The sequence below is a fragment of the Pinus tabuliformis genome, chromosome 7, assembly GCF_031772625.1.
Source record: "Pinus tabuliformis cultivar Carrire ecotype Pingquan chromosome 7, CPIR1, whole genome shotgun sequence".
Lineage (NCBI taxonomy): Eukaryota > Viridiplantae > Streptophyta > Pinopsida > Pinales > Pinaceae > Pinus > Pinus tabuliformis.
The window spans coordinates 476,736,764-476,808,852 of NC_142293.1; the positions used below are offsets into that span (position 1 = coordinate 476,736,764).

Consider the following 72,089-nt stretch of genomic DNA (forward strand, 5'->3'; position numbering starts at 1 on the left):
AAATAACATGGCATCATAGTGCAATAGCATGGCTTTATAAATTGGCCTGGTCTATTAGCCTTATATATTAGACTTATACATTATCTTAATCCTTATCCTCCTCCTAGAAAATTGCATTAAGTAGCTAGTGTTATTATTAGATTTAAGCTCTATTCTTGGAAACCTTATATCCTTAAGACGTTTTTCTCATTTTTGTAGACTAATTCCATTTTTGGAGTTTAGAGTTACATATGCATTGCCCCTCAAATTCATAATACCATGAGAGAATATGATGGGTTTCAAAATCTTAAACCACCATTGGTAAATTCCTACATTTTAAGAATAAGTGAAACTTTGATGAGGAATTAGACCATAATTTATAGTAGTGAAAGTGCACTTCACTTTCCTTGTGATTTTATCTAGACATTTCATGCATGATGAAAACCATCTATATCATGGCACAAGTTCTTTAGAAACTTAGTATTGCATATTTCTTACTAAAAAAATCCAAGAATAAGGATGGAGATAAGCCACCTAATGATAAATGTAACCACCATGTTTTGATTTCTCTTTCCTCCTCATTTAATACTTGGATTTTAGTTTTTGGAGCCTCTTATCATATGGATGCTTCAAAACATACATTTTCTTCTTTGGAACCTTGCATTATTCCTCCTATTTTAATGGAACTAACATTCCTTTGAATGTATTTGGTCAACGTAGAGTGGATATTGATTATGGAAGCTTCAAAAATGTATTCCATATTCTAGAGTTATACATGAATATACTCTTTGATCTATTAAATCATTCATTTAAGGATAGTAAAATGGGTAGACTTCACTCTAGATTCAATGGATATCTTCAAGATGTTATATGGTTGGAAAGGTGTTGTTTGGGTGGAGGGTCACCATTGTACGTTGTATACCTTTCCTCATTTCATTATTAAAAATGATTGTATTATGTTTTTAACACATGTAAATGAGAAAAATAGAGAAAGAAGTGTCAAAATGGATGAAGGTATCTTACATGCATTCTGAGAAGAACCTACAACAATTTTTCTACCACTTCAAGTTAATGATTATTTATAGTCTTTAGATCATATCTTTTATTGGATTTTATGTTTTGATTTAGATGTTCATGAGCATGCTATTAAAGAGACGTATCTAATAACATAAAACATATTCCCAATAGAATACCTTGGATACTTGTCAAAAATTGTACTCTATATTTTTATTCTTATCACCTTAATAAAACATATCAAATGTAGAAACTAGTTTCTCTTGGAATTTGGGGATGGCTTCTAGTAATAAAGATGAAGAATGCAGACTCTTTCATGGTATTTCTTTGGCTGAGGCATGAAATATTACAAGGATTTTTATAGTCATGGGCTTAAAAATCATTACAGGTGACCTTCAAAATGGAACCAATCATAAGGAACCTGTCCTCAACTAAATATATAGCCATTTAAGTATTATTCTCTCTTGATTATTTGACTATCAATATTTTCATGTTTTAAGGAATAACAATTTCAAGGTAGATGCAATAGAAAATAAATCAATTGGATTAATAGGGGGATCATTATTAATCAATGATTAAGTTTCAAATTCTCCCATCCCATGAATTCCTTCCTTGTTAAAAAAGGTTATTTTGGTGATTAGTTGGCATGACAAGGAGAATTACAAGTAAGCAATATGGGTTTCATGGGTGTGGACATTACTTCCATTGATATGGCCCTCATGAAACTATATTATTGTTTGTCACTCCGCTGGTATTAGAATCATTTTCACATGGAGGGTTTGGTTATGGTTTACCATGGGGGAGACAAAAGTATAATTGATAATATATTGAATGAGCATAGGTGGGAGATTTGATTTTCTCTCTGATAGATGAATTTGTAACATCTCATCATCCTTTAGCATGAATCGATAACACCTCAATTGAGAAAGTTCATGCTTCAATTTCTAGCTGTGATGTGTGCGTATTAAGTTAGATGGGGGAGAGGGAGTTTCCGACATCCCAATAGAACTCCAAATTGCAAGACTCGTCATGGGATATATTAGGTCATGTTGTTATGAATTTTATTATTCTAGGTATGAAGGTTTTTATTTATTGATTCCTTATGTATTTGCATCTCTAGTCTTTCAATTGGGTGTCGATCATCTCCAAATAGTAGTTGCATGAAGGGATTTTGGTGTATTGCCCCAATGTCTTTGTTGACACTCCTATGAATCTTTGGTCTATCGATGACAATCAAATTTGTCTTTCCATGGATTTATCTAGGAAGAGGACGACATTATATATGTTATTTCAGTATGAATGGCTAGTGAATTCTCTTTATGAGCATATTTAGGTTCTATTAAAGTGTTGGGCTCCTAAAGTTTAAGTTTCTATTTTGAATTAGGCTATTTGGATCCTAGACATGGTAATTTCCATCCATGTGTTTAAAGTTTCAACTTGAGAAATTGTGTTTACCTTCACCACCCTTTTTCTCTTTTTCTCCAAATTCGTCTTTCTTTCCTTAAGTTTAGGTGGTGGAATGTTTAGTTCTTTAGGCTCCTAGTGTTGTTTTGTTGGGGATGGGAGTTTCACAATCCCAGTGATTGTCATCCAATGGGAAAAGGGGTTTGTCTCTTTTTGGATCTTTAGTCTCATTAGAGGGTGTGGGGATGCAACGTCATCTCTACCGGGGTTAAGGAAAATCATTTTATGTGGAGTGGTTTTTTCGATTAGTTTCCTATAAGATCTCATCATAGACTATAAATTATATATTTTCTTAATGGTTAGTTAGTATCCTTTCTCTTCTTCCTTTGGATGCATAGTGAAATCATAACTTGGGAAATATCCTCCACTAGAGTGGGCAGAGCTAATAAAGTAAGTGTAGAAAATATTATTGCATCTCTAGCTTCCTCATAGTCATGCTACATCCACTCTTACAATTATTATGGAGTAACTAGTGGAACACAAATTCAAATTCTAGGGTCTCAAGGATGAAATGGAAACTCTTCGTCAACAACTCTATGTACTATAATTTAATTCATGTTAGCATCTTCCTAAGGATATTCTCCAATCCATTCATATTTTTTGGCCATACAACACCTGTTATACTTAAATGATCCTCTTTATGATGATTCAATGATGCTTCACCTCTTCTCTTATTTAGTATCTTTCAATTTTTGATGTATTAGTATTTTAGGGTTTTTTGGGAGGATCTAAGTTTCTAGGAAAATTAATTTTGCTTTGGATATAATTAGTGTTGGACATCTAATTTGTTAAGGGTTGGTGTGGTGGAAGTTGAACAATCACTAGAGTCCAAGAGACCTTGGAATATGAAACTAACAGCCATAAAAATATATTATGAATGTATATCTCGGGAATAGTAAATGTAATTCACAATTTATCTTTTATATCTTGTCCCTCAGTTTGTGTTTTTTAACATGGTATTAGAGCGAGCGTATTGTTACCCTGCCTAAATTTGATCCATTGTTTTTTGTGGACTTTTTGTGTATGTTAGTTCTACATTCAGATATGCAATTACAGCCTGAATTATATGTGTTTTCTTTACTGTCAGCACTTTTGTTTCTACAACATTCGCTAATTGTATTGTGCATAAAAATGCCCCTTGTCATAATTGTCATCGTGTGTTACTCTTCAATTATGACCATTTTTTAATAAGCTCTCTTAGCTTTACCATCCCTCCACCCTAACATTCCTATTCTGAAAAGTAGGGGCCATTCCAATAGGTATCCACACTAGCATGCTCAGGAAACCCTATCTGCGGTTTAATTGGATTAGTAGTTACACACATTTTATTGTTCTTGATAGATGATTCAACAGTAAACCTCTAATTTTGGATATGTCACCTCCTACAATGTTCTGAGAAATTATAGGAGACGCAACATCCTTTTTTGTTTTTATGAAATTTGTTCCCTGACAAGATGCACAGGCTTTGGAGTTGGAATACACCACAAACCAGTTGAAGAGAAGGAGACCCTCAGGAACGCTCTCAACGATTTGACAGTCGTAGATGTAGTCAAAGATATCTTCTCATCTTCAGATGGATGGATATAATAGATGTTGAGCACTGTGAAATTCTTAATGGTTTATGCAATGACGGAAAACAATTTATTCAATCATGATTGAAACGAATGATTACAAGGCACTCCTTGGGTAGAAAATTTTCCCACCTATGAATAGAGTTACAGAATTTATGTTCGAAGAAGGTGAAATGTTTTTGGGTATAATTCTTTATTTGGAAATTAATTAAACAAAGTTAGAAATTGGGTGTTGTTAGATCATTGAATATGTGTTGCCCAAAAGAATTGTCTGAAGGAATAATTTACAGTGCATTGTATTCCTGAATACAATGATGAATGCTACCTTTGATACCTCTACTTGATATGTTCGTTGTGAAGGCTGTTTGAACAATGGGATCGTCCCGCAATGCAATAAGTTGTGTATGCGTTGATAAATTCTTGAACTTTTGAAAATCCTATCTCTCACACCAAACTTGGGAGTGAAAAACTCCATTTTTAAAATTTTTCCAAACATGGATTTTAATAAAAATGTTTACAATTCATATTATACAAAAAAAGAGTATGAAACTGATCAAATTATTAGTCATTAAAAAACTCAAACCACATAATTTGTTAATTTATAAAAATCAAATAAATTTTAGAAAGATTCAAATCCAAATCATAAAAACAACTTAATAGATTAAAGTAATTAATTTTAAAATTTAAATCCTAAATACCAAAATTTATATCAATAAATGATATTGTACTTTATAATTATAACAATTCTTAATAAATTTAAATGATTGTTTATTTTGATTTTTGTGGGGTGAATTGTATTGCTTGCAAAAAAAACTGGAGTTTACATAATTTTTAGAGATAATTAGGTTAGTCTCTCACTAGGGAGACCTAATCAAACTCAAACTGAAATATCAGCCTAAGTGACCTTGTAATAAAGTAGTTGTGGAAATAAAGACATCAAAAATTAACATTACTTAACTATGTTGAGGGATTTTAATCTGAGACTACAACTAGGATGGGTTCTTTTGAGTCCTCATATTTTCTCTTTGATGTAGGGGGTGTGTCGAGGTTGTTAGGAAAAATACTAGGGGGGTGTGAATAAGTATTTTTAATTTACTTTAATTTTTCATTTATATTCTTAATTCTATATGCTACTGTTATTTATGCAACCAACACGTTTACGCGACTTCAGTGAAGGAAAACAACTTATATCCAATTTACTTATTTTTCATAATTTCCATCAACGAGCTAACTTAACCAATGCATTATTAATTCATTAACAATCTAGTATGCAGTAAAGAACATATAAATCACATCACATAGGCAACACACATAGAACACCAGGATTTTAGGTGGAAACCCAATATGGGAGAAAACCATCGTTGTTGTCATATTTGTCTTCTTCTTTTATTATAAATAAAAACTTCATTACATATTGTGTTGGCACAGACTCTTACCAGCACACAGGCACCCATTTGTAGGAGGCTACAACCTCCACTCTTTCTCCAACACCCACTGGAAGGAAGCTACAACCCCTTGATCGCGTTTACTGTCTCCTACCGGAAGGGAGCACCTACCCCCTGAACAAATTTACCAACTACTATTAGAAGGGAGTTTTGAATCCCTTACTGAAGGTTGCAACCCTTAGCACCTCTTGCGCACCACATTTCATAGTGTATCCACTTGTCTCAAACAAGCATAAAAACTTGTAGGCCACCTTATGCTCAATACCAAACTGAATATTGAATCTAAAATACAATTATTGAACCAACTATATCACTGTAAAATCATCCCACTGTATATTGAATTAACCACTACAACTCGATCATCTCAATGCATAACCAAACCCTAGTAGATATAAACCATTCAGATCAAGACATCATTGAAAGACAACAACAAATATAACATAACTCGTCAATGATCATCATCGAGCAGCATTACATACCCTGACTAGATATAACTCAAAATATATACACGACTGTTATTGAGCATACCTGCATATATACACGCTTATCATGTGCAACACCTACGTACAAATCTCATCATATTGAAAAACATATCTCAGAATATATACACAACTCAATAGAAACAAAGTTGTTCATGTATGCGACTATTCATAAGCAAACCAGTGTACACATCTTAAATTATTGAAGCATACCTTCATTGCAAACACAAATCACATCCAACAAACTTCATTGTCAGAATTAGAGACTTCTGAAAAATTCATTTAGATCACAACATTACTATAATCACAGATCCATCATTATTAGGTACTTAGAAGCTTACAACTAGTAAATCAATCAAGAATATATATCAAGATAGATTCAGATCTTTCATATCTGAGTTTTGTCCTTGCTCCTTAGTGCACTCCTATTCTAGATCATATCACACATAAATAATCCATTACTTGCACACCTAACACCTTGATCTCCATGTCCTTATATAGTTTTTTCCTTAGGTAATACCTTAGGCAAATCCCTTGGTAATGTTGTTAGTATTTGTTGACGGGATCAAATAAATGTTATTTCTCGAATTACTACGGGAAAATACCATGCTAATGACCCCAGGTATCTAGATTTCCATGGTTCGGATTATGTACGTGAATTTTCTCACAATACATGTGTATGTATGCGACCTTTCTTCACAAGAATCATGTATACTTTCTGAAACTTTACTTTTTTCATTCATCTGTAACTAAAATTCCATTTCTCTATACATATCATCTGTAACATATGTACCTTTTATCTGTATTATCACACTATTGAAATCTAGTACGTATTTATCAAGTAGGTTTCCATGAAGGACAACATATTAGCCATAATGCCAACAATATCCCCCTTTGACTTGATGGAAACCACTTTGATGCTTGGACACCACTTGCAAACACACCAAGTCTTCTCTCCAAACATCAAGTCAAACACCAAGTCTTCTCTCCCCCTTTGACATCAAGGGAAAAGGGTTAAACTAGGTTGAATAAAGTACTTCCCTTGTAGTGCTAATCGCTGTAAGTATAATCATGAAATCTACATACCGACCATGCTCCCCCTGAGCGTATCCTCGACCTTCTAGAGATATGTAATAAAAATACAAGGTTTTATGACTCAACCAAACATGACAATTCATATAACAAATGACTCTATGCTCCCATGATTACATCAATCACCCAACATATTGGACCCAAATTTTACATTGATGTCCAAAAATAATGGGATTACATACATGACATGACTTGATCTCAATAGCTTATACATGATTGAATTTTACAATGATTTACGACATGGATCTTTTCATGACCTTTACATTAATAGATATACATGACATCCATAACCATAAATAGGACTCTCAACAATGAAGTAGAAAAGCCATGATAATCATCAACAACCATCATGCTCTAAATGTGCATCTGCAACATAATCGTCTGACAACAACAACATAAATTCCATAATGATAGCCACATGAACATTCTTATCATAATGTAGCATTAGTCTCTCCAATATCATCTTCATGTGACCAAATATGCAATTTTTCTAAACATCACCAATCAACTATAGCAGAAGCATAAGATTGTGCAATAAAAGTTTTTTTATCAACTCATCCCCTTAACCTCATGTCATCAAAGTCAGCACACTCTCTCCATATATAGGAATAGTCACAATCCACAAGAATCAACATCAATCTCTTGAACCACACCACCATCAACAACATATGTAAAAACCAAGAGTACCTCCAACATCGAAAATCACTAAGAAGAATAGAAATGATTAACAACATCATCAACTAACATCTAGAGTATACATATCTTCAAGTTTTAGCAAGGATATGATACCGTTAATAACTTCACTGAATGCAACTCAAGAAACATATAGGCATTATCCATAAGTTCATGATATGCAGCCCATGCATCATTGATAACTCATAACATAATGATAGCATCATATATATCTTCAATAGTAACAAAAATAATAACCATACATTTATATCACCAACAATGATATGTACTTATCATAGTCAACATAATGCAACAAGGAGTGCTCAAGAAACCATAATGCCAACAACGAACTATTAGAAGCATAGTATATGCTCCCCTTAAACCCGTGCCAATTATTCACCATTAATTTTGATCACATCATACCCATCAGTTAGCAAATGCAGCAAAGAACCATTTCAACAACAACAATATCATTTTGCAACAACTCATAAACTCATCATAAACCAACACATTCCTAAGAAACATATGGGCATCATCAACAAGTTGTAACAAATCAATGATATAAACAGAATGCCAATAATAAACTGCTGGAAGCATATTAAAAGCTCCCCCTGAATTTGTGCCACTTCTTTTTCATCACAGAGAAGCATATGTGTATGTCTATATCAAAAACTGTGTCTACATGTGTGTATATTTCATAATACTTGCGTACAAAATATAAAATGTTTATCTTTCATAGCTACAACTGCCCCTGAACATAATATTTTTGTTCCTGTTCACTATTACTTCATCAGATGCAATTTCAGTAATATAAACATCACCAAAAGAATATCAAAACAACATAGGCAAGCATCATTAAGATACACATGCATAACTCCCCCTGAGATCATACATCACTAATCATGTGGACCTAATAATCATCACCTATTCTCCATGAGGCTACGTAAGTCACATTCACTTTTGTAGTCCCTGTTATAAGTATGCTTTAAGAACAATGGACTATAGTAGGGAAAATCTTCCCTATGTCTCTGACTGATGTTCCTTCTTCCTCCAAATATGATTGCAATTTCTAATCATGTGCTCGAACTTATGGAACATTTCCCATATTTTGCTTTCATTCCAAATGCTTGACCTAGAATCAGTGACCTTATGCCCAAATGAGTTACTATAAAAAAATATCCATGAAACCATCCTTTATGCCTAGGGATTGATTTTCACTTTCATCTAGGTGATTTCCTTTCAAATGTGTGACTTGATTTAGTTTTCTTTTGAAAAAACTTATGCTAGCTGTTCTTTTCATTACACTATGAATATGAAGGCATGTGGTTGTATCCAATGCCTATCTTGATTAGAGGAGAGATTTGTTCATTGATAATCTTGTTAGGTCCCTATAATACTAGTGATTCCCTCATTACTATTTTCATTGTAGCCCTTATTGTTATTGTTGTGCCCCTATTTTCCGCATATTGTTATTATTGTGCCGCATAAAAGCCCACTATCGTTATTTTTGTGCCCTTATATTATTATTGTTATGTCGACTTTGATTACATTGTGACCCCTTAGACTCCGATATATAGAAAGGAGGTTTTGTCATTTGTATCATCCAAGAATTTTCATTTGTGTAATTTAAAGGAGGTTTCCCCCTCGAAGAGGCTTATTTTGAAGGTGTTGATCTCTCTTTTCTATGTTTTTGTGAGTTGGTTTCATAACATTTGGTATCAGAGCTTTGGATTCTAGGGTTTCACTGCTCCAAACAGGTCATCGTGGCATTTTATCTATAACTTTTTCTCTCTGATGTTTCAGAAGCTAAAAAAAAAATCCGTTTGAGCTGAAATCATTATGAACCTCGGGTTTGAATTTCAGATCTTGTCTCGCTATATTTTTGGAGATATGATCTGAGGAAGTTAGGATTTTTACAGACTCCTGAATTACATTCCAAACATGTGAACTTGGTAAAATAGTCATAAATTTCTCTGTGAACATCAAATTGAAATTTCGTAAGAAGATACAGAAAGAGGACAGACTGTAGTTTTCTGTTTATCATTTTCAGATCCGAAGATGGAAACAGTGACACGTGGCATGTCGTACAAGTTCGATCTACTAAAAAATTATATAATCAGGTCATCTTGGGAGATTGGGCATAACTCGTTCTTGGAGAATCCAATTTTGATCAGACTGGTGGGATTGGAAAGAGGACTCAGAGGGCTACCACAGAAAGAAGTTTTAGACCTTGGAGATCTGCAATTACAGGGTTACAATAGATTCAAAATTTTTCTTCTACAACGAGAAAAAAAGTGTGTAGTCTTTTTAAAATTTTGCATAAGTTTGGGTTGAAAAATTAGTTTGAAGTTCAAAGGGAATAGTGAAGCATAATTATCATTAATTGATGCCCCGAAGAAAGAAAATGGAAACACCTAATAAGCAACCTAAAAGCTCTAGCATGACTCATGAAGAAAAGGAAGAAATGCAACATGATATATCAAAATTACGAGACCAAGTGCAACAAATTTCACTCTCACAAAAGATAACAAAAGCTAAGATTGATGGTTTAAAGAAAGGCATGGAAGCTAAGATAAATGGTGTGGAAGATAAGATGGATGGTGTGGAAGCTAAGATGGGTGGAATGGAAGCTAAGATGAATGAAATGGATGCTAAGATGGAAGATTTGAAGACATATTTGACTAAGTTGCTACAAGAAATTCTTACTAATGGTGAAAGGGTAGTAAAGGAAACTCATGATGAGAAAAAAATAAATGTTAATCATGATTTCATAGACTCTAACATTGGATTGAAGACCCACCATGTTCCCAAATATTGATATGAGGAATTTTGATGGCAAGGATCCCGCAACATGGATACTACAGATGGAGCAATATTTCGATCTCTATAATGTGAAAAACACATAAAAGCTGCGCATTGAAACTTTATATTTGGAACCAAATATTTTTGTATGGTATCTATCCTTTTGTATGGTATCTATGGATTTGTTCTCATAAACAAATTGTCACTTCGACAATTTTTACGGAAGAAATGATATCACATTATGAGTATACAAAAAGAAACACTTTTTTTAGCCAATTGATAAACCTCAAACAAAAGGGTTTAATGATGGAGCACATTGAGGACTTCCAAAAATTGAATATAAGGGTAAAAGATATTCCAGAGGAGCATAGAATTGATGTGGTCATAGGGACTTTAAAGGATAACATCCAACATGAGGTTTGCCTTTGGGAACCTGACTCATTGGAGAAGGCATTCAGGTTGGCAATAAAAATGGAAAGAACAATTATTGAAACATGGAAGCCTACCACTCACAACAATAAGGATGGAAGTGTTGTTTCTCCTAGCCTTCCACAACCTACAAGGTTGACACCCCAACAACTGGAAGAAAAATGATCAAAAGGGCTTTGATACAGTTGTGATAGAAAATACACTAAAGGTCATAAGTGTGCTAAGAAGAAATTATTTTACATAGATTGTGAAGAGGAGGAATAAAAGGGACAAGAAACATTAAAATAAGAGGACATACACCAAGAATAAACCTTAGATAAATAAGAAATGAATCTGACCATATATTGTAATGCATTGGCTAGAATTACAACTCCTCAAACTATCAAGATAGAAGGACATATCAAGAGGAAAAAGGTAATAGTGTTGATTGAGTCGGGCATCACCCATAATTTTATTCATTGTAATATAGCGAAGGAATTGAACTACTTCCTATATCCATCACTAGAGTGTCAAGTAATGGTTGCAAGTGGAGTAACCATAAATTTCTCTGAAAAGTGCCATAATATCAAGCTATCCATGGGAGAATATGTATTGAATAGCCCAATGCTTTACATTCCAATGGGTGGTGCCGATGTTGTATTAGGAGTCCAATGGCTACAATCATTGGGTACAATAGCTTTTAATTTTCAAGAACTTTTCATGAAATTTTCTTCGGAAGGAAAGGAAGTTGAATTAAGAGGTATCACAGGGAAACCAGGAAAGGTAATCAGCTCTAATGGAATGACAAAGCTTCTAAAGAAAGAAAAACGAGGCATAATTTCACAATTATGTTCGCTAGAGGTTCCCACATCGAAATCATCTATTTCTCTAGATGTCAAAAAAGCCTTGGACAATCATTCCAAGGTATTTGAGACTCCCAAAGGTCTCCCACCTATTCGTGATCATGATCATGATATTCATTTGATTCGAGGAAGTGTTCCTCCAAACATCAGGCCTTACAAATATCCTTATACCCAAAAGAGTGAAATTGAACATATGGTTGCATAAATGCTAGAGGCTGGTATAATTCAACCTAATCAAAGTTCTTTCTTTGCTCTAGTAGTATTGATGCACAAGAAATATGGATCATGGCACATTTGTTCGGATTATAGGGAGCTCAACAAGCTCACTATTAAAGATAAATTTCCCATTCTTTCCATTGATGAACTATTGGATAAATTGCATGGATCAATTTACTTCACCAAGTTGGATCTTCGTTGAGGATGTCATCAAATCAGAATGGAGGCTGAAGACATTCTGAAAACAACATTTAGAACTCATGAGGGTCATTATGAATTTTTGGTCATGCCTTTTGGCCTTACCAATGCACCTTCTACATTTCAAGGTTTGATGACTTCCATTTTCAAACCCTTCCTTAGAAAATTTGTGTTAGCATTTTTTGATGATATACTATTCTTTAGCAAGTCTTGGAAGGATCATGTTCAACATGTTGATAGGGTGTTCAAACTATTGGAGAAGAAACAATTATATGCAAAAAGCTCCAAATGTTTCTTTGGAGTATAAGAGGTGGAATATATGGGTCATATTGTATCTCATGAAGGTGTTAAGGTGGACCCTAGAAAAATTAAAGCCATTAAGGAATGAAAAATCACCACATCCATAAAGCATCTGCGAGGATTTCTGGAGTTGACAGGGTATTATCACAAGTTTGTTAAGAATTATGGGAGAGTAGAAGCACCTCTAACAACATTATTGAATAAAGATGCATTTTTATGTACTCCGGAAGCAACAAAGTCATTTGAACATCTTAAATAGGCAATGTGCCAAGCATTGGTCTTAGCTACGCTGGACTTCACAAAAACATTTATTGTGGAATGTGATGCCTCAGGAAATGGAATTGGTGTTGTTTTAATGCAAGAAGAAAGACCCATTTCTTTAGAAAGTCATCTAATTAAACAAAAGTATTTACAGAAAGCTATTTATGAGAAGAAAATGTTGGCAATACTACATGAACTTAAGAAATGGAAACCCTACCTAATGGGAAGACACTTCAAGGTAAAAACAGATCATGATAGTCTTAAATACTTTTTAGAACAAATATTATCTTCAGAAGAGGAGCAAAAATGGGACACAAAGATGTTGGGTTATGACTTTGAAATCATATACAAAAAAGGGAAGTAAAATGTTGTGGCAGATGCACTCTCAAGAAAGGATGAGGATGTGGAAGCATTGGTTTGTGCCATTTCTATTATCTGACCAGATTGGATAAACGAAGCAAGGGATGAATGGAAGAATGACGAAGAAGTGTGGGCACTCATTCAAAAGTTACAACAAGATCCCAATACATCTGATAAATTTAGCTGGAAAAATGATTCGTTATAGTACAAATATCGCTTATACCTATGTCAGAATTACCAACTTCAACAAAAGATTCTTATGGAATTGCACATCTCTCCCTTAGGAGGGCGCTCAGGATTTTTAAAAACTTACCATAGGGTTAAGAAGGAAATTTTTTGGGATTGCCTTAAATCTGATATTAAAACGTTTGTGGTGGAATGTTTGGTTTGCCAACAAAATAAGGTTGAAACAATTAAGACCCCAGGTCTATTACAACCTTTATCTATTCCAAGTCAATGTTGGGAGGAGGTTTCAATGGATTTTATCACAGGTTTACCCAAGTTCGAAGGAAAGAGTGTCATCATGGTGGTAGTTGACAGACTTACCAAGTATGCACACTTTGTTGCATTATCTCATCCATATAAAGCCAATACAGTTTCTACTGCATTTATGGAAACAATTCAAAAGCTACATGGAAACAAAAAGATTATTGTAAGTGGCAGAGATCCCATTTTCACTGGAAATTTTTGGGTAGAATTATTTTCTTGTCTTGGTACTCAGCTAGCTCATAGCTCATCTTATCATCCTCAATTTGATGGGCAAACTGAGATAGTAAAAAAATGTTTGGAAGTATCTCTTCGTTGCTTTGTATCGGACAAACAGACACAATGGGTCAAATGGTTGCCTCTAGCTGAATGGTGGTATAACACTTCCTTCCACACCGTAGCAAAAATGATCCCATTTATGGAACTTTATGGATATCACCCACCGTCCATCACATCATATTTAAGAGAAAATTCTAAGGTCCAAGCAGTGGAAGATCACATTGAGCATCAAAAACAAGTTCTCCAACTCTTAAAGGATAACCTAACTTTGGCACATAATATAATGAAACAACAGGAAAATGAACATTGCAACAAAAGAAGTTTTGATGTAGGTGACTGGGTATTTCTACGACTACAACCATATAAATAGATGTCCCTCAAGTAAGCTAAGAAGGATAATAAATTATCACCAAAGTATTATGGTTCGTACAAGGTGTTGCAAAAGATTGGTACTATGGCATACAAATTGGAGCTTCCTGCAACTTCTCGAGTGCACCCAGTTTTCCATGTTTCATGTTTAAAGAAGGTTATTGGTGACAAGCTCCCAGTTCAAACAATATTGCCAGAACTTGACGAGGAAGGAAAAATCATATTGGAACTTGAAGCAGTCACAGAAACAAGAACTCGACGGCTACAAAATCAATCAATTTCGGAGTATCTCGTTAAGTGGAAGAACTTACCTGCTGAAGATTCCACATGGGAGGATGAGAATTTTATACATAAGCATCCAGAACTACTCAAGCGTTGAGGACAACACTTTTTTGAAGGAGAGGGGCATGTTAGGTCCTTATAATACTAGTGATTCCCCCATTACTATTGTCATTATAGCCCTTATTGTTATTGTTGTGCTCCTAATATTATTATTGTGCCCCATAGAAGCCCACTGTTGTTATTGTTGTGCCCTTATATTATTATTGTTATGTCGACTTTGATTATATTGTGACCCCTTAGAATACTATATAAAGAAAGGAGGTTTCTTCATTTGTATCATCCAAGAATTATTCATTTGTGTAATGTAAAGGAGGTTGCCCCCTCGAAGAGGCTTATCTTGAAGGCATTGATCTCTCTTTTCTATCTTTTTGTGAGCTGGTTTCATAACAAATATTCTCTAGTGATTTAGATACTTTTACCCATTTTTTGATCTTCTCATAACCTTTCATTAGAGTCACAACTTCTAATTCTAATTTTTCACAATGCCTTTCCTTTTCTTGAAGTTGTTTCTTCAAATCTTCTTCTACTAATTTAGCTTATTCTAGACAGAGCTTTAGGTTAGTTATTTCTTCAACAAGGGTGTTTTCTTCATTCATACTGATTTAATTTTCTTGATTCTTGTTTATGACCTCAAATCTATCATTTTCTTCTAGAGAATCCATAAAGTCATCATCAGACTCATCTACAAATCGTTCTTTGAATGCCATAAGTAATTGACAAACTTGATCTGATTCATCATCCTGATTATTGGAAGAAAATTCACTATCTTCATAAGTATAAGAACTTTTATTGCTAGTAAAACCTCTTTCAACATTCTTATTTGAAACATTCTTTCCTTTTTAATGATTTTATTTATAAGGACACTTAGCGGCATAGTGACCTACTCTTCCATAGGCAAAACATTTGAAATGGATCTTACCTTTGAACCTGTCAGTTCCCACTTGGAGCTTCTTCACAAAATTTGCTTCTTCTTCATCTGAAAGGTAACTTGTTTCTTTATGATTTTCTTTTTCTTTTCCTTTGTATGCGGCTTTGAAGGTTGCTTCTCACATACCTAATGTACCCCATTTTCTCATCCCAAAGGATTTCAAGAGCCCATGGAGTTGTTCAAGGGTAAGGTTCTTCAAATCCCGCATTTCTTCAACGAAAAAGACTTTGGAATCGATCTTTGGGGTTAGTGATGTTAAGATATTTTCAACAACAACAATTTTGGTTTATTTCGTCACCAAGAATGTTCATTATGTTAACAATTTTTTCTACTTTAAGAAAAAAATCTTGCAATGCTTTCATCATCATGCATTTTAAGAGTCCCATACTAAATTCTACATGTTTGAATTTTAGCACTTTTTACCTTAGTGTCACCTTCATAGCTTTGGACAAGGTTATCCATATTTCCTTTGTGGTATTCAGCTGCATGACTTTCACAAACTTAGATTCAACCAAACTTCCCAAAATAGCATACACTACCTTTGCATTGTTCTCATATTTCTTCTTTCCTACATTATCTATGGGAATGGAGGCTGCGTATTGATATCCACCGTCAACAATTTCCCATACTTCAGTTCTTAGTGCCTACAAATAAGCTCTCATTATGAGTTTCTAAAATATAAAGTAGTTCCATTAAATAAGGGTGGCTTGGAAGAAAATACTCCCTCCTAACTACTCATATTCATATATCTCCGTTTAAGTGATTAAGATTCTCCTCAAGGACCTGCTCTGATTCAAATTGTTAGGAAAAATACTGGGGAGGGTGTGAATTAGTATTTTTAATTCACTTTAACTATTCATTTCATATTTTTAATTATGTACGCTATTGTTATTTATGAAATTAGTGTGTGTACGCGATTTCAGTGAAGGAAAACAACGTATATCTAGTTTACTTTTTTTTCATAACTTCCATCTATGAGTTAACTTAACCATTGCATTAGTAATTCATTAACCATCTAGTATGCATTAAGGAATAGATAAATCACATCACATAGGAAACACACATACAACACTAGGATTTTAGGTGGAAACCTAATGTGGGAGAAAACCACTACCGTTGTCGTCTATGTCTTCTTCTTTTATTATAAAGAAAAACTTCATTACATCTTGTACCGGTGTAGACTTTTACCAGAACGCAGGAACCCACTTGTAGGAGGCTACAACCTCCACTTGTTTTCCATCACCCACTGGAAGGGAGCTATAACCCCATGATATCATTTACGAGCTGCTACCAGAAGGGAGCACCTACCCCATGAAAAATTTTTCCAGCTACTACTGGAAGGAAGCTTTGACTCCCTTACTGAAGGCTTCAAATCTCAGCACCTCTTGTGGACCATGTTTCATAATATTTCATAATGGATCCACCTGTCTCAAACAAACATAAGAAATTGTAGTCCACCTTTCATCATATTTTCAAACTAGACCCACACCCAACATTATGCTCAATACCACACTGAAAACTGAATTTGAAATACAATCACTGAACCAACTGTATCACTGTAACATCATCTCACTATATATTGAATCAACCACTGCAAATAGATTAGATCAATGAAAAACCAAACCCTAGCAAATATAAACCATTCATATCAAGACATCATTGACAGACAACAATAAATATAATAGAACTCATCAATAGTCAATATCAAGTAGCACTTCAAACCCTGAAAAAACCTAACTCAGAATATATATGCGATTGTTATTAAGTAGACCTACATATATATGTTCTTATCATGTGCAACACCCACGTATAGATATCAACATATTGAAAAACATATCTCAAAATATATATGCGACTCGACAAAAACATATATGCATATGTATGTGACTATTCATAAGCAAACCAGTGTATACATCTTAAATTACTATAGCATACCTTTGCTATGAATCCAACTCACACTCCACAACCTTCACTTTAAAAACTACAGACTTCTGAAAAATTCATTTAGATCATAACATTATTATAATCACAGATCCATCATTACTAGGTACACGAACATTTGAAACTAGTATCCACGATTTGCATATATTGACTAAGCCTTCCCTTTGTAAGAACTGTATCGAGGATCTAGTCTACCCATTCTATAATAACCTTGTATATAAGAGGGGCATCCTTTGAGAGGAGTCTTCTCCCTCAGCTCAGTGTTGGAAATAGTGTTGTCAATGATGACAACTAGTGTCATTGATGTCAAAGGGTAAGTTTAATAAAGCAACAATGTCATTAATGAATCAAATAAAGCAGTATGATAATCCAATCTCTTAATAGTATCTCATCAAATGATGTCAAAGTGGCCGAAATTTTATTGAGTTTTTTTTTCAAATTTATGATGGTCAAATGAATCTATGGATGGTATGGTTGGAGATTCCTCTCTTGTTCTCTCTGAGACCTTTCGAACAATATATTGCACTTGGTCGAACTCCTCCCGGATGAGAAGATATGCTAGCTTGAAGTTAACAACTGCATTAAGGGGAAAAACACCAAATTTATTATGAAAAGCACCAAATTTGTTAAACGTAATGCATATTTATATTGGATCTATGATCTTGTGGTGAAATCTATGATAGATGGTGCATGAAATTGCAAAATGTTTAACAGGTTAAACATCACACATATTCTAGAAAATCCAAAGGTAATGAATGAATGGAGTAAGACTATGGAAATCAAAGCTCAAAATTGCACACTAGTTAACCACTGGCACACCCCCCCATTAGCATGACACATCAAATCAATGATGACATAAATAATGTCGTAGTTATAACTTGACACATCAACATGATAATGTTAGTTAGATGACGTGGAAATATGGATGATTGACATGTGGCAAGTACATATGGAAGTTTAACTAACCAATTGGGTTGTTCTTAGGTGACACATGGCACCTCACACTGGGTGCCACATTGCGTGATTATGTAGTACTAACATCACCACATGATCAACCAATGACCCCCTAAGGCCAGGTCATATGACACAGTGGGTCAATCTTAGGTGATTGAGGATCTTTGCATAAAAAGCAAGTCATAATCACATGGAACATATATGTGATCAGCTCTAAGGCCCATTCAGTGGTTTGATCATATATATACATAATCCTCACATGGAATAGAGAAAAAAACACAGATTTAAATTGGAACAAATAAAATTTGGTTCATTAGCTATGTGGTTCTATGAAGGCTCATTTGTTGGTAACATTATTTTTTTTACAATGTATCTATGGTTTATGTGGTCCATTGGATCTATGGCATTGTGGTTTTCGTTAGTTCATTGGTTCTGTGGTTGTGTTGGTTCATTAACAACATAATCTATTTTGTTTGTCAGCTCTGTGGCTCTATGGTTTTCGTTGTTTGTTCGTTCTATCGCACCGTGGTTTGCATTGGTTCATTGGATCTATGGTAACTTGCCTGGTTCATTGGATTTGTGGCTCTGTGGTTTGTGTTGGTTCATTGGAAACATAATTTGATTAGATTGTCAGCTCTATGGTTGTATGGTTTGCATTGTGTCATTGGTAACATAACTTGTTTGGTTCACTGACTTTTTGGTTTTCAAAGGTATGCAGTTCGAGTCCATAGAGGGCTTCAATTTTGTGGCATGAACATATGGGATGAAAATAAAAGTAGGTGTAAGCCACAATATCACTCAACATGTTGCGTAGTCGGATCACTTTTTGGTTCTAGTATGTATGTAGGAGGTCACGAGTTCGATTCGTAGACAATTTGTGTTATTTTTTTTAATAAGGTTATTGATGCATTGAAAATCATTGGATCGTAGATCTGTTAAAGTTTTTTTGTAGAACCCTTAAAGAGTCATCCTTTATAATGCACATGAAAATTTCTATTAAAAAGATTAATTTAAGATATGGTTTTGGAATGATTTTGAAGCGAAATAGAATTCTAGAAAAAAGGAAAATGACCAAAATGCAATTATGATCTTTCTAGGGATCACGAAGACTTATGAAGATGCATTTATTATGTTGTAAAGCTATATATATTTTTTAGGGCTTATGTTCAAGTTTCAAGGATGATGAGCAAGTATTGTACGCCTGGAATAAATGGGTTCCCTAAAAGGTGTTATGGTACTTGATTAAAGAGTAAGTTGCTTTTATGAACATGTTGATGAAAAATGATGAACATGGTATAATAGTATTGAAACTTGATGAGCATGTTATGAAAACTTGATGAATAGGGTTGTGAGAATAGTGCTATGATAAGTTTCTAAAGACTTATGTTGTTTGTGATGGGTGTGGTTCCAATTTGAAATATTGTGAAAAGTGGCCCACACAGGTCGAAGAAGGAGGTGGGTGCCTCCACCGAGGTTAGAGCCTCAATCATTTAGTTTTAAATTAGAAGGGGAATCTTTAACCATGTTAGGCATTATCCATATACAGGCATTAATAACTTCACTGAATGCAACTCACGAAACATATAGGCATTATCCATAAGTTCACGATATACAACCCATGCATCATTGATAACTCATAACATAATGATAGCATCATATATATCTTCAATAGTAACAACAATAATAACCATACATCTATATCACCAATAATGATATGTACTTATCATAGTCAACATAATGCAACAAGGAGTGCTCAAGAAACCATAATGCCAACAATGAACTATTAGAAGCATAGTATATGCTCCCCTTGAACCCGTGCCAATTATTCACCATTAACTTTGATCACATCATACCCATCAGTTAGCAAATGCAACAAAGAACCATTTCAACAACAACAATATCATTTTGCAACAACTCATAAACTCATCATAAACCAACACATTCCTAAGAAACATATGGGAATCATCAACAAGTTGTAACAAATCAATGATATAAACAGAATGCCAATAATAAACTGCTGGAAGCATATAAAAAGCTCCCCCTGAATTTGTGCCACTTCTTTTTCATCACAGAGAAGCATATGTGTATGTCTATATCAAAAATTGTGTCTACATGTGTGTGTATTTCATAATATTTGCGTACAAAATATAAAATGTTTATTTTTCATAGCTACAACTGCCCCTGAACATAATATTTTTGTTCCTGTTCACTATTACTTCATCAGATGCAATTTAAGTAATATAAACATCACCAAAAGAATATCAAAACAACATAGGAAATCATCATTAAGATACACATGCATAACTCCCCCTGAGATCATACATCACTAATCCTGTGGACCTAATAATCATCACCTATTCTCCATGAGGCTACGTAAGTCACATTCACTTTTGTAGTCCCTGTTATAAGTATGCTTTAAGAACAATGGACTGCAGTAGGGAAAATCTTTCCTATGTCTCTGACTGATGTTCCTTCTTCCTCCAAATATGCTTGCAATTTCTAATCATGTTCTCGAACTTATGGAATGTTTCCCATATTTTGCTTTCATTCTAAATGCTTGACGTAGAATCAACGACCTTATGCCCAAATGAGTTACTATAAAAAAAAATATCCATGAAACCATCCTTTATGCCTTGGGATTGATTTTCACTTTCATCTAGGTGATTTCCTTTCAAATGTGTGACTTGATTTAGTTTTCTTTTGAAAAAATTTATGCTGGCTGTCCTTTTCATTACACTATGAATTTGAAGGCATGTGGTTGGATCCAATTCCTATCTTCATTAGAGGAGAGAATTGTTCATTGATAATCTTGTTAGGTCCCTATAATACTAGTGATTCCCTCATTACTATTTTCATTGTAGCCCTTATTGTTATTGTTGTGCCCCTATTGTCCGCATATTGTTATTATTGTGCCCCATAAAAGCCCACTATCGTTATTTTTGTGCCCTTATATTATTATTGTTATGTCGACTTTGATTATATTGTGACCCCTTAGACTCCGATATATAGAAAGGAGGTTTTGTCATTTGTATCATCCAAGAATTTTCATTTGTGTAATTTAAAGGAGGTTTCCCCCTCAAAGAGGCTTATTTTGAAGGTGTTGATATCTCTTTTCTATATTTTTGTGAGTTGGTTTCATAATATTTGGTATCAGAGCTTTGGATTCTAGGGTTTCATTGCTCCAAACAGGTCATCATGGCATTTTCGCTATAACTTTTTCTATACGATGTTTCAGAAGCTAAAAACAAAATCCATTTGAGCTGAAATCATTCTGAACCTCGGGTCTGAATTTCAGATCTTGTCTCGCTATATTTTTGGAGATATGATCTGAGGAAGTTAGGATTTTTGCAGACTCCTGAATTACATTCCAAACATGTGAACTTGGTAAAATAGTCATAACTTTCTATGTGAACATCAAATTGAAATTTCGTAAGAAGTTACAGAAAGAGGACAGACTGTAGTTTTCTGTGTATCGTTTTTAGATCCGAAGGTGGAAACAGTGACACGTGGCATGTCGTACAAGTTTGATCTAATAAAAAATAATATAATCAGGTCATCTTGGGATATTGGGCATAACGCGTCCTTGGAGAATCCAATTTTGATCAGATTAGTGGCATTGGAAAGAGGACTTAGAGGGTTACCGCAGGAAAAAGTTTTAGACCTTGGAGATCTGCAATTACAAGGTTACAATAGATTCAATATTTATCTTCTACAAGGAGAAAAAAAGTGTGTAGTCTTTTTAAAATTTTGCATAAGTTTGGGTTGAAAAATTAGTTTGAAGTTCCAAGGGAATAGTGAAGCATAATTATCATTAATTGATGTCCCGAAGAAAGAAAATGGAAACGATTAGTAAGCAACCTAAAAGCTCTAGCATGACTCATGAAGAAAAGGAAGAAATGCAACATGATATATCAAAATTATGAGACCAGGTGCAACAAATTTCACTCTCTCAAAAGGTAACAAAAGCTAAGATTGATGGTTTAAAGAAAGGCATGGAAGCTAAGATAAATGGTGTGGAAGATAAGATGGATGGCGTGGAAGCTAATATGGGTGGAATGGAAGCTAAGATGAATGAAATGGATGCTAAGATGAAAGATTTGAAGACATATTTGAATAAGTTGCTACAAGAAATGCTTACTAATGGTGAAAGGGTAGTAAAAGAAACTCATGATGAGAAAAAAATAAATGTTAATCATGATTTCATAGACTCTAACATTGGATTGAAAACCCACCATGTTCCCAAATATTGACATGAGGAATTTTGATGGCAAGGATCCCGCAACATGGATACTACAGGCGGAGCAATATTTCGATCTCTATAATGTGAAAAACACATAAAAGCTACGCATTGCAACTTTATATTGGGAACCAAATCCTTTTGTATGGTATCTATGGATTTGTTCTCGTAAACAAATTGTCACTTCGGCAATTTTTACGGAAGAAATGATATCACATTATGAGGATACAAAAAGAAACACTTTTTTTAGCCAATTGATAAACCTCAAACAAAAGGGTTCAATGATGGAGCACATTGAGGACTTCCAAAAATTGAATATAAGGGTAAAAGATATTCCAGAGGAGCATAGAATTGATGTGTTCATAGGGACTTTAAAGGATAACATCCAACATGAGGTTCGCCTTTGGGAACCTGACTCATTGGAGAAGGCATTCAGGTTGGCAATAAAAATGGAAAGCAAAATTATCGAAACAAGGAAGCCTACCACTCACAACAATAAGGATGGAAGTGTTGTTTCTCCTAGCCTTCCACAACCTACAAGGTTGAAAACCCAACAACTGGAAGAAAAAATATCAAAAGGGCTTTGTTACAGTTGTGATAGAAAATACACTAAAGGTCATAAGTGTGCTGAGAAGAAATTATTTTACATAGTTTGTGAAGAGGAGGAATAAAAGGGACAATAAACATTAAAATAAGAGGACATACACCAAGAATAAACCTTAGAGAAATAAGAAATGAATCCAACCATATATTGTAATGCATTGGCTAGAATTACCACTCCTCAAACTATCAAGATAGAAGGACATATCAAGAAGAAAAAGGTAATAGTGTTGATTGAGTCGGGCAGCACCCATAATTTTATTCATTGTAAGATAGCCAAGGAGTTGAACTACTTCCTATGTCCATCACTAGAGTGTCAAGTAATGATTGCAAGTGGAGTAACCATAAATTTCTCTGAAAAGTGCCATAATATCAAGCTATCCATGGGAGAATATGTATTGAATAGCCCAATGCTTTACATTCCAATGGGTGGTGCCGATGTTGTATTATGAGTCCAATGGCTATAATCATTGGGTACAATAGCTTTTAATTTTCTATAACTTTTCATGAAATTTTCTTCGGAAGGAAAGGAAGTTGAATTAAGAGGCATCACAGGGAAACCAGGAAAGGTAATCAGCTCTAATGGAATGACAAAGCTTCTAAAGAAAGAAAAACGAGGCATAATTTCACAATTATGTTCGCTAAAGGTTCCCACATCGAAATCATCTATTTCTCTAGATATCCAAAAAGTCTTGGACAATCATTCCAAGGTATTTGAGACTCCCAAAGGTCTCCCACCTATTTGTGATCATGATCATGATATTCATTTGATTTGAGGAAGTGTTCCTCCAAACATCAGGCCTTACAGATATCCTTATACCCAAAAGAGTGAAATTGAACGTATGGTTGCATAAATGCTAGAGGCTGGTATAATTCAACCTAATCAAAGTTCTTTCTTTGCTCTAGTAGTATTGGTGCACAAGAAATATGGATCATGGTAGATTTGTTCGGATTATAGGGAGCTCAACAAGCTCACTATTATAGATACATTTCCCATTCTTGTCATTGATGAACTATTGGATGAATTGCATGGATCAATTTACTTCACCAAGTTGGATCTTCGTTGAGGATGTCTTCAAATCAGAATGAAGGCTGAAGACATTTTGAAAACAAAATTTAGAACTCATGAGGGTCATTATGAATTTTTGGTCATGCCTTTTGGCCTTACTAATGCACCTTCTACATTTCAAGGTTTGATGACTTCCATTTTCAAACCCTTCCTTAGAAAATTTGTGTTAGCATTTTTTGATGATATACTAATCTATAGCAAGTCTTAGAAGGATCACCATGCCTATGTAGCATCACCATGTGTATCAAGCCCAAAAATATATAGCAACATTGAATCATCATAAAAATATACTACTCACTACTAATATAGAGCCGATAAATATCATCTATGAACTACCCAAAAATATATAGCAACATTGGATCATCATAAAAGTATACTACTCACTACTAATTTAGAGCCTATAATAAATATTGTCTATGATCTTCCCTTACAATACCTATTGAGTTGATGTTGTATTAATAATGCCACGTATTTTTTTTGCAAAAAGTAATCATTGATTAGGTAATTTTGGCATCATAAAGGAGTGATATATTGAGTGATATATATATATATATATATCTGTGTGTGTGTGTGTGTTGTGTTGTGTTATTCAATAACCCTTCATTTATTTATATATAAATCTCTTAGGAAATTATTATATAAATAATGGGGACCCTTTAAATTTTTAACTCATAGAAAAATAAAACATTTTAGTATTCTAAAAGGACAAATTTCAGTTTATTTGAATAAAAATCTAAATTTCATTGGCCCAAACAACTCAAACGAGCCTACCTTAAACAAATCTGGACGTTATCGCACTTCACAAGTCCTAATGAGTAACTCCCTGTTTTATCCTTTTGAAATGGTGCGACGTGATAAAATATATTTCAAATCACATATCCCAATGCGTATAGCCCTCGAGAACAAAAACATACTTAAGCTTTAAAAGCCTTAAGTATTGTTAACATAGCTGCTCTATATCGGAGCTTACCCACATCTCAAAACTTATAATGAGTGTGATATAAAATCCCTAAGGATCTCTCTGATTGCAATATGCGATAAACCTTCCAGATCTGATATAACAATTAACGCAACCCAATAAATATGTCACGTTTGGATGAATCAAAAATTAGCAAAAGGTAAGCTGCTCCATTCACTTCCGATTGCGATAAAGCTCTTTATTAAAGCTCGCCTTTAATAAGATCATAAGAATGAAAAAAATGAAGGAAAAACGCATTAAAAAAAATAATACTAAGTCATCGCTTGGGCTCACTCCACTGCCACATCATTCTTTGCGATCTCTCAATCGAAAAAGGCTTTTGGTCATTTTCATTGTCCTCTGCTCCGAACCCTTAATTGCGATATTATGATCATCGCACGCAAACTTCTGATACCCAAACGACTGATATAATGGTATCGCAATCGCATATCGGGAAAACACATTGAGACATGGTTACGATTACCATTTGAAATGTTTTTTGCGATACGATCTATTAATGGAATAACAAATTATCACGTGAAGCCATGATTTCAGTTATTGAGGAATTCTAACGGTATTTATGATTTAAAGCCCCAAGGTGATTGGATGGCCTTTATGTAGATATTTCATATTTTTCGCATTTAAAATATATTTTCCATCATTTCAAACCTTGTATGATCAAACACTACCACATTTCAAACATGTTGTTCTTCATTCCTTTATGTTTCCAATTGCAGGTTAAACCTGAGAAGCAACAGTGTAACATAATGACCAAAGAAAAGAAAGGGAAGAAAGCCATGGAAGCTTCGCAACCCACACCTTCTGCTTCTGAAGTAATAGAAATGCCCCCACTTTTCTCGGACACTACGTGCACAATAGACAATGGAACATCCTCATGGGAATCTACGTATCAATTGCATGAAAGTGAAGGACCCAAGGTAATTCAAAGAGTGGTGACAGCAGATGCTACTTCATCTTGTGAAGCCTCCAACTATGAAGTCGCCAACTCTTTTCTTCACAGGGTCACTGCTCAACCCAAGATCCTTCGTTACACCTATATGGTGAAATGGATAATTGAGAACATCAATATCACCAATAAGACATTCTTTACTTCAAGAAAAATAGTCATCGGTTCTTTTACAGCTCAAGGTTTGAAGAAAATGTACCATATACCCGACCCATAGAAGGTATATGGAAAAACTTTCCTCAAATAGTTTGCAAGCGATAATGAGGTGGAGTTAGATCCAATTAAACGATGGAGATCCTAACCAAAAAAACAAAAACATGAAAAGTCAGGTATGTACTCTATATCTTCTCTTGCCACTCCCTATTCTTATATCGTAGCTATGATGTGTAGGTTATTCGGGTACCCTAATACAACTAAATTCTCAGTCGAATGGGTTCCTCTTATTGAGGTAGCATCATATTCTTATATAATGGATCACGACACTATCAATTCAAATAATATTGCCTCCCAAATATGAGAATACAGACAAAATCGATATGTTACTACTAGAGTAGTTCCACCATTCCTTATGAGCGCATATATCATGGATGCAGTCTGTTTCACTTCAGATTTCACAACCATGGGATGGAAATGGATCATTCAAGACCCTACTCCTATCCATGTATATCATAAAATCCTGTGGGAATCTAATTTCCACGCCCATTTTTATAAAATTTGCCAAGGAGTCATGCTGACAATACACCAAGTTTTTTTTTATAAAATAACCCCAAGGCTATCTGAAGAAGCCAAAATTGATTTGATACCAATAGGCAGGTGGTTTGGTTAATAACTTTCTACCTATGTTAGAGTCTATGGAATTCTGGTACCTCCTCATGTTCTCCCATTATATGTCCCTCATAAAATACTAACTAGGGAGATTGCCTATCAAATTGTAGGGGATGGATTGACAAAGACCCTAAAGGAAGCCAAGAAATATCTATGGCCTTCATTCCCTATCCAATGTGGTGTATATTCTCTACATGATTTCAAGCATGCTTCACTTGAAATTGATAACATAACATGTTTAAATCTTGTTGCTATGCCTGACAGACAGTTTAATACAAACAAAGTAGCAGAAAATGTTACTACTCAAGTAAAAATTAGGCAATTCAATCATGGAGATGATGACGATGATAACCTCTTTGAATCTTCTGAGATATTCTCAGAAGTACAACACCTGGCCACATTGAAACTTAATCCAAAAAATCTAGTGCAATTCAAAGAATAGAGGGAAAAAAGAGTGCAAAACATCCCTTTGGATATGTTGAGGATTTCTCAACCAATTTCCCAAGAAGAGTAGAGTTCAAATTAGGGTTTAGAGAAGGATTCAGAGCAGGGTTTAGAGTAGAATTCAGAACAGGATTAAGAGCAGGTTTCTAAAGATATTGAAGTGGAAGATAAATCCACAGAAATTCATACTGATAAAACACCCTTCAATAATGAAATAGATGAAGCCTCGAAACAATTTGATCAATAGATTAAAGGATAGCAAGGGGAAGAGAATATTGAGCTGGAGAAAACATTCAACACACCCTAGAACACTGGAAAAAGATGTTTACTGATAGGGCTTCTGATAAAGTTGTCACTACAAAAGAAAATGAAATCATCTTGACATTCCCTTCATCAAGTATTCCTTTCCAAGCATTTATTGGTTCAATGCTAAATATTCCAGGTGTATTAGAAACTTGCCAATTTTTTTTATTCGAATGGAATATATTTACATGAATCAAATTATTGTCAATGATGTATGAGAAATATAATACCAAAATCTTGTTTCTCCAATAGAAGCAGCTTCAGTGATAAGCAATACTCTGGGAGTAGTTCTTTGTGAGTAAAAATTAACATTGACAGGTTGGCGAACATGAGAAATACTCTGGGAGTAGTTCTCTGTGAATAAAACTTAACATTGGGAGGAGAAACCCATACCAATTTCACCCCTCAAATGTAATCCTCATTGTCCCTCATTTTTTAATGTCCTTTATATAGAAACTTAGATTGACAAGTTTCCCAAGCTATACTTGTAACCAGTAAAGACTGAAAGATCGTAATCTTCATAGAACGAAGCTCACCGTTATTGATCCATGCTCTTTAATTGATTTCTTCTTTGGCTATACTTTTTTATTTTGAAGGTCCCAAAGCTGAAACTTTGATAGTTGGTATCCTCTACTTGAGTAACCTCGCCTTGGCCAATGGCAGGTCTTTCTCTCTATTATTTTCTTCCCCATCTGTAGAAGTTTGCAACCACTAATTGTTGGTAGTTTCGTTTTTGCACCAAAAGAACACAATGCGGGCACAAATGCACCATAATACAATTCACTATGGTTTTCTTATAGTCTAGTCAACTAGTTGATTCTCAAGGCAAACCCGTCTTTAAATAAATAAGCAATCAAGTATAACATCCCAAAAGAAATGAATTTTTATCTTTTTTCTCCCACCTAACAGCTCATACAAGGTGAAATGAGGCTTAAGCACAAAAATACAAGTGTCATAAATAAGTTCAAAATAAATTAGAGGTAAATCCCTTTTCTCTTTTTCACTTAGGTAACTCCTAGGGTCATTTTCCACGCATTTCACAACTCCCTAGGTCCCCTAGCACAAATTTTTCCCAAAGTATTGCTATGAGGATGAGGTAGTGAAAGAGCCTTCATTAAGGTATACACCAGAGGAGAGAATCCAAAGTATTTCTATGAAGGCGAGACAATTATGGAGAATTCATGTAGGGGAAACGCATTTAGAGTGAGATGAAACTAGTAGGCAACTTTTCTTTGTATAAGATTTATTAGGATTATCTACCAGCTAGCAGAGGTAGACCTATCTAATTTTTTGTTGTTGCTATACTACAAAACTTAGCATAAAATGAAGCTACTGGGAAAGGTTGTGGCTTACATGAAACAAATTGTTAGTTTTATATTGGATTTCATTCTTTTAAATCACAACAAGACCCTTATAGTTGTAGGATGGAACATTCCAAATATTGAGTTTTCCTGCACTGCTAGAAAAGTCTTTGAGTATTTTATAACCTTTCAAACACATGTTTGTTGGAAAAAGAGGTCTTTATAAATAGTAATGTCTGCCAAAACTACCAATGGAATGTTCTGATTATATCTCACACACGGAATTGCCGGAATAATACTTTGTTCTTAAAGAGGGTACAAGCCTATCAATCACAGTCAATGTGTAATGTATTAACCAAACCATTTTAGTCGTGCAGAAAATTTAAAGTGGCTTCTCTTTTTTTAAATATGATATTGTTGTTACATACACAATTTTGCTGGGTAACCTTTTAGAATGATTGGAATTTAGCTTTTGGTAAGTATTTCCAATTATTTGTTCTTTCACTATTACTATACAAAGCTTCGTGATTATTCCTTAAAAGACAATTGTTCAATTACTAGATTTTTCACAAACTATTTGGCCATGTTAGAATGGTTAAGTGTTTCCAATGACATCGGTATGCATGTGATCTAGTTATCTACACTAAGATATTCGCTGTAAATCCGAGCATTCTGTTTACTTCTTGTCTCCAACTATTTTTGTTACTTTAAACTTCTGAGGTTGTCTCGAATGAATCTGTAATGGTGTTTGATGTTTTTGCATCTCAATTGTACTTTGATTCTATAACACCTAAGCCAATTCTAAATGCAAAGTATTTCAATGAATAGTTACTGAATGGATCTGTGATTATGGAAATATTGATTCCATGACATTTTCCTCATTTAGGAAAAAAATTGATTTCCTATTTTGCATGGAGGAAGAATCTGTGTAGTATGAACATCTTATCTTCAATTCCAAGAATATTTTTACTATTGGAAAATGTGTAGTTGTTGGTCACCTAGTTGTGGCCCAGTCAAATAAATTATATGTAGTGATGTTTGTTCTATGATTAACTAGATGGAAAATTTCTAGGAATTCAATGTCTTAATAAGAATGATGTATTTTATTGGTTGTTTAGTTTTTTCTTTTTATGTTTAAAAACGGAATACATGGTTTTAACAACTTTAGAGTAAACAATCTAAGTTACTATGTATTTCCATACTATCTAAGAAGAGGTTGAGATTGTATTTCTACCATTCATCTTCCCTAGAGGAGTTTGAACCTCAATTTGGGCTCCAGTTTGTGTTGATTACCTTCTGTCTCACAAACACAGAAACATCAACTAGAAGACCAACATGTTGAGCTTGTATTCCTACTTTTCCTCTCCCTTGAAAAGTTTTGAATGCCAATTAGGACACTTTGTAGATTACCAGCCACCTTTATCATATTCACATTTGTTGTGCTTTGTCTACAGAGATTATTAATAAAGTACTTGTTTTTTTCTTTCAAATGCAGGCTCAAGACTCATGCTAAGGTGGAGCCATTTACCATTGCTACCCATAGACATTTGAGCAAACTGCACCCACTTCACAAGTTCATCATCCCTCACTTTCGCTTGATCTTCTTAAAAGTAATATTATAACAATAACCATGTTGTAACTTTAATATTAAAAGTTAATATTATAACCATGTTGTAACTTTTCTGAGACTAATATATTAATGCACTAATATAATAAGCGTCGTCCAGGGCATGGTTGTGACCAATCCAACTAATAAAGCAAAAGGTGTGAGGCTTGTGACAAAAGATTATCCATATGCAGTGAACATGCTTGAAATATGGGCGGCCTTGAAATGTTGGGTTTCTGACTACACATCGCTGTATTACAAGGACAACCAAAGTGTAGAGAGCGATGGAGAAGTTCAAGCATGGTGGAAAGAGATAGTCAAGGTGGGTCATGGATATAAGTCGATTGCAGATTCCCTAAATATTCAGAAACGGACGGATATGGGCGCGGTCAATTTTTTAACCTCGCCCATGTCGGTCCCATTTCCGAATATTCAGGGAATTTGCAATCGACTTAAGCTCAAAGATAAGGGGATGGAAGATTGTGGAGGATGTGAAAGAAGACATTACCACATTCATTTGGATCGCTTCTACCCACCATGCAGCGGTAAATTTCAAGCAGTACGACTATGTGGGGTTTATGCCCAATCACCCCAGTACCACCCGGAAACTTATTCCAGAGAAAGGATCCCCACAATACTTGGACTTCCTTCGTGACCAGGAAGCCTATTTCCTAAAAACTGTGTCCAGTCAAAGCCCTATGCCACTACCATGGCTGTCGTGGAGCTTCTATCGCAGCATTCGACCGGCCAAGTATACCTGGGATAGGGCTCTGCCTCTTACTGGATAGACGACTCTCACCTAGAAACAACATTCCAACGCTTTCACTCCAAGCTACTTGAGATAGAGTAGAATATCGATAGTAGGAACAAAGATCCAAACTTGAAAAACCGGCGTGGCCCCGCTGAGGTTGCCTGCATGCTCTTATACCCGTGCACTTCTGATACTGGCGAGATAGGTGCTGGGCTTACATTTCGAGGAATTCCCAAAAACGTTATATGGTATATAGTGCCTTCACTCCGTCTCTATCCCTGAGCTCCGTCGCGTCCATCGTTAAGGACAATATGCATGAGGTAGCTTGTCTCTATATAGTATATGGTTCCTTCACTCCGTCTCTATGTAGTGCCTTCACTGTTTTCTTTATGTTTGAGTGAAATTATGTCCGTGAATAAGCGCATTGAAAATTATTCACTGAACGCTCATTAATATGTTATGATTTTTTGATATATATATATATATATATATATATATATATATATATATATATATATATATATTATTTTATTCTATTTTTTTTTTTTTTTTTTAATAGTAGTAGGAAGTCCAGAAGTTTTGTCTCTAAAGTAGTTATGTCAATTTTTTTTAAATAATAAATTGTCATATGAACGTGAGTTATGATTTATTGGGTATGTGGAATTAGTAAGTCATGATATTGGTCCATATTATAACATAGCCTCTTTACATGTTAACAAACTCCATGACAAAAAAGGGTGAATCTTCATGACTAAAAATCTTGTTACATATTTTTAAAATGTATATATGCTTAAATCATATATCAATTCTTTTTATAATTAATAGTAGTATTAATAATTTAAAATAAAGATATAACTAATCAATTTTTATGATTTTTTTTAAATGTTGACAATGTGATATGTATCATGTGGTAAGGTATCAGTGTTTAGCAACAATTTAATTTATATGATTGTGTGCTAGTTAAATAAAATCTTTTACAACTCTTTGAATGGCATAGTGTGTCATTTTATCTAGTTAAAATATTATATTATAAAATATATTCTACAATATAATACATACATAAGAATATTATTTATCAAATATATAAGTAGTATACATCCATTTTATTGGGATCTAGCAAGTAAGAGATATCAAATCTTTGGATGTGCAAACCTCTTTTACATTGAAAAACATGAAAAAGTGTTTGCACCTCAAGATTTTTGATCCCCTAGTCACTTGCTAGATCTATAGTTAACATGGATCTATACTATAAACACACACAATGTGTAATTTTTCATTGTTTAAATTGTATTTTTGAAGCATAAATGGATTTAATGCATTCAAAATCCCTTTGACATAGTTGAAACTTGCATTTTCAACAAATCTTTGTTGGATTTAAAAAATATGGCTCGAAAAGAATACCAAAAAAATGGCCAAAATGTAGAATAATGAAACTACTTGAAATGTTTTAACAATAAGAATTTGTTTCTTCCATTGATTTATATAATATATACAAGCAAGTATTTTAACCATGTAGTTGACATTGAAATATTTTATTTATAAACTACAAGATTCACATTAAAATGTATTTTTAATTCATATATTTTTATACACATCAAAACTACTTAACCTTCTATATCGAAATATTTTTATTTATAATTTACATTGATTATTTAGTTAATTAATTTTTTCAAGTGATATATATCAACTTTATACTAAGAATGAAGTGAAGGACACATGGCTAGGAGGGAAGGAAGCAGAACGAACCGGGAAGATGAACCAGGGTTTCGAACGGTGACGGGGGCAATCCTCCATGAAAGGACACACATGAGGGAGCTCCTCTCCCTCCTACAAGCAGGCTGTGGCTAGCAGGGGAAAAAAACCAATGGAAAATGATAGAGAGCCTTCAAAAGGAAGGGATAGGAATAGTGAAGAAGAGAAGGAGGGAACTAAATCAAAGAAGCACAATAATGCAACGGAAAATGAGGAAGAAGTCAAGGAACAAGGAACTAAAGACAAAGCGCACATGGGCCCATGCAAATCCAAAGCGGCAGTAACCCCTAGAGTCATTTTAAATGATCCAGCACTGCAAGCGCACAAGGATCACATGCAAACTTATGCAATGATATGTAAATTCATGGGGTTGTGCCCACTGAAAAAGCCTTACAAACGTGCATTAAATACCACTGGAAACCAAAAGGAAACATTGACCTACATCTGGGGTCCAAGGGATTTTTCACTATAGTATTTGAAAATCTAGAAGATAGGGATAGAGTGTTTGAAGGAGGGCCATAGTTTTATGCTGCAGTAGGCCTCTATATGCGACTGTGGATTATGAATTTTGTTCTGGAACATGAAACTTTCACTTCGGTCTCAGTCTGGGCCAGACTCTATTCTCTACCTCTTGATTACTAGATAACAGAATCTCTATCAGCAATAGGAAATAAGTTAGGGTGTTTTGTCAAAGTTTCTGAGGCCACTAGAAGGGGAAAGTATAGTTCCTTTGCCAGAATATGTGTGGAGATGGATCTCTCTGGAGCTTTGCTAGATGAAGTTATTCTGGAAGTTTTTTATGAAGAGTGGATACAGATGGTAGATTATGAACATATACCATTCAGATGTCGTAAATTTCATGAGCATGGACATCTGGAGACTGCCCTCTCAGTAAGATAGAGAACAAAAACAAAGTTGATACTATGAAGGATTCATAAAGATACCTTAAGGTGGAACACAAAGGAAAAGGAGGCAAAAGAGGAATAAGAATACGTAAAGTTGCAGGGCAGCAAGCCAGCCTGAACATGTTCCACGTCCTTGAAGAAAACGAAGGTGAAATAGAACCAGATAAAGCAAAGGAAGGAAGCCCAGAGGAGTAAGAGAGGGCAGAAGACAATGAACAAATACAAGAAAACAACAAGAAAAAAGAATTTATGATAAGTAATGCAGAACAGGAGATGGATCTTGAAATGACCCAAAGTGAGATGGAAATGGAGGACCATGAACTCCAGGAGATTCTTGAGAAAGAGAACCTAGATTTAGAAGGTTTCTTGAATCAAGGAACCAAAGAAGGGTTAGACTCGTTACCCACAAAGGAGTTCAATAGGGTTCAACATCTTTTTTTATGGAAAACCCAAACTAAAGGGGTGGAAAGACTAAAACACAAAGAAAGACAAGGCAACGAAGGAGTGAAAATGATGAAGAATACAGTAGGACTAGCACCCAGAATCTGAGGAAAGAAGAGGGGCAGAAAAAATCAGAATGAGCTGTTGATGGAATGTGGAAAGCTAATGATAGATTCAGGTAAGATGAAAGACCTATCCAGTTACTCCTTTACTAACCTTTAATTATGAAGTTCACTTCTTGGCATATTATGGGTCTAGGTAGTAAAAGGAAACAAAGGTTACTGAGCAATAGAATGAAACAAGCATCTCTAGATGTGATTTTCATCTAGGAAACTAAATGTTCCATTCAGAAGATAAGAGATATCCATAGTAAGTGGCTCAATAGATTTGAGTTTCTGGAAATCAAAGCAGAGAACGTAGCAGGAGGCATTCTCACTCTCTGGAATCCATAAAAAATTGACTTAATAGATGCAGATGCATTGAAGGATTACTTATATGTAGTAATCCAACCAGTAGGAGATAAGGAAACCTACTTGGTAACGAATGTCTATGGCCCTCAAAGAATGGATGACAAACTCAGGCTTCAACACTCTCTGGAGACTCTTAGAAACAGATATGCAAGAATACCCTAGATCTTAGGGGGTGATTTCAACATTATTAGATCACTAATGGAAAGAAAAGAGGGAACTATAGTTCTAGGCAAATACTACATGGCTTTTCAAACCTTTATTGATAAAATGAGGCTGGTGGACATCGAAATGGATAACAGAATCTTCACCTGGAACAATAAAAGAGGAGGAGAGTCCCAGGTAGCTTCCAAATTAGACAAACTCATCATCTCAGAGGATCTTATGCTCAATAACAAGGAAATGGTGGCAAGAGTGCTTCCCTTTGGAGGCTCAGATCACTGGTCGGTGCAACTGGAAGTTCAAGGCATTGGTAACCCCAGGAAACGACCTTTTAGATTTGAGAATATCTGGCTATCCAAACCAGAATTTATAAGCAATGTAACCAAGTGGTGGGCAGAGGATTTAAACATATAGGGAACGAGAATGTACCTTCTACAAAAAAGATTGAAACACATCAAGCTCAGGCTTAAAGATTGGAGCAAGAATGAATTTGGCATTATCTTTGTAGAAAAAAAAGTTACTGAAGATCGAATGCAGAAACTTAACCAAACCCTCATCATAGAGGGCCATGATAAAGTCAGAGATGAGCAAGCTACCAAATATCAGCAACAATGGGAGAATATATGCAAACAAGAGGAAATATTTTGGAGACAAAAATCTAGAGTTCAATGGCTAAAAGAAGGGGAACGTAATACTAGATTTTTTCACAAATCCACCATGGCTAACAGAGAACACAATAGAATTTCTATGATCAAGGATAAAAGAGGAAATAATCTCAACACTCATGAAGAAATAGAAGTAGATCTAGTCCAGCACTTTCGAAGCATAGCACAGGAAACCTGTTATGAAAGAGATCTCTACATCTGGGACTTCACTAAGCATATACCCAGGATGGTTTCCAGAGAGGATAATGTTAACCTTTACAGACCTGTGACTGAAGAGGAGGTCAGTGGGGTTCTCAAAGAAATGCAGAATGGAAAGACGCCAGGCCAATATGGTTTCAATGTCGACTTCTTGAAAGCTTGCTGGAATATTGTCAAAAAGGACATTCTGCAGGTTGTGGAAGACTCTAGGAGGCACAGAACCATTTTCAATGCGCTGAATTCCTCTTTTATAGCCCTGATCCCTAAATAGGAGTTGGCCCAAACCCCTGATAGATTCAGACCTATAGCGTTGTGCAATGTGGTTTACAAGATAATATCAAAAGTGGTTGCAAACAAACTTAAACCCCTCTTGCCCTCTCTAGTTTCAGGGGAACAATCTGGATACGTGGAAGGAAGGAAAATTCTTAATAACATCATCCAAGCTCATGAAGTGGTGCACTCACTAACTAGCAAGAGGAAAGCTGGAATGATCATGCAACTGGACATTGCCAAAGCTTATGATAAGCTGAATTGGAACTATATAAGGAAAGTTCTTATTGCTTTCGGGTTTGACCACAATTGGGTAAGATGGATCCTGGCTTTGATTACCTCTTCTAGTTTTTCTATTCTTCTTAATGTCTCTCCTTCAGAGACTTTCACTCCTTCCAGAGGTATCAGGCAGGGTGACCCCCTCTCTCCCTTTCTCTTCATCCTCATGATGGAAGGACTAGGCAGGGCTATCAAGCATGCAAAAGTAGTTGGTAACATCAGGGGTATCCAACTCTCTGACAATGGACATGCCTTGACTCATCAACAATTTGTGGATGACACCTTGCTACAGGGAATTCCTACAATGAAAGAAGCTCTTTCTTATAAAAAAATCCTCAGTGACTTTGCCATGGCCTCAGGTATGGAATTAATCTCTCCAAATCTAAGATTTTTTTCTTCAATACTAACATTGCTATTCAGAAGAACATATCTAGAATTCTGGGCTTTCAAAGAGACACTCTCCCCTCGAAATACCTGGGGGTTCCTTTAACTGCAAAACCGTTACACAAGAGCATCTGGGAGCAGATGATCAGTAAACTGCATGACAAGACCAGGAAATGGACAATGAGATCTTTAAACTTGGCTGGCAGGTTGATCGTCACAAAGACTGTTCTGCAATCAATCCCGATATTTATGTTATCAGCTATCCCTGCTCCTAAAGGAATCCTGAATCAAATGAGAAACATACAAAGAGACTTTCTTTGGGGCAAGGGGGAGGAAAAGAAGAAATGGACCTTAGTTGCCTGGAAAAAAATTTGCAAACCCAAAAACCATGGGGATCTTGGATTGGATGATCCTGAAATTCTATGTAAAGTTCTAGGGGCAAAATTATGGTGGCGATGGATAAAGGAACCAGAAGCACAATGGTCCATCACTTGGAAAGAAAAATATGCAAGCTCTTGGCTAGTTAATGACCGCATAAGGATGGATGGAAATATAAGAGGTTCTACATTTGGAACAAAGCCTGGGATAACAAAGGCTTAATTCAGGATAACAGCTTCTGGGAAATCAGAGAGGGAGACTTAGCCTTATCCTGGGAGGATAGGTGGCAACAAGAACCTATTCTGCTACAGGAGGATTTGAAGGACCTCAAAACAAAGACTGATACTAAGGAATTCACTAAGGGTAAGGATTTCTGGGATCAATCCAATAGTTTAGGGAAATGGAGAAACTGGAGAAATTTGGATCTCAGAAATGACAATCCTCTAAAATCCAAGGCCGAAAGATTGATGAAAATGTTAGAGCAAAGGAAAATTCTCGTTTCAAAGGGGCATGACCAGCTAAGATGGGGCAACAAGAATGAGGGGAACTTTAATCTCCAGGAAGCCAAACTCATACTCCTAGACCTTGATTCCTAGGCTCCTGACAGGATTTGGAAAAACCTATGGAAGCATCAGGGCTGGATGAAAGTAAAACTTTTTATGTGGCTGGTTTTGCAAAGGAAAATCCTGACCTAGGACAATATCAAGAAAAGGGGTTTTCTAGGGCCTTCTAGATGCCAACTTTGTGAGGCTCAAGAGGAAACCATAGAACAACTTCTCAATACTTGCATTTTCACTTCCAGATTATGGGATGTTTTTGCATCAATCTTCCAACAATCTGACAGAGATATAGGAAGTCTTTTCAACATCCTAACCAAATGGAGAAGGAAATTTTCGGATAATGAAGTACTTTGCTTAGCATGGGAACTTACACCGAGCTTCATTATTTGGAACATTTGGAAAGAAAGGAACAATAGAATCTTCAAGAATGTTAAGAAGTCTTCCCAGTGTATCTTTGATCTGATCCTAAAACAAATCAAAGAAATGGTTAGAACCACAATTAGAAATCTCCCCTCAAATCCCCCCTCTGCTACAGACTGGAGGATTCTTTGTAGGCTTGAATTGCAGGGACTAGCTCCTCAGGGTTTATTCAGGAATGTTTCAACTGTGGATACTGAGCTAGACTTCTGGCATCCTCCCCCAAAGGGCTTTCTAAAATTCAACATTGATGGGGCTTCTAAAGGTAATCCAGGCACGACAGGCTAGGGAGGGGTGTTAAGGGATGACAAGGGAAACATCTTGTTCATCTTCCATGACTACTTAGGAAAGGCTACCAACAAAATGGAAGAGATAATGGCCATGGAACAATGTCTTGAGTTCCTGGTTCAAGAAAATCGCCAAAATACGATCATTGAAGTTGACTCCAAGCTGGTCATTAACTCAGTCAAGAGAATAAGCTGGGGAACATCACCAGAAAAAGCCTCTAAAAACTGGAGGCTAATTCAGGTCTTCCAAAGGAATCACAGTCATCTTCAGAGCTTGAGAACAGTCAGTTTGGCACATGTACGAAGAAAGGCCAATAAACTTGTGGATTTGCTTGCTAATCAAGGAGTGGTCTGCATAAATACTAGGGTTGCGATGAACTGGAAAGAGTTACCTCGAAACAGATTAAAGACGGAGTGTCAAAACCAAGTAGATGAAGACAGTACAATGTTTCTTAAGAGAACCATGGAGACAGATTCAGTTAACTAGCAGTTGTTGGTTCAATGGCTCATTCACAATGGGGTCTTTTGAAAGAGGATTGGAAAGGTCAACCGGAGACCTCTAGATTATTGGGTTCACGGAAGAATCCAGATGTCATGAAGGGAACGAAAGGACTTCAGGGACTGTAGGCAGGATTGCGGTGAATCCTTTACGCATCGGGGTTAGAAGGGTTGGAGATGCGATTGGCCGAGAGTAGAGGATAACTGGAAAATGCGAAACCAAAGATCTTTTAACTAAAAAAGGCGAAACCAAAGTTTTTTTAACTATACTCTTTTTACCGAGGCATGAGTGGTATTTAGGTGATCGCGGTCCTCACAAGAGGGAAGCGGTTTTTAGCTTTCGGGAGCGATCCCATTCTTTGAGCTCCACGTGGCAGTGGGGCCGGAGGGATTACTGCCCTCATCGCATGCTATCACTCGTGCATGTAGGCTGGAGCGACTTCAATCTCCACCATCGGATGGTTCATGGAGATTCAACGGTTTAGATTGCTCGTGCGACTTGGCAGACCCTCGAGGTAAATGGCGAATAGCTCGTCAGTCTGACTTGGTCTACAGCCATTGGATCAGCCTCCATAGGAGAAAATGGTAAGGCTCAAGGGTTGAGATCAAAGAGGAAGGCGGGAAAAGTTCTTTCCGAGGGACTGTACCTAAGTTTGAGAAACAGGGCGGTCATGCTACCTTTATTGGCAGACAACCATGTGTGTTGTTCTGTTTTGTATCCAAGTCCAAACTTAAGTATTTTTCTTTTGAGATAGGTAAAGTTTGGAGGCAGGGGGTAAGGAATAGTTCTGTTGGGACATCTCCATAGTTAATAACCATGAGAGTTTTGATGTAATCTATGTACTTTATGTTTTAATTAATGAATTGAAAGGTCTGACTCTTGCATTAGCAAAAAAAAAGAAGTGAACGACACATCACCCTCTTCTTAGAAATTAATTGATTTTTTAACTTTTAATTACTTCTTTCTCTTTGGAAATTTAAGTATTTTATTATGGTCAACATGCATACATATAACTATATAAATTTGTTTCTAGCTACATATATATGAACTTGATCTAAAAATATATTAGTTAATATGGATATTTAAATAGTCTATTTAAGTCTAATATTGAAATATTTTTAAAAATTATAAGATACAAATATCACACACACACACACACACACACATATATGAAATTACTTTCTAATGCTCCCAACCACTCCCTGTCAAGTCTTCTAGGTTAAATGAGAGGTGTTACTTTTAACTAGCCCAACTTCTATGATTTATATATGAAGATGGGGTTATAAAGATCCTCCCTTTTCCAATTTAGTGAAATTAACTTAAGATAACACCATTGTGTTCAACTCACCAAGAGATTTTTGATGACATAAATGTTATCTCAATCCAATGTTCGGATCAAAAGTTATGCCCATTTAAATTTTAGTTATTTAATCGCTGCCACATAGGTAATGACCTGCCATGTGGCACTCGCCTCAAATCTGCATGGTGCCCATGTGACACCTCCACCTCATCAAGGTGGTTCCACGTCACTATTGATGCCAATGTAGTCATGGATGAGTCAACATAGCACTTGCCACATCACCTAGCCTATGGGCCCGAGGAGCCTAGCCCTTAGCATGTGAACCCAATGTTTTACATATATCCATTTTACAAGAACCCATGAACACATCGATGGTCCACATTAAGTACGAGACCCCCCTCCCCCGCCTTCTGATTGTTAATCGGGGGGGAGGGGTGACACACTTTGTCCCTTATATGACTAAACAACACTCATCTCCCCAGTTTCCTAATCTTCTCCACATGGAAAAGATCAAGAAAAGGGAGAGATGTGTGCAAAAGTGTGTGTCCAATTCCCTCAAGCATTACAATCATTCTTGAAATTAGACAAAAAAACGGGAATGGGAATCTTCTCATCCTCTGACACTAATTTTGACATCATTCCTTCTATTAGGAACACCCAATAGAAAGTTCATGCCTTGCTAATGTCTTATTGACATCATGCTACCATGTGGCATCCTCAAAAAGTGCCACATATCATCCAAAACTAACCCCCTTGGCCATTTGGAAAGACCATTTTTTGGTGCCAAGTGTCACGTTGAAAGCATACCACATCAATAGTCTTGCCACGACGTCAATCCACATCATCTAGCATTCCATGTGGCATTCACATACATATGGCCAATCTATGTATCATCTTCTACCTCAGCCTAAGTCATGACTCCCACCAGGTCCTGGACCATTGTGAAAATCAGAAATTTTGCATTATACAAATTTTAGGTCAAGTTGGGTTTCCTTCATTTCTTGCCATACTTTATCTATCTCCCTAGACAACTATTTTTCATCGGGCCACATCGCCACAACACCATTGTGCCAAAGCATGGGGACATAATCAAACCACATGGTAAACCTAGCATAGTACAACATGAGCTTTCATGTTTGGTAATGGGAACACTCCCATCCCGTGTTCTCTGTCAACTCCCTTGTTATCTCCATAGGTAACACTTTTAACACTAGGTGTGGTGCAAATTAATACTAATCACCATTGTTAAAGATTAATAATAGGATTAGTGGTGAGGCACATAGATTAAGTTAATGTCTCCACTCATTGCAAATTCTGAATGCTATTACAAGTCCAACAAGGCTTCTTCGACTCAAATACAAGCCTACTGGCTTTGCGATGAACAAGATTAAAAGCCTTAAGGGATTTGATGGTTTTGCCAGGCCTTTCTTGGTGTTGGGAAATTCTCAACACCAATGCATTAAACCAAGTGATGCATTATATTGTGAAAATCATTCTATCAAAACCTTTTAGAGAAGATATCCTTTCTAAAATAACAATATTCCTTACATAAACTAATAATATTCCACATAATCTATTTTTTTTATGCATTTTTACAAACTGTCAATATATGTAATAAGTATAAGATAGGAAAAAGAAATTAATACATATGTCACAATTGTGTTCCATGATAATTTTAAGTGTAGCTATGGGATTGAAAGTTAATTTTAAATGTAGCTATGGGATTGAAAGTTGAGAGAGATTTGAAAATCAGATTTTCCTCCGCTCACTTATCATAAATCTTCATAAATTAATATATCACTTTAAAGTTAATGCATACATTTTATTCATAAAAACACACTTATCATAATAGTTGTGTAATTTGGAGGGGTGTTTTATCATAGCTCTAAAAGGTATGCACATTGAAACTTTATCTCTAAAGCTCAGAGAAGCTCTCTTTGCTCTCTTTCAAGAATAAATGGAAAAGACAATGAACGAAGAGAATTAAAATAAAAATTTTATTCATAAAAACACACTTATCATAATAGTTGTGTAATTTGGAGGGGTGTTTTATCATAGCTCTAAAAGGTATGCACATTGAAACTTTATCTCTAAAGCTCAGAGAAGCTCTCTTTGCTCTCTTTCATGAATAAATGGAAAAGACAATGAACGAAGAGAATTAAAATAAAATTTTTATTCATAAAAACACACTTATCATAATAGTTGTGTAATTTGGAGGGGTGTTTTATCATAGCTCTAAAAGGTATGCACATTGAAACTTTATCTCTAAAGCTCAGAGAAGCTCTCTTTGCTCTCTTTCAAGAATAAATGGAAAAGACAATGAACGAAGAGAATTAAAATAAAAATTTTATTCATAAAAACACACTTATCATAATAGTTGTGTAATTTGGAGGGGTGTTTTATCATAGCTCTAAAAGGTATGCACATTGAAACTTTATCTCTAAAGCTCAGAGAAGCTCTCTTTGCTCTCTTTCATGAATAAATGGAAAAGACAATGAACGAAGAGAATTAAAATAAAAATTTTATTCATAAAAACACACTTATCATAATAGTTGTGTAATTTGGAGGGGTGTTTTATCATAGCTCTAAAAGGTATGCACATTGAAACTTTATCTCTAAAGCTCAGAGAAGCTCTCTTTGCTCTCTTTCATGAATAAATGGAAAAGACAATGAACGAAGAGAATTAAAATAAAAATTTTAGTTTTTAAATTTTGTATCTATCAATGTTTATTGTTTTTAGCTTTTACTTGGTGCTTAAAATTACTTTCAATTTTATTTATTTATTTATGTATTGTATTATAAGATTTGATTCTCCGATAATACATTAAGAAATTCACAGAACTTTTATAAAGTAGTACTTACAATTACTCATTACAAGATTACAATTTTCTTTGCCTTTTATACTAAAACATTTCTATAAAACATTCTGAATTCATTCTTAAAAAGGTTGAGTTAGCTTGCATTATATTTAGTTATGTATTATTTTTTCCCATTTTCATTAGAGTTCTATATTGTTTATTTGGTTATTTTTTAAGGTTGTATCAAAAGAAATCCCAACATATTGTTCAACAATATGATGATCTTTATCACATTAAATATTTAGTCGAATGATTTTTTTATAAGGCCGTTATTGAGTTGCAATAGTTTTAAGGTGAAAGTTGAAATTCCTTACAAATTCTTTAGGAAAGGGTTATTTTTCTTTCTATAAAAGAATAATTATAATAAAAATTTGTATTTAGAACTTAGAACAATGATCTAAATTAGTTTTGTTCGTGATTATTTAAAATATAAATATTATATTTTTGAAATTTGATCAATTAATCAAATGTATGAAATAATATATTAAATTACATTAATTCCAACACTATATAAAAGTAAGTAAATTAGTTAGAATTCAGTCACTATTTAAATTGTTACAAACTATACGGTTATAGAAACTATTAACATAATCATATATTAAATGAATTTGAAATTGAATCTTAAGAGTCTCTTTATATGTGAAAATCAAGTGCAAATCCTCCTTTCACCAAAGAGGGTAGGGTTAGGTATATCATTTAAGATTAAGGATTGTATATTTGTTATTTTTTCATTCAATTTTTTCTAAGAAATATTATTTTCGTTGTTATTTATATAGCAAATATAATTCTTTGGATAAGCAAAAGGGCACTGTTTATTTATTTTATTACTATTATTATCATAAAACGTTGGGGTTACTGGTGTGCTAATGAGGTCTTAATGTACATGCACATTTTCCTATATTTTTCAATTGTTTAGGATGACTACTATTTATAACATGTCTATTTTTAGTAGGTGACTTGTTTATAGTAGGTTTATTTTTAGCAAGTGCTTCCATCTAAAATGAAACATGAAAATGATTAGGAAATGACATGGCATCATAGTGCACTAGCATGGCTTTATCCATTTGCCTTGTATATTAGCCTTATCTATTAGACTTATACATAATCTTAATGTTTATCCCCCTCCTAGAAAATTGCATCAGGTAGCTAGTTTTATTTTTAGATTTAAGCTTTATTCTTGGAAACCTTATCTCTTTAAGACCTTTTCCTCATTTTTGTAGACTAATTCCATATATTGAGTTTAGAGTTACACATGAATTTTCCCTCACTTTCATAATACAATGAGAGAATATGATGGGTTTCAAAATCTTAAACCACCATTGGTAAATTCCTATATTCTAAGAATAAGTGAAACTTTGATGAGGGATTAGACCATTATTTCTAATAGTGCAAGTGCACTTCACTTGCCTTATGATTCTTACTTAGTCTTCACTCCATTTTGGGATAACTAACCATATTTATCTCTCTAACTCCATTTTTGGCTAGTTAATTGGAACTATGGGGGAAGGGGAGGGGAGGGTGGTGGGTTGTTATTTTTTCTTAAATGTGCATGAACTACGGATCAAAAACTAATGCACATTATTCCTCTCTTTACTATTATAATACCCTCCTCCCACATCTACACAAGTAACAGATCAACCAGGGTAAATATGTCACAAGAAGTTACTATGATATGATTAGAAACCCTATGTGTTAGTTAAGGAAGTGGAACCACTACAACAAAACCCTGTGATTGGCATCCGATTTTGCTTCCTTTTTCACGTCTAGATCCCATTTTTGTTGCTATTTGTGTCCATTTATCAAATATGGTGCATGGTTCAAACCTTGATGCAAAATTTGCACCAATTTTTGCACCAAGTCTTACACCAAGTTTAGCACCAGGTATTGCAATTGGTTTCACACCATGTTTTTCACCACGTTTTATGCTAAGTTTTGTGCCATCCTTTACACTAGGTTTTGTTCCAAGTTTTTTCATTAAGTTTGGCACCTAATTGTGTTTCACCTATTTTCACATCCTCTATAGCATCCAATTTTTTGCGCCTACACTTGCTTCATCTTTTGCATCCATTTTAAAATCATTTTTTGCATCCCCTTTGTGCCAAGTTTTGCGTCGAGGTTTGTGTCTAGTTTTGCATCTATTTTTGCATCCACTTTTGTTGCGTCCACTTTTGCATATTGTTTTTCATCCATATTTACGTCCTCTTTTGCATCTATTATTATGTCCACTATTGGATCTTTTGTTGTGCCACAATTTTCACCTAGTAAGACACCTCCCTTTGCAACCAATGTTGCTTCTAATTTTGCATCCACGTTTACATCATCATTTGCATATAGGTTTTCATCAACTTTTGTGTTTATTTCTGCATCCATTTTTATATCCATTTTTGCATCAATATTTGCATCTTGTTTTCTGCCTCATTTTTCATAAACTTTTGTTGCATTCACTTATACATCCACTTTTGCACCCATGTTTACGTCCACTTTTGCATCCCTTTTTGCATCTTCATTTGCTTCTTTTTTGCATCTATCATTACATCCACTTTTTTTGTGCCACAATTTGCGCCATGTTTTTCACTTACTGTTATACACACGCTTGCTTCCAATTTTCCATCCTTGTTCATGCCCTCTTTTGCATCTAATATTTTCATCAAACATTGAGTCTCTTTTTTGCATCCAATTTTGTGTCAAGTTTATGCATTGGGTTTTGTGTCTCATTTTATATCTACTTTTACTTCTAGTTCCATTGCATCCGATTTTGTTTTTCTTCTTGCACCCATTTTTGCATCCACTTTTACATCCCTTTTGCATATTGTTTTGCATCCAAGTTTGTATCTTTTTTTGTGTCTATTGTTAGATCCAATTTTTTTTACCATAATTTGTGTCGTATCTTGCACCTATTGTTGCAACCCACATTTTCTTTCACTTTTTCATTCACATTTTCATCCTCTTTTATGTCCAAGTTTGCATCAAATATTGTTTTTTTTGCATCCACTTTTTCATTTACTTTTGCATCCACTCTTGCATCTAATTTGTGTCCATTGTTGCACCCATGTGTGTGTCCATGTTTACATCCATTTTTGCATCTTATCTTGCATCCAATTTTGTCTCCTTGTTTCATCCAAGTCTGAGCCCATTTCTATGTCCATTGTTGCATCGAAATCTATTTCACCACAATTCGTGCCAAGTTTTACGCCTACTATTACACCCATGTTTGCTTCCACTTTTGTATTCATGTTTGCATCCTATTTTGTGTCCATGTCTGCATTGACTATTTCATATTATTTTGCAACCACTTTTGTGTTAGGTTTTACGTCTTGTTTTGCATCTACTTCTGTTTCATGCACTTTTCATACAATTTCACGTCTATTTTTTCCCTCACTTTTGTGCTCACTTTTACATCCCTTTTCCAACACTCATCGTATTTTCTGCATTGATGATATATTATGACATTGACAATTATGAACAACTGATGACAGTGTCAATAATAATGATGATGACGATGGCATGAATTGTGATTATGATGATAATGACAATTATGATAAAGATGATGGTGGTTACAATGACAATAATGATGATGATGACAATGATTATCAATGATGACGATGCTAACGACCTTGGCCAATCTTCCCAATTTTTAAATTTTGTCATTGTCATACTCATAATCATTATCTTTGGCATCATCATCTAAGTTATCATCATTTTATCATCATTATCATCATTGTCATCTAGGTCATCATCAACATAAATAATGGTGTGAATGATGATTACAATGTAAATGATGATGATGTCCATGATGACAATGAAAACAAATTTCATGTCCGCATTAGTATAATGCATGATAAACAATACATCATGTGACACCACATTCATGTTACAATTCCACTTTACAAAGTAACACTTAACATAGCAAGGCCCTATAGTACACTCTATGTACAAAGTAGGGTCTTCCAATATGATCATATTCTCATCAGTTGGTTCCTTAAAAGGGTCAAAGAAGAAATGATCATAATACAATGAATATACATGTTACGACTATGGTTTCCTAGGGAGAGGTGCAAAGCTACTCGACCTAGACAGGAGATCAAGGGGTAGTAATAACATGGTTAACCTAAGAGGACTCAATTGTATTGAATATAGGTGTATAAAATCCTAGGTCTAGGTACATTTCTACTACTAAATAGTCACATAAGGTGGGACAAATTCACTACAACTTCATAATAGAGATGTTAGCTGGAAAAATTTGCTACTACAGAAAGAATAGGGGAAAGACCCTTGTATGTGAGGTCTTCCCATAGGTATATAATAAGTTTCTTATAATGAGTTAGAGGGATAGTGGTCTTGGTTTCCTTTTGGTATACAAGTGTACTATTATTGGATTATTGTAGCTTTAGCCTGACTAAGAGTGTGTAACTCCATCATATTCTTAAGCTCTTGTGGTAACATTGACATCAAATTATACTACTTCTATGTAAATTCAAGAATGAAGAAAACTCTTGAATTTAATGTTAGATTGAGTGGGAGAAGTAGGTGGATGACTATAAGAAGTCTTTTGGGAAGAAGTGGAGGTTTGTGAAGGCTAATTAAATGAAGATGGATGTTGAGGGAACCAATTACAAAATATTTATAATGGGAAATTTTTAGGGCAAATAAGTATCCTTTGAAGTGACTATTGTTCTTTTAAGTGCTTCATTATTATGTATATAATACATTTTCCATAGAATTCCTTGGTCTCTTATGATAATTGTAATACTTGCTAGGATGAAAGGGAAAATAAGAAATGGATTCCTTCTAAGCTTGTGAGAATGTTTTTCCACTAGTTAAGGTGGATATGACTCAATTACAGGTGGTGAAGGTTGAGTGGATGGTTGTATAGGTAGAGCCTTTGAAGAAGATGGTTGATCCATATTTTTCAATAGTCTCTTTAAAGGTGGATTAGCATGTGTTCAATCAATTTAATGTCTTAAATTTTTAACATAAATTATCGACTGGGGTTAGTAAATATATGAAGTGTGGTGCACAATATGTGCTTAGTTAAACTTGTTTCTTACTTCGTTGAGTATGTTTTATGTTGTTGTGGGGTCTTTTTTCTTATGCCTAAGGAAATTAATCTAAGAAATGAAAGTTAGGCTTCTAGATGAAATATTTAAATGTTAATGGACAAAATCTAATGAATTTTACTGTTGAAAACTAATTTCTAAAGAATGAATAAAAGGAAATGTTTTGATAAAAGAAACTAAACTAGGAATTACTCTAAATGAAATGATTAAACTGTGAAAAAGAAGGAAGAAAAGGAAATGTACTTGAACTAATCTATGAAAAAGAGAGCATTAATCTAAATACAATTGCATTCATATGACAATATGAAAACGAAATCACTTCCTTTTTTATCCTTGAAAGCTCTTGATCAAAATCAAACTAATCCTATTCATGGACTGAAAGCCAAATAATAATGACAATCTAAAACAAATGGAAAAGACAACTATGATCTATTGTATGATCAAATACCCATGAACCATTCAATTTAGGAAGCAATATTCTTGAAGTGATTAAGTACTTGATTATACATTAAATGAAATAAAACATGATCTAGGAAAGTGTAAAGAAAACATGTAAAAACTTGCAATGACTGTGTAATCTAATGTTTTTAAGCAATCAATTTCGGAAGGGTTACCTTCTTGAAATGTTGAACATGAGATGACACAATAGATAAGAAATTTAATCTAAAAAGCATGATAAAAGCATGAGAAAGGAAACTAAATCACTGTCTATTCTAAATGCCTCAAGCAATCAATTTTGGAAGAACTACCTTCTTGAAATTCTCTACATAAGATTAAACAATGAATGTAAAACTTAATCCTAAGAAAGCATTGTAAAAACATGTAAAGGAAAACTAAGATCACTGTATGCTCCAATGCTTCAAACACAATCCAATTTTGGAAAAGAGAAAATTATTTTCTTGAGATGCTTTGATTAGCATAAGATTACATAGTAATTAAGAAATAAATAAATCTTAATCTATGAAAGAAATAAATCTTAATCTATGAAAACAAATAAATCTCACACATTGTAGATGGTCAATCCAAAAGTATGAGGATGGAAAGTTGAGAAGCTCCAAATGCAATCCTTCTTCTTTTTCAAAACATGAGCAATTCCCCAACTTTACACATAAAATGATAGGAGAAAAATTCCCAGATTTATACAAAAATATGAGAGGCTATCTCATTAATGAGAGTCCATGAATCTTTCCCTATATCTCTAGAGTACAATCAAAATAGGAAATGATAAGACACATATCTTCTTAGAGTTTCAATACAAATAGGAAATGATAAGACACATATCTTCTTAGAGTTTCAATACAAATAGGAAATGAGACACATATCCTTATAATCCCATGATCTTACTCCACTCAAATTCGAATTTGGCCTTAGGAGGCCACATAAGGGTCATTTAGAAGCTTCCTTTTGACCTACACATGTCAAAATCTCATCCCACTTGTTAGGTATAAGCATATGCACATTATTTTCTAATTTTTAACCATAAATTCACTTAAAAATGCTAAGAATTAATAAAGTTTGGAAAAACATAAATGTGACCCAATAATGATAATGGTAAGGTAAATGTAATGAAATGGAGGTAGAGTGAAGGTGACAATGTGGAAATATAAGTGAAAATGTAATGGAAATGAATGACAATTTCAAGGCCCAACAGCATGGGTGGAAGAAGTGGCAGCAACAACTTCATGCACTAAATTGGTAAGACCATCCCTTGCAACATTTATGTCCTTTTTGTTTCCTTTTTGCTTAGTCACTCTTGATTGTGGGTCCACCTAAGAGAGAAGCTACTTCACTAGCTATAATAGGAGGATAATAAGTTATTAGGTGATGTCTAATGTTGATAGTTTATAAGTCCAACACCTTATTGATATCATCCTAATGTATTATCTATTTATTATTAGTACATTCTGGTTGCAAATATTCTCTTATACCTTCTACCAAGATTTTCCTAAGCTCATTAAGAGAGAACTTGGTCTCACATCTAGCTAATGAAAATTAGAATCTATGGATGAAATAGGTCATAACTTCCCACTTTCCTTGATTTAATTATATAATACTAACCACTTCAAATACATCTATTGGTTTAAGAGCATACATTCCCAAAAAATTATCACATATTTTATCAAAAGTCTCTATAGAGTTCTTGGGAAGGTTTTCAAACCATTCAAAGGCTAACCTAGTAAGAGTGTGTGGAAAGAATTTGGCCATAACTTCTAGCCATTTCCTCAAGTATTTACAAATTTTGATGAACTTGGACAAGTGTGCTAGAGAGAGATAACCATAGTGCACTAGAGAGGCCCAAGCACAAGTTTGCTACACAAGAGATACCCGAAGATATGTGCGCTTAGGCATAAAACAATTTATAAGGGAGATAAAGAATATCACAAGATGATGGAATACAAATGCGAGTTATGGTGTACTTATACATAAGAAGTGATCTCTCTAGGTTTTAATGAGCCTAACAAATATTATTAGGTTGGTCTTATCCTCTCCATAATATTACAACAAATGATAATAAATGGTTGAATGATGGTCTTAGCCATGATGATAAATACATTAATGATACATATAAGTGTGTTGAGGTGTGAAGGTTACACTCATAATTATAATAGTATTCCACATCTCTAAAGGTTGATTTCATCTAGTAGCAATTCCTTTTGATTTCCTTACTGCACTTAAAATAACAAACTCCCACCCAGACAACCATTGAAACAAAAATATCCTAACTAATCTTTTTCATGTTTCTTAGAATAGAAACGATAACCATTGAAAAATTGAAAAGGAATGAACTCTACATATGTAAAGAATGATTTCATGGGAAAGCAATCCTTCCTCTCCCTTGTGGTCTTTAGGGCTTACTAGCCTTAGGTTGTGCATGTTGAGGGGAATGCGAGTTGCTTGTTAAATTACTACTAATCTGTAACAACTCCCATTTCACACTAAAATAAAATTCCTAATTGAACATTATTCTTAATTTAGTCTTATGGAACTCTATTATCAATGTTAATTTTTCTTCCTTTGTCATGCACTCAAGATTATTGGACTTTCTAACAATGGTATCAAACCATAATTGTAGCCTTGAAAGGTTCATAAAATTTGAAGTCGCCAAAATTTACATTTTTAACTCGACTTGACTCATTTTTGATGTATAATACTTAGATTTTAGATTAATTTATGTTCTTTGTATTTTTAATTTATATAATATATGTGACATATGTAACTCTTATATGTAGTTTTATAAATTATCATTTTATTATACTAAATTAGATCGTTCATTTATAATACCTTATTGTTTACTTACTTTTACATTAGTCTTAATGACAATTATGGTCTCTAATCAAGTTTATCATCCTAGTTGCACCTCCAAACCATAGTCTTGATACACTTCCTTTCAATTGATGTCCCAATAGCTATTATGTCACCAATAATTAAATACCTCCCACGAAATGATATTCTAGCTATATGATATGAATGGCAGTAAGTGCTAAGTTTACGTGGAGCACTCACATTCCTCCATGTGTGTTAGATATGTGTCAATTTCACGTGATGACCTAGTTTATGGCGTTTATGAGGCGTTTTACATGAATGGTTTTGATTTCTCCTCAGGAAATCAAAGATCCACAACGTTAAGGTTTTCATTAGGTTTTCTTGGTTGTGAACTTTCATCTTTTGTTCATACATATGCCAAGAATTTTGGCCTAGCTTTATTCACTCCGCAATTCTTCGAAATTCGATGATATAGTACTCTAACATTAATTTACTACACCCCAAATTCTTTTCAATGCTTATATATTCAATTCTAAAAGCTAAGGATATATTGTATATATTAAATGGTAAATTTCCACAATAGGGAATTCATCCTCTGTATGCCATGTTAAAACTGGGAATTATAGAGATAAAGGTGTGTCAAAAGAGTTTTACTGGGACCTATCTGTTGGGGTTTTAATATAGGTTTATAAATTCAGTCCCACTTGTATTTATTTGTCAATTTGGGGTTCGTCTGGTTGTTTGAAGGTTATCGTGCAAGGCCTATGCAAACCACAAGTTCCCTACCTAGTATTGAGAAATTACGAAATACAAGGCCCAATGAATGCTACTAATCGAGTAACAACAAAGTAAATAACACCAAGTAACAACAATCTAAAATAACAACACTTTAGAAATAACAACAAGATCATAAAGCAGTAAATAAAGGAGTAACAATCATAAAGCATTAACAATATAACTAAAAAGCATACATATCACATGACTGTATCCAAAAACACCTAATCAAGAGAGCGGGCCTAGCTCTAAAGATCAGGGATGTGGCTGAGAATTAGAGATCACACGAAATTACAATAATTTCGAATTCACATTAATTCATAAAGGGAATTACAAAGATGAAGTTCTATTATTACACGTAAAATAAAAGCCTATCGTTCTTCTCAACTGTGCCATACTTATACAACCATCATTACATGAATAACATTTAACAAACCCATAAATCATGATGACCTTATCTATTAAAATATATACAATAATTCCTCAAATAGGAAACATAATAGAAAGATAGCAGCAGAGTTGGTTCTTCTAGTTATTTGACAATTGATCAGTTGAAGGTTATGTCCTCGAATAGCGCTGCCAGTGTACAGTCAACAACATAACGCTAGGTTATGTTCCACTGAGCAATGACTAATATGAATCTACAAAGTATAATGTGAGCAAATCATCTAAGCATCATTCCCCTATGATTACTGCTTCATTAATTAACAATTCAAGAAGACATACAAATACGATATACCTTTTCATTAATTGGGATACAAATCGACCTCATAAGAGCTATAAAATAGATAGAAAGGGACAAGTGAAAGTAGAAAAAAATGGGTAATTTCATCGACCAACATCTTCCCCCAACTGGCTTGGTTGTATGTCCTCATGCAAACTGCTTCTTGCGTAGATCAGGATTAGATCCACTGTGACTAACATGGAGTTTAGTGAGATCATATTGTTTTTCCATATCAGTCCCAGGTAGCTTATATCCATTTGTGTGAATGATGTCCTTCCACCAATATTCATCCACAACATAAGCTGACCCATACTGATTAGAAGGAAACCAGATAATAGGAAATCAGAACCTTAACCCCAGCCAAACAACTACACAGTGTTCCATGCAAGCAATATATTGTGGGATTCTCTCCAATGTTCTTGAAAAATTAAGTGCCTCGAAGTGTTCTTGTTCTCGTAATGCTGATGATGAAAATATCCAATTCCTTTGATAAGCATCCTTGGCCTCTTATTTAAAAATGCAGATCTTCCTTCTACACAGGTCAACACACCATCATTGTGTCGTAAGCATCTAGTCCTTTGAACCTTCTAATTTGAGAAACCAATGATGTTTAGTGAAAATATCCCCAAATTGGAAATTCTCCATCCTATCCATCAATGGACGATTTGCTTGATTTTCCTCAAATGTATCAAGGATCTTCTTCCATTTGACTTGATTGATCACAAAAGATGTAAAAGCCCTTAATTGGACATCTCCTTCAAATGGTACCAGATTAAATGTTTGATCGGTCTCTAGGATATAATCATGCATGTATTGTTGACATAGAAATGCTAGTTAATATGATTATTAGCTCTCAAAATCCTTAACAATTGCATGGGGTCTTCTATTTTGTGACTTAACTCTTGGTGAGTACTTTCCAAACAGAAAAACAAATATTGTTCATGAAGAAAAAGGGCGTAATAGTTAGTAGGGGATTTGCATGCCATCATTTGTTGTGCTAAAGTAAAAATCTCATCCTTATTAGTCGTCAACAACTGAACCTGATCCTGCAACTCTTTGATCCTGTTCTACAACATTTTTCATTGCTTTTGAGATTTTTTGATATGAGTTATATAACTGGAAACTTACCTTACCGCATTCCCCAGAATTTCTCTTATTTATTTCTGATGAGCCTCAGTGAGAATTGCCCCACATTGGAAACTAAAAGTATTGGCCTTCCACTTCTGGATCTTTGCAGCCAAAATAAACTATTGTGCTTCTTCAAGATGGAGACGTGCCTCGGTCTATGTGGATGCTGAGATTACCTCTTTGTCTTATATTTGGGTAGATGAAAAGACTACCTCCCCATCTTCTAACTGTATAGCAACAAAAATTGTCCCACTGGTTCCAGGGCTTGCAGACATTCGACCATGAATGATTTTTTGCTTTCCTTTTCCCGTTTCTGCAACCGCGTAACCCGTTTCCTTAACTTTGTAATTTCCATATTTAACTGAACATTCTCTTTTAAAAATAGTTGGTTCTGACACTGAATGAGAGCTTTCCTTTTTACATTTTCTCAAAAAATTCTTGTTTTACGACATTCTCCTCCATCTGTCCTGAAGCTGGTACTGGTCCTTGTGTAGCAGTATCGACAAATTCTTCCACAGGTTCCTGTTTTATCACAATTTCCTCCATTTTTCTAATGTCGGTCGACTTAGTACTCGTGGAGCAATAATGGCAAACTCTTCAATAGGTTCTTGTTTTACTGAAATTTCCTCCATGTGTCTCGAAGCTAGTGTGGGTTCTTACGAATCAGTATTGGCACATTCTTCAATAGACTTTGACACTATCTTCTATTTGTTCGGGATCGGTACTAGTTCTTGTGGAGCAGTATCGACCACACCTTCCCTTTCCATTTTCTATGAAGCCTGTACTCATTCTTGTGGAGAAATCTCGACAACACCCTCTTCTTCCATTTGCTCTAAGGAGACATTGGTTCTTGTGGAATAGTGCGGACAACACCCTCTTCTTCCATTTGTTACGACACTGGTTCTTATGGAGCAGTCTCGACCACACCTTCTCCTTTCATTTTCTGACACTGGTTCTTGTGAAGAAGTCTCGGCAGCACCTTCTTATGCAAAACTCCTAAAAATTTAAATTGGGAGGAAATACTTCTTCTATTACCGCAACGATGGGAGAACATAATTTCCTCAATCCTCTCGGTAGGGAGGCCATAAGTGGTGAACGAGGGGGGGTAATTGAATTTTCCATTCCGCCAATGTCCTCCATTTCGGTCTCCTAAGTTCCTTCCCCATCCCCCAAATAATATTTTTGATCCCTCCTTTCTTCATCCCCTTTTTCCTCTACCTCCTCAGGTATTTGTTCCATTTCTTCTTCTTCAAGCAATTCCTCTTAAGGCCTTATAGGCATCATGACTACAATTTCTTCCTCTAATAATTCAACTTGTTGCTTCCAAGTTTCAGGCATCTATAATAAGGCATGAATTACCAGTTATCTAATAAGTCCATGATTTGTAAGGACGAACAATGCCTAGCGTGAGCGGCTCGAGAAGACCAGGCCATCAATTGTAAATTGTTCAAAAGGAAGGAAGGATATTTATAGCATGCACTTGATGAAATCGGAGATAGGATAGGAGCTTGAAATGATACTTAAAAATAATAGAAAATGGACCTTCACAGGTGATATACCGGCTTAAGAAGTATGCGACGTCTAACCAGAGTTGTGTTAGTGATTTCTGATTGTATCCCTTTCCTTTATGCACCACGTTCTACGCCGCTTGTAGGAACAGTTCTAGAAACTCTAGCAAGGAGGCTCTTCTGATAAACCACTTATGTATGTCCTGGGACAACCCACTAACCACTGCAATAACTTCCCTAGTTACCTGAACTTCCAATCTGGAAACCCTCAAACCCCTATAACCACTCAAAGTAAGTATGTCAGCCCCCATTTTGGAAAATTTTCCATACTTATAGTCGATGTTGTACATGTTCTATGTTCTCAGGTTTATCTTTGATAGCTTGGTCACCCATTATTCCTGTCAATGACTCTGTGGTAACATTCAAAGTAGCAACTAACTGTTGAGGGAACAGTTAGCTGAGAAACTACGCGGTAACAGAAATGGTGTAAGGAAAATGAATCCAGGAAAGGGTTATGGTAAAGCCAATGATAATCAGGGTCATGATAAAGCCAATGATAATCATGGTAATAATTTCAATATGTTGGAAATGACCATCTTTTAATGTAGATGAAAATATGATACGAGTGGGTAATAATACCATATTAATGGTATGATTTAATAATTTAAATGGTATTTAATGAAGTACGATAATAACGACAAATCGTTATTATTAAATACCATTTAAAGTGGCTACATTCAATGCTAACAACACATTATTATTTTTAAAGATTTTTTAAAAATAGTAGTTTTAGAAAATATTTAGTTTTTATTAAAATATTGTAGAAAATAAGAGAGTTTTATATTTAAAAGTCGAAAAAAATTTGAGACATTTTTTTCACTTAATTTATTTTTGAATGGTAGTGATTACAATGTTGGAAGATATTGTACCATTAGAAAATAAGGATTACTGATGTGGAATTTAAATATTTGGGCTATAGTGATTACCATGTCGGAAGACATTGTAGTTGACGAGAAAATAAAGATTACAAATGTGGAATTTAAATAGAGAGGTTTATTTTTGTGGTTCATCACAAAGGTTAATATGCACACACTTATTATTGAATAAATCTAGATTTAGTAGAGACAATGATTGACAGATAAATTTCTTGACATATGGAAATTACTTTAAGTTTATTTTAATATGCAATATCTTATTCGATACATTGAACTCTAACATTCATTTTTTGTAACCATATTATTAAATTTTATTTATTTGTTTTTCCAATTTATAATACAAATAAATTTGATGCATTTTATTTTTATTTTTTTTGGATCATGTTAAATAGACAGAAGACATTAATGTTAGACATAGGTAGACAAGAAAACATTAATGTTAGACATAAGTAAACAAAAATTGTGACCGAAAAATTTAATAGATTTTCTTTGAAGTTTTGAATAGAATTATAGTTTAATTCATTTTTTTCAAATTTTGCAAACAATATTAAATATGTTAAAATTTGTAAGATATATATTCTCAAATTTTTACCCTATTGAATTTTATACTATCAATTCTTTTCATTTGAATTTGGAATTTGCTAACTATCGTCACATCAACTCCATTTCTTCGCACGTATAGACTATTCCTAAAATAAAGGAGGATGAGTATTAAAAATCACACAAAAAGGTGAGGTCATTTATTATTCTGGGAGCATTTAATATATAGGCGACTTAGTCACTCATACAAAAGAAGAAAACTTTCCTCTTGTAAAACATTAACAACTAGCAATTGTCCCAAAAGGTTCAAAGAGAGGCCGATAAACTTATGAAGTTGGAATTGTTGAATTTGATAAAAAATTAAAAAGTACAAGTATTTTTCTAAAAAATATTAAAAGTAGAAAATAATGAATGTTGGAAACCATATAAGATGTACATTTTAAAATATTATATATATTAAATTAATTAAAATCTCAATTGTATTTTCAATTTGGGTATTGGTTAACTTTTACACAAACACTCCCGGATGCGGGTGTGTAACGTGACAAGCTGTACAAGGGCGGCTTGGTGGGTTGGTGTGTTGCTTACTACCACCGCCATTCGGCCTCGCGTGAAGCCAGATTTAATGTCTTCAGCGAAAAACATCAATGCAGCATTAATGTCGTTCGCTCCCCCTCTCCAGTCTACAATTTCTTTAAGTATGGCACCCCTCTTAAATTACACTCTTTCTCCTCCCCTGAGCTCTTGTTGTTCCAATACTAGCGTAGCGCTTTGCTCTCGAGCCAGTCTAGGGTATCGTTTTACTCTGGATTGCTATGTTGAGGTATTGCTGGTTTTCCACACTTCTCATAGCCCTGTTTGCAACTACAGCAGTCGCTCCTCCTCTGTTTTTCCTGCTACTGCTAGTTTAGCTCTTTTGGCTCATTTCAACATGCCTAGATTGCGCTTGAGAATGAGCTGCAGAAGAGGAAGTTCTCGAGGCTACATAACCTGCCAACCCTCCTCCACTACCTCGGACTCCTCGACTAAAGCCTCAGACTTCTGCACTGATAGTTATCCAGTTACCAGGTGTGGACATGGTCGGGGTCAAGGGCAGCAAAATATAGCAGAGCGCTCTCAACATTCCCATTCTCACACTGCTTGTTTTCGGTTCCCCTGCACTCTCCGTAATTCCTCATTCAAAGCCTCTGTCACCATCGAGCTTCGGGAGGATTCTTTTGGTTCGGTTGCTGCCACACCAGGGGTGTCTACGTTGTTGAAGAGGCGCCTACCACCTCTCATGAAGCCTAATCAGGTCTGTGCTTCTTGGTTTTTGTTTCTTTGCTGTTCGAATCTGCTTAATTCTCTTATGGTTAATAGTCATCACATGATTTACAGTTCTCAGGCTCATATTTTTATTCCAATGTCAAATGGCCAGTTTCCCCTGCGAGGGCAGCATTCTCCCGACTGTGTCATTGGGTCTCAGTTTCGTTTTAAGCTGTTCTTTGGGTCAGTCTCTAGTTTTGAAAGGGCAACACATAACTGTTTACTTGTTCGGGCTCAGTTAACTTGCCCTAGTCTAAATATTCCTCTGGTTAGTCTTTAGCTTCAGTCTGGGCGTTTTCTGTTTCATGGAAGATCTACTAGTCAGTCTTTAACCAGTCTTTTTGGTCAGTGATCAAGCGAGGTATTGTAAGCATGCCGCCTCTATGGGCTAGACATTTCGAGGCCACTGCCTCTCTGTAATTATAACTTTTCATATCAATATAGGAGTAGACAAATTAAAAAAAAAAAAAAAAAAAAAAAAAACTTTGACACAAACATATGCTTCCACAATTGTAAATCTTCTCCAACTTTCATTCATATTCTTCGTGAAACGTGCCACATTAGTGCAGTGCAATAAGAAATATTTTAAATAAAGGTTGAGAAATCTTTCTTTACATATAAATATATATGCTTTAATATGTTTTGAATTTATTTAAAAATGAGCAGTTTGTATCAAATCTATTGTCCAAAGTAAGATCCATTTTTGATATTTCATTTACTTAATTATTCATAAATCTTTTTAATACTTCTACTCATTATTTGTTCACAATGGACAGTGCAGACCATTGTCACTACAAAGCTCTGACAAACTATATAATTCATACCGCTGGGCAGTACTTCTTAAGCAAATGCTGTGAAATTTGCATGGTCTTTCTATAAAATTAACTGCACCAAAAATGAGATCCATAGATTTAGAGAAGCCTACACCACTGATTGAGAAAATCAAATCATGAGACTCTTCAAGAAACTCCATTTCTAATTTTTCATTTTCAGGCAAAACAAATAAAGACACGCTCCTTTTGTTTTCTAATTCTGTTTACCCCTTATGTATCCCTGTGTAGTTGGAAGGAGTCATTCTGTAACTGCGTTGAGATCTTCGAAACTCTATCAGGATTGAATAATAATGATGCATCAAGCAAACTTCAAATTCAATTTGGGTAATGCAAAACAGAACAGAAAAACACGTTGTTTTCATTCAAACATACAACTACTGAAAAAACAATATAAAAAAGGTAGAGACCAAATCTTAAAATTATCAAAATTAAAACTATAATTATAAACAATTATTCTTAGCTCTTTAGCCTTCAATCAAAATCATCACCTCTGGATGAGTAAAAAGAGAATATACTTGATGTGAATCACATTGAATAAAAGAATAACACACTAGATATCATTGAATGTAAAGCTATCATGAAATGGGTGGTACAATAGGCATACAAAGTTTCTGAAACGAGAACTATCACATATACAATGTACATTTGTCTTAAGCATCCTAATCAGTGTTAGACACTTCAAATTTCCATACAAAGGATTAAACAATTTATGAAGAAAGGAATTCGTTCAAACATGTAGGTTAATAAATAATTAGATAAGATCTTATGGCAAGTTGAATTTGAAACTTTTGAATCAAAACTAACAAAATGCCAGCTCCATGTTACATAATAGGAATCCAGCTACTGTTTTCTGATAGTAGACAGGTATAATGCACTAGATAGCTCACAATATAGGTTGATAGAACCTTTGTGATATTTGGAGTCTACACTACTTGCTGGCCCACCTTCTGAGCTACTATTGATATTGTACAACAAATTAAATCTGAAATAGAGTAAAAGATATAGGAGACAAAACAGACTAGGAATGTAAGTCCTTTATACTGGAAGAGAAAAAGAGAATAGAGAAGCATGTAAACGCAGAAGAACATAAAGAAAACCACAAGACTTTCTGATTCAACATGTATTTCTTGGGGTCCAGATTCATTCACATGTATTTAAAAATGCTGACATGCTTGAACCAAAAAAGGAAGAGAATTTCAGAATTTCAGATGTTGTCCTAGCTGTTTTAGATATATTTTCTACAATAAAAAGGAAAAATCATGAATACATGGGCCTGGAAGGCTTACATTGCAAGTGTGATAATACATGAATGGAGCCCCATCTTGATGTACAATGTTCTCCATCCTCCACACTTCGCAAGAATTTGTTATAAATGTCCATTAACTAAGATCCCATTGCTCTCGAGGAGGAATATTTTACCAGAACATCAGCTGTGACTATTGATGGTGACTACAAAACAATAGGATGAGGAACTTAGAAAGAAGAAGAATTGAGGCAATGGCCTCTTTTCCAGTAATGATTATTAGACAAGGTTATTAACCCTACAAAATGACGATTTTCCAACCCCATAAATAAAGCATTTCCGTCATTACATCAACTCAACTCTCTCAGTCTCTTTATCAATGTCTCAAGTGATTTTTCCTTTGCATTTTGCTTCAAAGTTCGCATACCAAAGGTTCCAAAGAGTCTGTCAGATGAAACTCTGTATTTCTCAGAAATCATGACCACCTTTCTGTAATCCAAAGAACTATAATGCTTCTGCCTTATAACAAGATTCATGAAATTCTCTGGATGGTTGTTTAATAAAAGACTAACCAACTGCCTTGCCTCTAACAAATACTTTTTTGGACCTGTTGCACCTTCAAGCTCATCCAAGCCACTGTCATGAAATTGAGTATCTGCAAAAGATTCTAGCAGTTTCAAATCAACCTCAATTCCCATAACAACATTTGTATTGAACCGCTTAACGTTATCACTGAGAAATGTGGCTACAATGCAATTTGATATGTGCTTCAGAACACCCCTGATCACATTATCCAAAACCTGCGAAGGTAAGTCTTCAAAATGATTTCAGTAAAGAGACTTCACAAGGTCCTTTGAGGCTTTCTCTTGACTCATGAAACTTCACAAGAACCCTGACTATCAAAGATCCACAATAGATATGGGGTTGAACTTACTACATTTTAAGTTTGTTTTTGGTCACCACTTTGATCCGCATTTATAACAAAACTCGTAACCACATCTGAAATAACACCAACCACCATATGTTTCAGTTCTCCTTTTGGTTTAAATAACCAAGTAATGCCTCTTAGTTTTCCAGTATTGAACAACAAATTTCAATGACCGATTCACTAGAGGCGAGGGAAAGATATTAGATAAGTAGTTTTCAAATACCAGGTTTGCCTAAGCTAGATACATTTGAAGAAACATCTTTGTTAAGTAATGGACAATTAGTATGTAGCTTTGCTTTTCAATTGGACATACTTAGGCATCCATATGCACACAGTAAAGATATCATAACCTACATCTACGATTAGAAAATCTAATTTTCAGATTGGAACCAATTATCTTTATCAAAGACAAATAGGGTATTATCGAAATAAATATTCAACAAAAATGCATTTTACCAGTTCACTGACCTGCAAATCATGTGACAGCATCCAGACGTTTTGTCAACAATTTGTCCACATTTTCCACACAGTTGCCAATCTTTTTTTTTTTGTGAGCTTTAAGAGAAACAATTCATCTTTGTCCCTCTCAGAAAAAGACAATTTCTCCAAGTCAGAGCAATCCAAACCCACATGCCATGGCACACCACATTGAGCACAAAACAACCTTCTGCATTCAGGGCGTTCTGACTCTTTAATAACAACAACAGCTGGCTCAGTTGAGCTTCCTACTTCAGGCACATCCTTCAACAAGAGTGCCGAGCAATCCTTGAATAGGGAATAGAACTTCTGAGAACTGGGAATCTCTTCTTCCACCAATGCCAGACACCATTCTTCTAGGTTTTGTTTAGGAAGGATCAATTGACACTGTTGAGGACTTAAGTGCTCGCTGCAATTGGGCTCAAGACAATGAATGGTGCCAATTTTTTCTTTCAATCTGCTTTGGATATGCAGGTCCATGCAATTAGAACAAAACCTGTGCGAACAAACCATACCATTGAAAAACTCGGATGGGTATTCTGCTTGTAAACAGATACTGCACTGTTCTTTCACAAGAGGGGTATCTTCACTTGCTTCAACCACTTCCTTGCCTTCCCTTCTTGCCGTTTTGGTTGAGGGAACCGATATGTTTCTACTTCCCAGGTGTTTACCAAATGAATCCTGAGGATAAAACAAATTCCAAAAATAAAAAATAAAAAATAAATTGAATGGCCATGAAGAATGAAAATGAACTTGGGTGGGATCATCATTTTCTGATAGAGTACTGGAAGCCGCTGGATTTGAATTTGAAGGAGAGAATAAATTTGCAGATTTGGATACTATAAACAGGGTATAGAAAAATGGAGTTGTAAACAGGGTACATTGAATAACCGAGAGCTAGGTCGTGCACAATAGAGTGCATAGCAGAAATGGGAAACATTATTGCAGCAGGTCGTGGAAGAGCCCGGAAACATTATTGCAGCAGGTTGTGGAAGAGAACAGGAAGAGCAGAAAGCAGAAAGAGGAAGAACAAAAATGGAAAGCGAGTTGGACACCGTCGTGGAAGAGCCCGGAAACATTGTAGCAGGTCGTGAAAGAGAACAGGAAGAGCAGAAAGCGAAAAGAGGAGGAACAAAAATGGAAAGCCTATCGGCCTAACTAGATGCTAGTTGGAGTTGCATGACAGATGTCAATCATATGCTAGTTGGAGGTGCACGCCAGATGTCAATCATAAAACAAAAGGTAGATGAAAAAGCTCATTCAAAAGAATATCGACCTAAATATACATTAACAAATATACCGTGGTTATATTATTGTTTGGGAACATTTGATTTTTCAAAACATTAACAAATATAAAGTAGACCTATTATTGTTTTGGGGACATTTAATTCAAAACCCTCATTTTGTGTGTATGCCCGTTGTGAGTTAACATTAACGAATATAAAGTAGATCTATTATTGTCTGACAACATTTAATTTTCAACTCTCGTTCAGTGTATACCAGCAAGATGGCCGTTGTCTGTGAAATGGAATTTTAGCGTTTGAGTTCTCCAAGGACGACAAAAAGCATTGCCCAAGTACAAAACCTTCCCCAAGCACGAGAAAAGGCACTGCCAAAATACAAAACCCAAACGTATAGTTTAAAACATGAAGAAAAGGCTAGTAGTGAGCAGGTTCAAAATTACAATGGATTTGTCTCCTTTGGCTATTTGCCAAAACGCGCAAAATGCAAACGACGTGCAACGAAGTCTTTGCCGATAGACGTGCAGAGTCTTTGACGATTGACTTATTCTCAGCTGCCGCGAAGCGCCAGAAACTGCAACGATATTGTCGCATCCCCTGGATTTTAGTGTGTTACGGTATTAAAAAAATAACACACTTTCACATGCGTGTAAGAAAACTAAAATACTGCGCAAGTGGGGTGCTGACGTCGGCAAAGATGAGGTTTGCGGGGGTTGCTTTGCTGACTTCGGCAGAGGATGACGTTTCTACCGGTTCTTCCATGCAAACGTCGTCAAGTTCCCCAACGTCGTCAAGTGCCGGTTCTTCCGGTTCTATCATGTATAAACAACCAAATTAAACCAATTGGAATTTTTTTCACTGATATTTTAACCATAAATAACTTAAATTCATATTATTAAAGTTCCATGGATATGTGACCGTTATTGCCACTGCTAGTTTCTTGCCAACGCAATCCGACTGCATTTCCTTCTTTAGTGAAGGATTCTATTGCTTGTTATTTTGCCCTAGCATGCCCATATGGGCATTGTGGAATTGTTGTTTTTTTTTTTTTTTTTTTTTTGTCCTTTCTCTTAATCCATACGCTACCAGTGGTTACAAGTAAATTGAGTGAGTTTGAGTGGTTTTGAATTAGAAGGCAATGGTAATATTTGTGGTTTTTGAACTCTACTTTTATTGAGAGGGTTGAAGTCATATTAATTAATATGGAGGAGTAAGGTTAGAAATGAATATATATTATTTGTATATTTATTTTCAATAAGTTAAGAAGGATTAAATCCATGACATTAAACTTGTTTTTATAATACATAATTTGTTCAAAAAAAGTTACATTTCTATGGATTTGATCATTCAAAGTTAAGATTGATCTATAGTGGTTCCAATTGCTAGATAATCATTATGTATATGTATATGTTTCATATTAATTTGATCTTTTGAAATTTGCATGATTATGAGTCTAAATAATAATAATTAAAAATGCTTACTAATGAATATGGTGAATGTTGTCCCTCTTAGAGACAATTTTGGATTGCTTACAAGCCCAGTGCTTGGGCACATCTAGATTTTAAGTGTCTCAAATGATTCTCAGTGAAATAGATACCTCGTATATATATATATATATATATATATATATATATATATATATATATATATATATAAAGGCTTGGTTCATTCATCCAAAGCTATAAGACATGTATTTATGGCACTTCTTCACATATGCAGTTCAAAGAAATATATGCACAAAATAGTGGAGGTCGAGTTGTTCAAGGACTTGTAGTTTAAAAAGCTTTTGTAGAACAATTGAGAGAGGATAAGAAGAAAGAGCAACTCATCAAATATAACTTAAAGCTTCAAGAATTCCACACTTAGCACATAGAGCTTGAGGCATTAAGAATTTCTATACTTATTTGAGTTACAGGTAGATATAATGGATGAAAGAGGGACTGAATGCTATGATTAAGGTAGTGCAGATTTAAATATATAATTTCAATAATCCATACAGACACATGCATTAACAATGTGGATACAAATGAATCTGTGAAAAAGTTACATGCATATGCATTAACATATCGATACAAATGGATCTGTAAGGGAGTTTGAAGTATTTCTAGCAGCTATGATTGCATGAATTCAGAGAAGAAATATCAACATAATGGGTTTTTTTAAATTTTGTGGAAAAAACCTGTGAACAGTTTTGAAACCAACGTTTCGGACTAGCTTAGTGAGTCCATCATCAGGGCAATGAGATTTGTACTTTGAGAAGAGAGAGCTTGAAATTATGGAGCTTATTAATAGTTAATTGAAGAATTTTTTAATGTTTTCTTTTTATTGTCGGCTTACAAATGACTAGTTGATTATTTATTAATTTAATATATATAAGTATTTATTAATTTATTATCCTTATTATTATTATTTATTTATTTCATATTATTATTATTTATTTATTTATTTATTAATTGATTATTTATTTATTATTATTATTATTATTTTTAAATTAATTAATTACTTATTTATATTTTTAATCTTATGTTATATATTTAAGTTCTTTGTTATATACTAAATGTTTTTACTAGAATGTATATAATTTTAAAGTAACAATGATAGGTTGTATTTAATTATTTATTAATTAAATAATTTTATTTATTATTATTGATAGGTTGTATTTATTTATTTATTAATTAAATAACTTTATTTATTATTATTATTTTATATTATTAATTAATTAATTAATATTTTTTAAGAATGTTTGTGTGTCTGTGTTTATTGCTTTTTTATTTTATTTAATAAGGGTTTCCAAGTGTTACTTAATTTAAGGCCGTCGTCTCTATTCATGTTGTTGGAGGAATTTTCGATTTCAATCGCCTCTTTCACCCTTCTTTTTAAATAATGGTCTTCCTTGTGAATTAATTTTGCTTGTTCCATGCAAATATAGTGTGAGGAAGAACAAGCATGCTCTGCCAGACCTGACTTTTCCGACCTGTTTCTTGAAATATCATTAATGTGTTCTTTTGATCTTATGCCAAAGGATCTCCCTGTTTCACCTATGTATACTTTGCCACATGAACAGGGAACCAAGTATACTCCTTTGTGATTTTTTGGGTCTATTTGGTCTTTAGCAGAATCTGGCGTGTTTTTGATGGTGTTAGGGGGTGTGAAGGAAACCATGATGTTATGCTTGGTGAGAATTCTGGCAATTTTGTCTGTGGTTCCTTTTATATAGGGTAGGGAGATTCTAGGGTTTTCAACAGTTTTTCTATTTTGGGTATTGGTTGTGGATTCATTGATTATTTTTTGGATAATGTTTTTTTGATAGCCATTGTTTATAAAGACCTTGTAGAGATGGTTAAGTTCTTCTTCTAAATGTTCAGGGTCAGAGATTCTAGAATACCACAATACTTAAGGGGGAATCACCACCATTTCTTTGATATTCTGAAAGATCTGTATTACAAAGCCATACAGTCTGAAATAACATGTAGAGTTTTCTTTAAAATTTCTGAACCTTTGTTAAGTGTTTCTTCCCCCTATTTATTTGGAGAGGAGTGTTGAACATTCATTACCTCAAAAATCTTCAGCCGAGTCTCAGCTGTCAGGTTGACTAGCTGTCTCGGCAAGGGATGGATCTATGGCCCAAAAGTATTGCAAAACATTAATCACCTCATTGAAGGGAGGAACCTTACAAGATACAAATTAGTGAATCACAAATGAATGTTAGCAAAATATCTTCATGCCCATCCTGTGCTCATTTTTGCTTCAGGTTGTAATTTTCTTATGGTATGGCCTCCCGTGTTGCTTAGCCGACTCCCGACGCTTTTGCCTTTACTGCTCGAATCATTCATCCTTTAAAGACGAGAATGGGCACTATCAATTTCATGTTGCAGTACTGAAACTGAGGATCCTAGGGTGGTACTTTGTCTTTCTTCTGTATGGGGGTACCATGCTGGGTAATTAAGTTCTCATGGTCCACTAAGTCCCTATTTACTTCTGTCAGCGTAAACCCTGGTTCTATGTCACAAAGGGCCTTTCTAGATCAGCCCATGTCGAGTTTGAATGCCCCATCTCCCATATTAAATGCCTTAGTTTTTGACCCACCGAGCCTTTAAAGCTCTGCAAAGCACTATCGATGCCCTGATATGCTTCGTGATGCATTCATGGTGTAATACAAAGGACTTTCCTGTGTTGGCCTTTATCACTAAAACCTCACGAAACAGGGGAGTTCTGATCCCCCTTGGCCCCTTATGATTTAGCCCCTTTTACTTCATGTGATCGGGAGCTATGACCAGGTGCTTAATCCTTGGGTGCTAGGGCCATTGGACTTTCTGTTGAGGGCTTTTTCCTTTGTTATATGAAATCCCGCATATCAGTGATTTATAACACTTGCCTTTTATATCTGCCCTTGAACCTTGCAATTGTCGATTTGCAAGATTGGGCCCACCGGGGTTTTGCAATTACCACACGGGAGAGGGAGTTGAGGACAAATGGTTTTTGGAGGGGGGCATGAGTTGTAAGTGGTAAGAAAAGGGGGGGTGTGAAATGATATGAGAGGGACACGTAGAGGAGGGGCCTGGCAAGGAAACCGCTTTTCAGACCCCCTCTTTGTTGGTAAAGGGAAACATCGTGGGTGGGGAGTGGGCGGGAGAAAAGGCCTGGAAGCTGATGATCTGGGCAGAGTCAATCTAAACCGTTTAGAGATGGGAGTGTTTTGATAATATGCGGCCTTTGGAAAGGGACACACTCGATAAACCTTTTAAGTCTTTTGTATAAAATATCGCATTCAGACTGGGGTTCCCGCATATTGCAATCACAAGCCGAAAGGAACTTTGGCGAAGGAGGAAACTTTGCTTTGTACGATTGTATATTGTGGGGTTTATGATGTCATCAGTGCCACATGGAACTCCCTGAGTGGTGACACGTTTCACTCTGAAATGCCCCCATAGGACCCCTAAAAAGTTGAACCTACATGCCACGTGTCCTCTGTATTGTCATGTCAACTCTGTACATCCACGTCATGTTAACGTCAGCTGCCCCGTGGATTCTTACGACCAATAGGATTCTGCCACGTGGCCCCATGGAGAAGAGAGAAAAGGGCCCATCAGCCATTGTTTTTTTTGTTAATTCCTTTGTTAAATAAAATCGGCCCCTCCCAGCGCTTTAACACTAAAGCCCAAATTCTCAGCGATTTTGCACTATCGACCTATTTCACCGTCACAATTCCTTAAGAATGGTCCTTTGGTCCCATCGATCGCCGATTTGCCGGTGTTGCGGGGTCTGATGTGTGGAATGCGAGATTGCAGGATTGTGGGGTTGCAATATCATGGGAATGCGGGACTGTGGGATTGTCGGGCTGCGGGACTGCGATATCACGGGACTGCGGGATGTGGGACTACCCAGTGTCGATCGATGATAATGCAAGGTCGTTCTGCTTCGGACCCGCTGAAAGTCGGTATGCGATATCAGCGATAGGCTGATCACTGATTTTGCTGTGTCCTCCCCGGCTGCCACTTCAAAAAAACGCTAACTTTCGATTGCGATGAGCTCCCGAACCTTCGATATTCTTTTCTCCTTCCCCTTTATAGGCAAAAGAACCTCTGAACTTTAACAGGCCATATATTCTGACTTAGAAGTCCATTTTCGAACTTCCATATACCTTTTGCACTGAAAATCATGGAAATTTTGTCAATATTTTGATAAAATTTGGCAGAGATTTTTGTAAATCTTGGTTACAGTTGTCCTCAAAATTTTGGGCACCCACAGATTTTTTATTGCGTTGAATCCATTTCCAGCATAAAAAACATGACTACGAGGTTTTTTTATTTATTTTTTGCCCAATTAAAATCACTTTTGACCATCCAAACAATTCCTCCCCTCAATTAACAACGCCTTATAAATATCATCATTAAATTAATGATTTGTTTGTTGGCAAGTGGGCCAGCAATACGCACTATGCTGCGGGGCATGTAATGGTCTTCCTGCTGTCTAGGTTTTATCATTAATTAAAACAAGTTGCATAGGAGAGACAAAATAAATGAGAACAGCTATCCAAGTAAACTAAAATAATCAACAGAGTGGTTGGTTATTTATTTAATGATAATAACAATGTTAAATAATGAAGACGCAACCTTCAAAATGTGAAATTAGTTGACTTTCTTGTCCAAGTTTGGCCACACGGGATGCAATCGATTCAAGCATCAAATATTTTTATCACGTACATTAGGGCCATTGAATGGTCCAATGGCACTGTCAAATCTGATGGTTGGGAGGAGCGTAATGGAACTGTCAAATCCGATGGTTGGGAGAAGCGTAGATGATTTTCAAATCCGAGTTGGAAGTTGGTATGCAGGAAAATTATTTGTTTTCTCAGTAGTCTATAAATGCCGATGACTCTTTAGAAGCGCAAGGGCAAGCCGCTCAAGGATTGCAAGTGCAAGTATACGTGGATTAGGCATTACAGTTGGACACAGAAATGAAAAATTTCGAAATTTTCAGGAGGTGCAAGAAGGGAGTTACCAAGATTGAAGGGAGGGTTGTCCTTCAGAAATCATCTCTTCTGGATGTCAAGGATTTATCTGCCAGCATTGGAGATCGTGTATTCAAATTGCTGTGACAGAAGGTGAATTTTCAGCTCGTCAGTAACGACCACATAGATCAAGGCGAAATAATGAATTTGCATGATTATAGATTAATGTCATCATGAATTCCTTGGCTTTGTTCTACAATCCATGTCAGTTATTATGCAAGTAGTTATAGTAGCCGTGAATTGATCTGTTATTGCAGAAACGGGCCAGGGTTTATGTAGCCATCCTGCTCATTTATAATGGAAATATCTGCTCCCCTCGCTGGAATACGTTAGTAAGGATTCAGAACACTGAATCAGCTTCTAGTGGGCTCCTGAGATGAGAATCCCTGATGTTTTTTTGGTGACAAATAATCACCCCCGAGAATTCTTTCTAAAAGAGCTTTCATTTCAAATCCCAGGAAAAGGTGATATTCATTTCCTATGCAACTCCTGGATCTATCCCAAATTGATGACTCTCATCTACTCCAATCTAATCGATGAACGCGTCTTCTTTGCAAATAATGTACATAAATCTGGGTGAAGCAGGTTTACATTCACTTGACAGTTGGTATCAGAGCTAGTCTTAAGACTTGAAGAAGTCTTGCAGGAAGCAGGAAGCTGATTCAAGGTTGAAGAAGCTTGACAATTGGTGACAGTGAAGCAGGTACTTGCAGGTGAAGGAAGTTGTTTCACATACAAGTGAAACAAGGGCTGGTTCAGGTTGCAGGAAACTTGGTGAAGCTATTGCATGGTTGAAACTAGATGCAAAGAAGAAGGAAGCTGTTAGCAATGGCAGGTGAATCTCAGGCTAGGTCTAGTCACGGTGCGAAGGATGCTACTATGGCATTCATTGAAAAATTGTTGGAAAAGATGGAGGACTTAGAGGCTTTCTAGACTAAGAAGATGGACTTGGTCGAGAGATATCAAGAGGCCAATTCGAAGATGAGAGAAGAGCTCGAGGAACTCCAGACTCAACACGAGTACACTGATCTTTTGTGTATACAACTTGAAGTAAGGGTCAAGAAGGTTGAAGAGGCAAGAGACCGAGGTCTTGCAGAGATTGTGGATTTGCAAAAATCTCTTGACGAAGCCAAAGATGAGATCGTGGTGTTGAAGAAGGCCGTGAGGCATAACTCAGGTGGAGGAGTGCCTCATGTGAAAGTCAAGGAACTGAAATCTTACGATGGTACAAGGAGTGCAAAGACTCTTGGCAACTTTCTATGGGACACGGAGCAATACTTGGAACGATTGGGTCTATCTAATGATGAGACGAAGGTGAAAGTTGGCACTCAGTTCTTGACAAAGGATGCTAAGATGTGGTGGTGAAGGAGGATGGATCAGATTGCCAATGGCAGTGCTGATGACATTACTTTGTGGGATGACATGAAGAAAGATTTGCAGACCCATTTCAGTCCTCAAGATGAAATGTGGGAAGCAAGGATGAAAATTAAGTTCATAAAGCAGACCGAGAACCTTCAGACATATTAGCGGGAATTTGCAAGTGCAGTTCTGGAACTTCCTGACATGGTGGAGAGGGACAAGGTGTTCAATTTCATTATTGGGTTGAAGCCTTGGGCACGCAATGAAGTGAAGAGGCAGAGGATTGGAACACTTGAGGAAGCTTTTGCTGCTGTGGACAGGTTGGTGGAGCATTATGATGAGACTTCTGATGATAGGAAGAAGAAGTCTGATAAGATGAAAGATAAGAAGAAGGATGATGCTTCGAAATCGGATGATAATTTGAAGACGAAGAAAGCCTTGAAGTGTTGGATATGTGCTGGACCACATATGGTGAAGAATTTCCCTTCTAGACCGAAAATGGTTGCAATTTCACAGTCTAATACGAAGAATGAAGAAGCTTTTGTGGGGATGATGCAGATACTTGGTGCTGCTGCTGCTACAGAGGTGATCTCTTGGAGGGATCCTGAGAGGAACAGGTTGGAGTATGTTCGGATGAAGGTTGGGGGTGCTGGTATACTCACTATGGTGGATAGTGGGGCTACTCACAACTTCATGGGTGAAGATACTGCGAGAAGAATTGGGCTGAAATTTGTACTGGTGAAGGCACAAATGAAGACAGTCAATTCTCCTCCTTATAGTGTTCTTGGTGTAGTTGAAAAGGTGGACACAACACTAGGTGAATGGACAGGGAAGGTCGACTTCACTATAGTGTGGATTGATGACTACGAAGCTGTCCTGGGAATGGAAATCTTGAAACAATTCGATGTTATGATTGTTCCACATTTGAAGAGGCTGTACATTTACGATGGAAGGGA

The 72,089-nt window shown here is 35.3% G+C and overlaps 1 pseudogene; it reads left to right on the forward strand.

Moving 5' to 3' along the window:
- The first annotated feature begins 30,857 nt into the window (after positions 1 to 30,857).
- Positions 30,858 to 31,521, forward strand: LOC149248035 (linoleate 9S-lipoxygenase A pseudogene; annotated as a pseudogene).
- The last annotated feature ends 40,568 nt before the right edge of the window (positions 31,522 to 72,089 follow it).